The sequence below is a fragment of the Haplochromis burtoni genome, unplaced genomic scaffold (assembly GCF_018398535.1).
Source record: "Haplochromis burtoni strain Fernald_Lab_line unplaced genomic scaffold, NCSU_Asbu1 Contig_804, whole genome shotgun sequence".
Taxonomy (NCBI): Eukaryota; Metazoa; Chordata; class Actinopteri; order Cichliformes; family Cichlidae; genus Haplochromis; species Haplochromis burtoni.
This window is the reverse complement of record NW_024583165.1, coordinates 65,494-135,841: the sequence shown is the minus strand read 5'-3', so window position 1 is coordinate 135,841 and position 70,348 is coordinate 65,494. Positions and strand designations below refer to the sequence as shown.

Sequence of the window (70,348 nt, the reverse complement as noted above, 5' to 3'; positions counted from 1 at the left end):
TTGGGATATGAGGGAGCAACTGAAAACATATATGTAAAGTGTATATCGCCCTACAGTTACACCTTGTAGGTATTTCTTTGCCTCCTTTTTTTTTTTTTTTGTGCTACATCTGAAATCTTGAAATAGTATTGTCTGATATTATACTTGTAATTTTTTGCCCCCATGATATCTTCAATGGTATTTTCCTGGGTATCTGTATCGAGTTTGAAATTCTAGTATCCAACCTAACACATGCACATATTATACTACCTGAAAATGTACTACCTGAAGTATCCAAAGTAAAAAAAAATGCTTCTGTCTCTTGCTTTTGCATGACATGAGCAGTTTAAGAAGGGAGTCTATTTTCATAACCTGTTAATTTAAAAATTGAGCCAAACCTGAATTGCCTGTGAGTAAAACAAAATCCTAAAATTGGGAAATTAACTGAATTAAATGAATCATACATTTTCCAGTACAGTAGCCTTGCATGTATCTAATCCCCACAGTTTACAGTGTTTATAAATGATGCGACTGCATAGTTTTCATGTAAAGATTGTTATGACAGCTTAAAATTTTTACCTGCAGCTGCTGATTCAGTATTCACACGCTAGGCTGGAGAAATTGGATCTCTCCCTGATTTGTCCAGCCTCCCTTTGGGACTCTGTTCAACGACTCCCATGGAGTATTTCCACTATTGTCTAAGAAACCTCAGAGACAAGAATAAGTTTATGCTGGCTTCATAATTTTCATGCTGTGACCACAAAAGGACATTTGTTTGGGCCTCTTGTCTCCCGGTCATTTCCTTATTGAGGGTTAACGGGAGGAGTGGCTCTGTGGACTGTTGCGACTGACAATCCTACATTATGTGAACTAGTGCTGATTCACAAAGGATTCATTGTGAAGAGCGGTGGCCCTGGGAGAGTCGAATGGGTCTAGGTTAGGTGACAGAGAGGTGTGGGTTCAGGGGCCTGGGGCTAGGGGCTAGAGGCACTATGGCTGGACCAAAGTGGGGGCGTGTATGGTGCTCAGCTGACACAGTGCTGGAGCTGGGAGGGGGCACATGTGTGAGAGGAACCCCGTGCTGGTCGCCACACAGCTCCAGCAAACATTTACTGTACTCCTACTGCGCTGCCTCCTACTACAGTCAAAGCACTGAAATCCCTCTCAGAGGTGAGCTGCTCTATGAAAATAGGTTCCTAATCGAAGCTGCTGTCAGTCTGATTTATTTTCTGTGTTCATGAGAATCCAATGCAGTGCTTATTAAACCAGGGCCTTAAGCTGCTTGTACAACTGTTCCCAGAATCAGACATTTTTTGCCGTTTATCCTCTTCTGACTCCAGCTCAAGGACAAGCCCACATGTGTGGTGTACTCTAGATTTGTTTACACAGACAGATGGCCGAGCAGTCCAAAGTCCCACAAAAGCCCTTTTTATTTTATTTTTTTCCTGCTGCACTGCTGTTCTGCTTGACCACTAGCTCAAGACCTTAATCTCCCTCCTCTCACCCTCTACTGGTCCTCCTCTCTGTCTTTTAAATCTTCAACGTCTCTGTGAGGGTGAGACCAGGGCTTTCAGGTCAAGCTGACTCCAGCCTCTCTGGCTAGCCACTATGGACCAAGACTCAGTCCTTGCCCAGCTGTCCCAAGGGTTGTTTACATGGCTCTGTGTCAAGTCAGGCTGTTGCCCTGGCCTCTCTACTGTCAAAAGCCCTTCGGTTACAGGCCATTTTAAAGTTGTTGAACCAAAACAATGTCCAATCGCCATTTTTATTGCATGCATACACCGCATAGATGTTAGTCTTGTTAGACTAACCTACTGTCCTCCTGCTCCTATTTTTCAGTGCCAAAATTTTGACTCTTACAAAATAGAAAGTGGTAAAATAGATGAGTAAAAAAGTGACACTTAATAGCAACAAAGTAAACGGGGCCTCTCATCTTCCCTCAGGGTGGCGTTACCACAACTGTGGATTTCTCTGTCCACATTAGAGGCCATAAATGGGCCTCAATTGCTCTCTTACTGATAGGTTACAGTTAAGCTGCACTATTTGGGTCCTTGATTCAGATCTATTGGATCACTACGTGACCTTTTAATTTTCTTTCCCTTTCCAGCTCTCTCGTAATGAGTGCAGATTTGCTGAGGGCTGTAATTGATCATCTTTGGTCTGCAACGTTAAAGCTTGCGGATCCCTGCATGTGGGGTTGTTTTAGTGAAGCTAGAGCAGTTGATAGAATTTTAGTGTAAACTTTGTCAGTTTGCTGTATTTTGTTTTGCTAGACTGCTGTTTGTTTTATTGTATTATAAATCCCTTTACATTAGTATGCTTTGTCTGTCCTTCTTAATCCCTTATTTAAAAAAAAAAAAAGAAGAATTTTTGCAGTTGTTGTTCAGTTGACTTGAAACTGAAGTTCATGGGGCTCCACCAAGACCATTTAAGCTCAATAAATGTATGATATTTCTAAAGCCAGCGAGCAAAACTATTTAATAATCGTGATCTGTTTTTTCCAGAAAAGAAAATTGTAGATATTTTTGTCCTAAGCTAGTAGAACAGATTAGATACACAGTGCTCACTTACTTGATTGAACAAATTTAAATCCCTCAGTCAACATAGGATAGGATTATTCTAGTTTTTTTTTTTTTTCAGGGCTCGTGGAAGTCATTTGGAGGTCAGACTGAATTAAAGTCAGGTGTCAGAGCTTTGTAATATTTCTGGTTGCTTTTGTGCAGTTGTTTGCCTTCTTTACTGTCTTCATAAGAAAGCAACTGCACAAGTCTTTTTACTCCTTGGTGCTTATAGAAAGCCATGATTTTACAACACTGTAGATGAGTAATGCAGTGCCATTGACTGGTATAACTAGATTATATGATCTTAGTCTGTATTCATTGTAAATAAGCCGTGGTGCATTTAAAAAGCTGTTGTGTACTTACACAAACTTCCATTGAAACCCTAAGTCATTGTACACAAAGTGGTATTATTCAGAAAGTCCTGTGGTCATGGTATTTATTGCTGACAGATGGCATCCGTGTCAGTCTGCATAGCTGTGTTTGCAGATCGCGGCGAGGCATCAGACAGCGAACCACGTAATGAACCTATGAACTTGTACTGTAACAGGCACTTCTTTCACAGGGCCATTCATGCGGTTTTAGTGCAGTCAGTTGAGTTCATTTGAGAAATTTGTCATTCATTTTTATCTTATTTTTGGGTACATGTGCTTATTTAACTTATCCTACAAATAAAATTGCACCTTCACTAAAAATGTAATACAGGCTTGATTATTGACTTCATAACAGTTTCATGCTGATAACATCAAAGCTGCAAAGAACAGCAGCTTTTCTTCTTGTAAAATCATGTTTTTCCTAGAGCAGTGCTGCATATGTAAGGCAATTATGGAATTAACGCAGTTTAAATGCTTCGACGCATATCTCAAATCACAAAATACTGAAAGTGAGCCGTGACAAGAACATTTGCGTTTGCACAGACTGTTATATCAGTGTGCGGCATGCCAAGCTTGGCATGAAATTTCATGCTGGGGCGGATTGTGTGAGAAGGCAGACCATGTGGAGGGATTTGCAAGCACGTCTGTTAACTTTCCCACTTACCACTTTCTCCCTGTGCCTCTTCAGCCCAGCACGCTTCCCCAGGGTACAATCAATATGAACCAGTGTTCTGACGTCATCGACGGCGAGTCCAGGACAGGTCAGAAGAACTCTCTGTGCATCCTGACCCCTGAGAAGGAGTACTTTATACGGGCCGAGTGTAAAGAAATCATCAATGGGTAAGACGTAAAAACCTGCTATCATAGTACTCATAATCATCTATTATATTAGGATTCGCAAATGCACATCCTGCCATTATTTGGATACATATATAGAAAGAAATGACTTCAGGTGGGCAGTGTGGTTTGTGTTGCTCTGTCTTCTGGGTTGCATGGACAGTGGTGACAGAAATAAAGTGGTATGGCTGTGTGTAGCTGCTGTGGCAGCCAAACTGCTCTGCCCCCTGCTGTCTCCTTTGTGCTGTGCTCTTCAGATAGTTGTAATTTACGCTGCAGTGACAGTGCACATTCTTGAACTGTTGGCTCTGCCTGCTTTTCTAACCCTCTCCCTGTCTTAACAAAGTCTTCTACAGCAGGACCTATGTAACCACGGTAACTTACTACAGTACTAAAATGTAATCTTCATACTTCAGGCTTCATTTGAGCCTGCAGTTTAAAGCGTGTTTCTGCACTGCGCTCTCCCTGGCCGGCTGATGCACATTATAGCTATTCTTAGGGAACTGTGACTCACAGCACCCACTCCTCATCATGCTACCTGCTCTATCGCTATTCACCTCCCACTCTCCTATCATCATCTGGCATGCATGTGTTTGTTCTAGGCCATCACAGAACCATATTAGCTTTTCAAGTTTGTCATTTCCTGACAGTGGAATTTATTTTTCACTATGTTATTCTCCTCTAAGATGTCTTTTGACTTTTATTAGAGTTTGAACACAGTGCCATGTGTTGGTGTTCTGTCCTAAAAATGTTGATCACTAGATTTGCTAACCCTGTGTCAGCACTTCATTCAGATTATGTAAGGATCTAGATTCGCTGTTACCTGTATAAATATTTGTGGTGTTAAAGCACCGTGGTTTACCATATCCAACAAAATGCATTATCCCCATCTTTTTAACTAAAGCATAATTTCAAAAGAATGAATATGCAAACAGAAATTAAGATCTGTTATGTTCTATGATTTTTGTTCTCTACCATTTTCTTATTTTCTGTCGTAAATATGCTCTTAGTTTTTGGTGGATTCTCAGATTAAACATGGACACAGAATCACAAAATGAAGTAAGCATATGTATGTGCCATCCCAAAAGCTCAGACTTCAGATACTCCTAAATGCTTTGACACAGCCAGGGTTTCTTTCTAGTTTTACCTGTATTTACCGTCAGAGTAGATCTTGCTAATGTGGTCATCTCGGACACAGCTCAGGCTATGAGCTCAGACGCCCCACTCACCTGCTGTGTAAACCTTCTGTTTGTGAGAGGCAGCCAAACTGAACAAAGTAGTTCCAAAGAGAGGGAGGCCTTAAAGGGAAGCAGCTTGTTTCAGGCAGAGGATGAAATAGGAGGCTAAACAAACGCTCAGTATGATGCATATTAGAATTCAATGAGATGTACTTTGAACTGTGAATTTGTAAAAGCTACTTTACTAGAGTCCAAGACTACAAATATGGAGCTGGAATAGGCTACCTTTTAAGAAATGAAACTGTGCTGACTTTGCTGCCTTAGCCTTTAGTGTTGTAAATGTGTTATTAACATATCGCTTTGTAACTATATGTCGGGGCATGCTTCGTAGTTTATTCTTTGCTGCAGAAAACTTTGTATATGAATCCATTAAGCATGCAGAGTTTATGCAGTCAGAATTTAAGACTAGAAGAGCACTTACAGTGTTTCATTATTTGCAGGTGGCAGGAGGCTCTGACTGTGTACCCCAGGACAAACAAACAGAACCAGAAGAAAAAACGCAAAGTCGATCCACCCACTCACCAGGTAATGAACTTATTCTTTCTTTGCCCAGTGAACAACAGCCAAATTTAAATTGTTATATTATATGTCATGAAGTGTATAGTTTTCTTTTTTTTAGTTTAATATTGGTGGTTTAAAACAAACCAAAAGCTTGGGACTTGCATGTATAAATGTCAAAGAACATTTATGTTATATTCTTTCAACGTGTTTTGTATGAGGGAGAACTATGTTTAATAACTCACAATGAAGCATCTTTATGTTTCTGTGCTTATGACAGCTCTGACAGCAGGATTTATGTGCTTGAGTTCATGTGGCGTCAACCCCACATTCATGAATGGGTTTTCTCTTAGATGTCTGGGGGGAAATATGAACTCACAAATGAGCTGATTAATTAAAGCTCAGAGGTGGTTTTTGACTGTAGCGCAATGATTATGACACAGTTTTACCCAAATATGTGCAGTAATAGGATTAAATGATGACGGGATCACAGGCTGTATTCAGGAGGTTTGTCTGTGTCGACATAGAGCTGCAGCTTGACCCTTATGTTTTAGATATTATGAACATTATAAATTATCGACATGTGGCAATTGCTTCATTCCTTGTCAACAACAAAGAGAGCATATATTTAAGGATGACCTCTGCCATGGAAATATGCAGAACGGATGCCTCTCATTCCTCTCCAACTACAACAGCTTTTTCCCCCCTTTGAGAGGGAGACGGATGTAGTTTTTCTGCCAGTGACATGCTCAACAGTTTAAACCGCCTATATTTACATTCCTGTGTCACATGATATGTCAGTTTCGATAGACAACACGCCTCACACTTGTCTAATTTAACTCCAGCTATCAGTGAAGCACACATCGTGTTACATATTGTTTCTTGGGTGTTGTAAATCGCATGTGGTATTGTTTTCCACAATTAATACCTGCTTTATGCTTCCAGCAGTGCATAATTGCATAGATATGGAACAGTATCACAAGGTTGGCAGGCAGCAAACAGTCAGCTATCAAAATATTCCTGAACAAACAGTGAAGGGAAATGTTGACAACTGCATGTGTGCTGTAACAACATTCAGCAGCAACTTTGATCCTGTTGCACATGAATTTGCTGGTGCGCTCAGTTTCATTGTCATGTCCAGCAGCTGCCATCACACCTGTCAGGCTTTTTCAGTCCGTGTGGTGATTAAGCATTTGGTGCTTATCAAAGCATTCCCATTCAGGACTTATCGAGGATTTAAATCCTTAAATATTTGTGGCGACCCAATAAAGGTTTTGTCATTTCACACTGAGCTCCTGAACTCTTAACAAGATGCATGTTTAAGTCTGTGAGCCGGAAAAGGTGCACTTTGGGTTTTGAACTCCAGTAGTCCTGCCTATTAAACAATCTTTGCAGAGTACATTTAATGATCTAAAAAGGGTCAAGGTCACTAATGTGTCTTTCAAGCCTGTCTTGCAACGCCTTTCAGAACCACCATGGGAGCAAAAAGCAGTTTTTGCATCAGAGCAAGTTTTGTATTCCCTGGCAGGTAGGAATAAAAGAATAATGGTCCAGAGTGAAGATGAAATATAAGAATATGATATAATAAAATTACACAGACCACCCACCATGGCATACCAGTTTGTGCCCCCCGCCCCCCTCCTGTGTGAGGCCTGGCCAAGTTTGTGGTGCATACAAACAAACGTACAAACTGAACTTCATTGTCTGGTTCCTCTAATGACGGCGCCCCGAATCAGACTGTGACCTTGCTCGGCTTATGCAGACTGGCTCATTTACAGAGAGAGCGGCGACACAGACATGACCTTGACTGTGTCTCGCTGTGACCACCAGTTACGTCTGTTTTCATTGGTCTTGTTTCTTTTCTTTGCTGCGTACAGTAACTGTTCGTGTAGGTAACCAAACCTGAAGCTCCTCTTCTGTTCACATAATATTTCCTCTGAAAGGTTATTCTTGGATTGCTATTCATTTTTGTTCTTTACTTGTTCATTTTGTTGGTAAAATCCACAATGAATTGGTGATTTAATATTATGGTACCAATAGAGTTAAACACTATAGGGAGGCATGGGAGTCAGGCCTACAGCTCTAAATCTACATTGTAAACACTTCACTGGCAAATGTGATCAAATTTATATTGTGCCAATGTGACAAATAATTGGGCTACAGCAGTTCTAATGACTCAATGGTGAAATGCATGTCAGCCTATAAAACATTCAAGGAAGAATAAGAAATATGGAGAATGGCAGAATTCAAATTTTTAAAAATGAACCGTTACTGTCGCCTAAAGCAGACCCTCAGTTGTCATGCCATATCCTGACCAGCAGTTGTATTCTATTGTGAATCATGAAGAACTTCTTGTTCTATATTTGTATTAAATATATGCGGGAAAATGAATAAAACCAATAAATATAATTAAATAAGAAAGTAAACTGGGGGATTAATGCAAAGGTAAATAAAGAAGAAAAGGCAAGAAAAGTCAATTCATGTAATATTTTAAAGCCAGTCACTCCTACAGCAATTTATAATAGTTCTGGTGTGTTTAATGGTATGTAACCAACCAATGAGCTAATGTGGTGGGGAGGTATGCATCTGTCCATCCGTCCAGTTTCCAGAAATCACTCCTCCTCGACTATTGGTCACTTTTTAGCGAAACAAAATTAATTTGTCTTTACGTATGACTGTTGTGAACTGTAGTACAGCAAAACAAACTTACCGCTCTCTTTCTGTACTTCACACATTACAATAAACTGAATTCTGATGGAGCCGATGAGCTACTAAGGCTACGTTCACACTGCAGGTCTTAATGCTCAATTCCGATATATATTTTTATTTTTTATTTTTTTGTCTGCTTATTCATACTACAGATAAAATGCAACAGCAAACATGCTCTACTGTGAACGCTCAAAGCGGCCCGCATGCGCAAAAGAAGACGTCACACGCAACGCGCTCTGTTTAGACCCAGAACAAACAGTATTGTTTGACTGATGGCCGTTAATATAAAGACTTCAGACTTTACGTTTCCCAATTTTTGCTTTAAGTTATTTTGCTATTTACATAATAATGTAAATAACCTAATAATTACTTTTTATTGCTGTTTTAGAGGAGCGGTGCTTCAAAGGATAGTTGCAGATTTCTGTCAGAATCTGCAGATTATACAGTACAAATAAAATGTTCACGTTTCTCCAACGTTGTCTTCCCAACAGTTTCACTAACATCTACACTGGATGGCCAGGAAGCGTTCACGATGTCTTCTCAGGCACTGATAATTGGCGTCTGTCTTGTGTCAGTGACGTAAAAGACGGATTTAATGTGACTTGACCGTTCAAACAGCAGTCGCTTTCTAAAACATTGGATATGTATCGGATTCAGTACCACATACGAAAGTGACCAAGATCAGATTTGAAAATATCGGATTTGTGCCGTTCACACTGTCGTAGCATGATCGGATATGGGTCGCATAGGGTCAAAAGAATGCAGTGTGAACGTAGCCTATGTGACTGATCTGGTTAGTTCATCCAGCCAAAGGACTGATGAGCTCTCACCATCCATTCACAAGACTCTACTCCTCTTACAATGTTGGTGAGAAATTAATTGGTCTGAATCAAAGGTCTTATTGCTCAAGGTCATGTTTGTCGTTTTAATTAGATTTTAATTCAGTAACAATACAGGGGATGTTTTGTACAGTAATTTTGATGGGCTAATCAGCTTCTACATCATTGACCTTATGGTTATTGATTCAGTCCTTTATTTATTTATTTATTTATTTTTGGCAGTTTACCATTAACAAGGAGCAGTTTGCTTCATGGTCATTTTACAAGCACAATGCACATGTTTATGGTTTTTAAATAGCTGTGATAACCCTTTAAGATAGCACAAACATCTGCAGTCATATTTCATTGGGTCCAAACATATCTGATGTGTGCCTGTGGGCTTCACTTTTAAATACCGCTGTAGTGGTCAAGGCCACCGCATAATTAGGCTCGGTAATATGTGAGGATGGTCATGCTTTCGCTGCTTGCTTGCTGGCAGGTCTTATCAGTATCTCTTAGGTTATTCGAGTGGATAAATACCCAGCGTTATGTCGAGGCTTGAATTTTCCACACCGCACTGTGTCTGCTCCATACTTCCACCTGAAAGCTCCCCTCCCACTTGTGCATACTTTACTGGAGACATACCTGTGCACAGTCGTATTTGTCTTGTGGGTAGCGCCCTTTAAGACAAGTACATTGAGTACAAAAAAATGATGTCATGTGACGCGTGTGTGTCATTGTAACTGAAAGTTGTCTGCATTTTTAGTTCTTCTCCAGTAAAGCCCTTGACATCTCGTAGTCATGTTTTGTTTCGTATTTATTTTTTTGTTTTGTTTTTGTTTTTTGACTTTAAATAGAATTCGCACTAAAAAGAGCGGTCCATGAAAATGTTATGTATTGATCATAATGAGCACTAAATAGTAAGCATTAACATCAAGGGTATTCTGTGATTGGCAGGGTGGAGTAACTCCAAGACAGTGTTTTTCCACTGAGGACATGAATGGGCACCCAGTGAGTTCAGCTTGGCCAAACTTCTTATCCTGCTTCACCTTCAAAAAACCCCTAAACTTTAAAACTCTCGTCGCTCTGTCCCTCTAAATTAATTTCAGCATATTTTCAATCACTCCAGGTGAAGGGGGAATGAAACGGACATGCTTTGAGCCTACCTTTGCGATGCCTAAAGAGCAATTCTTTGCACAGCATCAGCATGTTTGTGGTGATTTGAATAGGCTGGATGAAAGTGGGCTGTTTGAGGGTCGCTTTAAAAATCTTCCTCTTTCTTGTTATCTCAGTGATTTTGTGCATCTTCTGATCACTGATTTGGTGAAATCAGATCTTTGAACAGCTTTAATTTTGTTTGCATTTGTTAATCAAATCAAGACGTTCTCGGCACTTTTAGCCAAGGAAATCTGTTCTGACATCATCCACCTCTGCACACTGTCCTCGTGGGGTGTTTTAGTTTGCTCTCGCTATTCCTCATAAGTACGTGTGTTTGTCTAGCTGTCAGTCCCTTTCTCCCTTTTACTGTTCCAGCTTCACTCTTCCAGTAATTTACTAGAAATAAAACTTTTTTTTTATTGCCTTAATGTTTGATTCATATAAAAAAACCAAAGCAAAACATCTTAAAGAGGACAATGATTTATCTCTACAAATGCTTACTAATGTGATCAGAACATGGAGTACAATAATCAGGATTTGAGTAACATACGTATTCCAATATTTGATTTCTCATTACATTTACATCATAAATGTTCTTTAATCTCTTTCCTCCTCATATTCCTTTGTCCTGTAGTCTTTCTGTGACCTTACCTGCCAATATATCCTTTCCTCTCCCCACCCACTCCTTCCAACCCCAACCATTAAACAGGAGCCCGGCCCGGCTAAGGTAACAGTGACCAGCAGCAGCAGCAGGGGCAGCATCCCATGCCTGCCCAGCAGTATTGCCAGCGCCGAGCGGGTGCCAATGAGCCGCGCCACTCTGTGGCAGGAAGAGCCCCGCTGGAGCAGGGCCACCATCCCCTGCAGCCGCAGTGCCTCCTGTCTCAGCCAGCTGGGCCACAGTCAGCCAGACTCCAGTATCACTACTCAAGATGGTGAGAGCTTTAACAAAACTCTATGAAACTCACAGCAACTGTATTTACAAGGATAGAAAAATAATCTAAATTGAATATGACACGATTGAGCATAAAAGTTTGTGCTTTTAATCACGTTCTTCAATAAACAAACTGAATTTCATGTGCAGCTGGGGAAAAAACCCCAACTTTCCCAGCAGTAAAATGACAGGAATGCTTTTCTTTTCTTTTTTGTCTCATAAAGTCTGCAGTGAGCTGGGCTTTTTTTTTTTTTCTCCCCCAGATGGTGGCACTGTGAGCAGTGGACGTAAGGTACGAGTTGAGAGTGGGTACTTCTCCCTGGAGAAGACCAAGTCGGAGCCTTCTCCACAGTCTGCACATCACTCACAGCCACCCCAGCATCTGCCCCTCTCCTCTTCAGCATCTTCCTCCTCTTTAGGAGCTCCCAGTTCCAGGTACAACTCTGAATCAGAACCCCAGACTTCCCCTCATCAACCCTCCCAAGACCCTCTCCCCTCTCCAGGTTCACTTGTCTACCCAAGCTACTCCACCATCAGCTCTTCTCAGAGCTCTCTGGACTCTGATCCCAGTGGAGCTACATCCACTTGGGAGGGGCACAATGGTGGCGGGGGCGGCCGAGTCGGCTGTTCCGGCAGGGAGTACGCAGCACTGGCAGATGTGCCCCGGGCCCGCAGACTGAGCTACCGAGAAGCTTTCCGCTCAGAGAAAAAGCGCCAAGACCTGAGGGCGCGGACACGGAGCCCCGGGAGAGAGGAGGTGGCTCGGCTGTTTGGGGAGGAGCGCAGGTGAGGATGACAGTTCAGAGCCGTTTTAAGTTTCCCGCTCTTCCTCGTGATAGACCCAATCAGTGCTGAACAAACACCATAACAAATAAGGCAGATGAACTTGTAGTAATGATGGCAACATGATTAATAGTCATTAATGAGCCACCGATTGTTAGCTAGAATAGAGCATGCTCAGTGTTTATGTGAAGTTCATCCATTGCTGAGGATACCCCACACAGTATTATAGCACCACCCTGTGGCTGCTCTCTCCAAGCATCTGTTGCTGTTGCTGCCTACCCTAGCTTATCAGTGGTTTGCCATTAATGATTACAGGGATTTAAATGCATGTGATGTTTTGGTTTTGTACTGCTCTCTACCTCTTTTGCTCTCGGCTACCTTGCTAGTTTTTGTTGTTTCAATCTTTTCCAGGGGCTTCTGAACAGAGCTTCTCAGAGCTAATGCTCAACCAACCCTTCCACCCTGCCCCAATGCTGTTCCCTGCTGGTCACCGCTGACTCCTGCTTTCTATCATTTCATCCCTGCACTGCCTCGGAGCACACACATGCATAATAAATACTTAATTTCCTGTACATACCATGCATACAACATACTGACAGGTTGGGTTATAGATACGGTTTTGTTTTCTCCAACTTCAATCACTACTTATTTTTCAAATACATATACATTAACAAGTGCAGTGCCTTAAGGTAATGCTGACTGTTGCTGCTTCTCTTTGCAATTTGTTTAATCCTCCATCCCATTCATTTTCCATCTCTCCTAAATTTGATCTAATTATATAACACCATTTTTTATTTATTTTTTCCTAGAAATGCCTCTGGGTGGTTCTATTTGGTAGTATTTGTTATTTTGCATATATTTATGTTGTATTTTCTGTGGAGAAGACTTTGTGTGTTTCTAAAATGATGATTTATTTGTGCTTACTGTAAACCAAAGCCTCTTCTTTCCTTTAACTCATTGATTTTGACTTTGATTTGCTCATGTTTGGTGTCTTTTTTATGCTCTCTGTGACACGACCATGATGTGCCATACCATTTTTTTTTTCTGTATTGTTAAAAAAACAAAAAAATTTTTTTGCTGTTTTTTCTTTTTTTCAAACTTGAATTTTTGAATGTGATTTTTGTGTCTCCTAGGCGATCTCAAATCATTGAGCGGTTCGAGGATGGTCAGCATGTTGAGCGCATGGAGACAAACGGCTCTGATCCTTCTGCTAACTCCGTGCTGATCCAGAGACAGGGACGCAGCGAGAGACGTTATTTGGCTAATAAACATGTACGCTCTCCTCTGAATAATCCTGAGTAAATCAAACCAGAAAGGTCATGCAATACTTACGGTGGCCCTGAGAGGTCAAACACACTCCAGCTTTAGAAAACACCAGCAAGTAGAAAAACACTGGAAAAGCCCCCCAAAAACCCAAAACAAAAGAAATGATAAAAAAGACCACAAAAGCTCTCTCTCACAGCATGTCATACTCAAGTGAAACTCCAACACACACACACACACACACACACACACACACAAACCCTAAAAAAAAAACAAACAACAGAAGTGTTTTGGGAGACAATAGCGTGACAGAATAGCTGCGGAAGTGACAAGCTAACCTTCCAGTTGACCCAATCCTTAATCTTGAGAAAAAGTGATGCATTTCATCAAAACTTTTATTAAAAAAAACATAACCCAAATTGCTAATGTTACCCAGTCATATGCAAAGGCTAATGTATGACCCACCTGGCACTGGGACACAAACCACAGTAAGAGCAGTAAATTTAGGTCTGATAAATGAGTAATATCACAAACTAACCACCTCTTATTACCAGCTTTGTCACTTGTGCATTATAATACAATATAAATATATATGTGTGTGTGTGTGTGTGTGTGTGTGTGTGTGTGTGTGGGTGTGTGTGTGTGTGTGTGTGTGTGTGTGTGTGTTACAATTTCAAACTGTGAGTAATTTCAAACTGAATTTCTGTAATTACAACGGCTCATCTGCAGTATCGTCATGGCTCATCTGGAGCCCCAGCCCACACTTTGGGAATCACGGATGGATTTGTTTGCTTTTGCTGTGTTTTTTCTGTTTGTTGGTGTTTTCTTAAGTTGCATTGCATTTATTCTCTCAGGGCAACCGTACATACTCTATAATTAAAATGAACTTCTTGTAATTTTTTATACATTTTTTATTTGTAGGAGATGTCACTAGATTCAGCAAAGGACCGTTCAGTTCCTGATGTATCCAGCTCCACTTTGGCCAACTTAAGAAGGGCCAAATCATTGGACCGCAGAGCAACTGAGTCCTCGATGACTGTGAGTGTTGAGAGTGCTGCCAAACTGTAAAGCATGATATGTGAAAAAAAAAAATATAGAAATGTATATTTTTAGGAGATTTGTCAGAGAAAATATTTTCCCACTCCTAAAGGTGTCTCTGTTCAGCAGAGCATCAAGCTTGACTTTTTTTGTTTTCTTTATATTTTTGCACACAAGTTGCACAAATTGCCACACGTGCAGTTGTTAGACTTGATCTCTTCAGTTTTCAGCTACAAAATTAAAGCGTTCAAGTTACTTAAGGTTGCAGTGGTATCATCTTGAGCTCTGACTCCTACCAGTCTGATCTGCGGTCACTTCAGGGAGGGTAGCAGGGGTGATCCACTCGGTGTGTGACTTGTCTTTCTAGCCAAGCTGCAGCTGCCCGAACCCACCCCCCTCCACTCACTCAAACACACACTCACGTACACAGCACTGCCGCCACTGCTACTGGCGATTATAAATAGCCTCCACAGAAGCAGCCGCAGTTGCGTGTGTGTCCCTGAGACAGAGGGAAAGAAAGAGATTGTCAACATATGAACTGAAGGCAGTTAGCCATCATAATGACTCTGTGCCAGACTGTGACACCACACCTGATGAAGCTCAACAAAAACAAGGTATTGTTGAGTTAGCGGTGGCCAGGTTTTGGAGGAACGACTTACTTTAGGGTCTATAAACAGCCTTGAGTTTGTGTTTCACGGGAAAGTCTTGCTCCCGCCAGTCAGTCTCTGTAGCTGGAGCCGCTTATTCTTTTTTGAGCTGAGGTGTGGATATGAATGTAAATAAACATAATTATATTGTTATTGCCATGTGATATCAAGTTAAAGGTGTCGTCATGTTTATTCATTTTTTAATTTCTTTTCATTGATTAAATGATATTCATTACTTAATGATCCATTTCTGATCTGTCTTAATTGCAGCCCGATCTGCTGAACTTTAAAAAAGGATGGATGACAAAGCTATATGAAGATGGAGTGGTAATTTGCTTTCAGTATTATCTGCTTCTCTGCAATATTGAATAAATAACTTGTACATAAAACTGGTGAATATCCAGTCAATGGGCTTTTTTGGCATTTCAGTGGAAGAAGCACTGGTTTGTCCTGACAGATCAGACTTTGAGGTACTATAAGGATTCAATAGCTGAGGAGGTAAGGCTTGTTATTCACTTAATAAAAAAAATAGTTTTAAACTTGATGAAAAATGACACATTTGTACTTATCGTTGGGTTTTTGTTTTCTTCCCCCTCAGGCTTCAGAAATGGACGGTGAGATTGACCTTTCTACGTGCTACGATGTCAAAGAGTTTCCCGTTCAAAGGAATTACGGTTTCCAAATCCTGGTGAGTGTCGAATCTTCGTGTCAGTGTTTATCCCACGTCATTAATCATCAGTAAAGAAGAAGCTTATTGTCCACGCGGTTTAGATCCGGTGTCTCCTGCCAGTCTATAAACAGCTTTAGACACCATGCGGTGCAACTTTTGGGTATCAGGTTTTGTCATTTCTCTTCCTGAAACAATTCTTTGTTTGTCATGAAGGATGTCACTTGACTTGTCATCTCTCTGTGAAAGGCTGACATCATAGCGGTCTAAATCTGCCACAGGCGTTGCCAGCCCTGCCGGTGTTCTTGAACCAATGTGGCTTCCATCTGCACAATTAAAAGCCCCGTCCTTGTGAATAATGTCTCATTAGCACTGACAGAGGAAAAACTACTCAAATACGAGTCTATGTGCAGTAGCGTGGACCCTCCTTTAAATGGTGCAGTGCTTTATTCATATAATCTTTTGGGCGTTAAACATTTGTAGTGCTTGTTGTTGTTGGCAAAATGCTTAGTGGAGGTGTATAGTTGGTTGGGGTAGAGTGGTGCCAGTGGGGCTTTGGTTCCTGCTACATGATTTAAGCTCGCCGCTCTAAAGCTGTATCTGAACAGCAGCTAGAAGGTCATTTCTTTTGTTTGCATTTGCTTGAAGTAGCTTCCACAGTAAGTTTCTGGAGGAAGTCGGAAATGGATTGCTCAAGAGGATTGTGCATTCTTTGGCTGAAAACATCATTGATCTGGTGTTCAATTCAATTTTATTTATATAGCGCCAAATCACAACATAAGTCGCCTCAAGGCGCTTCATAGATACAAAGAAAACCCCAACAATCATATGACCCCCTATGAGCAAGCACTTTGGCAACAGTGGGAAGGAAAAACTCCCTTTTAACAGGAAGAAACCTCCAGCAGAACCAGGCTCAGGGAGGGGCGGCCATCTGCTGCGACCTGTGCACCACAGGTTAAGGTAGATGGAGCTATGGTCAGTAGTGTTTTTGATTTCAAATCTCACTACTTCACATCATCAGGAGTTTTAGTCATAATGTTTTGTAGACGTTCCTTAGCTTCCACTAGAGGTCTCTGTAAATGGGGTTAGTGCTTATAGTGCTGCTGTTTCTGTTGTTAGGTGAAGGAGGCAAGTCTCATCACAGCGTGTAATTATAGAGGTTTAGATCTAGGTAGCACCTAAATTGATGTCTTGTTTGGTATAAGATTTAATATAACGAGTAATTAGTTACATTTTTCTGATCAATTAAAATATGTTTTCATTATGTGGATTGTATGTCCTATGTGTATTCTACCTTCAGTTCCTCTTCAGTTTTGTCTTTGTTACTTCAGAAAAAATGCGCATTGCATTTAGTGTAACAGGTTTGTCTTTGCCTCCACCCTCTCCCAACATCCCCAGCCACCAGTTTCCATAGTTCATAAAAGTAACTCACAATGAACTCACATTTATTACAAAACAACAGCCAGAGAACAGCTTTTGCATTTGTGGCAAAAAGGGGCAGCTGTCATTACTGTAGAGTTCTAACTATACGTTAAGTCGAATGTGTTGCACATTCAGCACAAAGCACCTCTGTTACTTGTTTTATCAGTGCAGATGGTGTTAAAAGCTATGGCTAAATGACTAAAGCCAGGACAATGTCGTAGTTTGACAGCATGAGGTGTTAGTTTTGTTTGAAGTAACTTTCCTGTCAAGAAAAACAGAAGTGAGGCTGAGAATCTACTCCTGTCAAAAGTGTTTCTCTGACACTTTTGAAGTGGACATAAGCATCTGTTGAATTGAAAAAATGAGTAATGAAATAAAAAGTGGTTAACAGCAGTTAACTTTTATTAAAAGTACTTTTAGAGCATAATTCTTTGAAATGTGTGGCTTCTGAGTGAGTCAGTTAAATGCTCTGCCTCTGTTTTCAGTGTAAAGAAGGAGCGTGCACCCTGTCAGCGATGACCTCTGGAATCCGTCGTAACTGGATTCAGGCGATCATGAAGAACGTGCGACCCACTATCGCCCCCGATGTCACCCGGTAATACCCACTGAGGATTAACCCTCACCACTGGCAGATATAACAGCTGCTTTTTTTTTTTGTTTTATTTATCTGAATTCCTATTTCCTCCTCACCTTCTGTTTCCTTCTTTTTCTTCCTCTTCAACCTGTATTTTCAACCTGCTTTCCAGGAAAAACATCCCTCTGAAACTATCGGTTCTGAAGCCCAGGTTGGAGTGCTTGTGTGTAAAATATCTCCCCCACCCCCCCCAATGTTGATGTTCTTGCTCAGCAATGTCAGCCCCACCGTTTTTGTCATCCAACCATGTGTCATGTGATTATTGAGTAATGTCTCCCAGTTAGTTGTGCTACTGTAGAGATCCACACTGCAATCACATCTACATACTTGAATAATCTGCCCAACACCACAGGCCAGTGTCAGTCATGCCTGTAATGTGATGGTCCACTAACTGTTGGAAATGGTGCCACAACAACACCAAAAGCTCAAAATAACTAAGCTTTGGGCTGAGTATAAATGTCCACCTCAAAACAAGAGCTCAGTAACTACGTAAGCATTTATTTTTGTACTTTTCATAGCAAAGCTGGAGATTATCTTTCACATATCAAATGCTGAAGTTGCACATATGACATGTTATATGTTCTTGAGCTCTTTCCCTCCTTGAGGACGCCACACAACACTGTTAAAAAGGATTGTTCCATCAGGTCACCCTGCCCTTTAAAGCAGTGCACATTAGTGAGCAGTTTACTGCACATATTCACATTAAGCCACTGTTAAAGAGCTAAAGGCAGGAACCCGTCATCAGGCTTACATCAGATCAAGTTGCTTTTAGCCCCACTGTGTGTCTTTATAAATGTTTTTGGTGTTTAATGCTTTGACATGCATTTTATTGTTTAAAATGGGGTATCTGCTGGTCTTTAAAGTTAAAGCAACTTCCTCTTTGTCACTAACAAGACCTAATAATTTTTCACAAAGAAAACCAGACTATTGTTAGTTGGCATTTCTGCTTTCATTTTTGCTAATCGGATGTCAGTAAATGTTGCAAACCAACAGACTCAGTATTTACTGCGTTCCCTCTTCTGTTACTCTTTATTTTATTCACTTGTCTAGCCGATGGACTGATTGGCTTATGCCATGACAAGGTGTCAGTTATCCCTCTGTCCAGAATTCACAAGAATAGCTGCTACTTTTAAAATATTGGTCAGATTTTAGTCTAAATCACGCACATGATCACCTGCTGAGATTTACCCAACCTTTGCTCAGTCAGGATTATATTTGTCATTTTACAAACTGTAGTCAATAAACTTTGGTGCTACCACATCGCTGACTTTCTGGTTTAGTTTTTTTTCCTGTTAAAATTATTTATGACACAATGAATTTACAATTGAGGTTAGTTTAACAGAAACTGGATTGTTGTGGCTTTTAGTCCACAACTCATTTCAGTTGTGATTATATAGCACCAAAACACAACAACAGTTGCCTCAAGGTGCTTTATATTTTAGGGTAAAGACACTACAATAATACAGAGAAAACCCCACAACTAGACAAACCCCTATGAGTAAGCACTTGGCAACAGCGGGAAGGAAAAACTCACTTTTAACAGGAAGAAACCTACAGCAGAAATGGGGTCAGTCAATGTAATTGGGTTTAGGATGTTTTAACACCTGCTGCGTCCATTTAAATTGAACTCTTGAGCGTTTTTGTTGGTGCAGGTGTGAATACAGTAGTCTCGGGTGCGGACCAAAACAACTACAAAAAGACCCAGTTGGAGGAGGTGGTCTCGGTACGATTCCAAACGAACTCCAGATCAGTTCATTTATGGTGTGAACGTGTTCCCACCCCGATCCAAGCCAACTACAAGGTGTACATTACAAGTTTGAGCGAACAAAACAACGTCCCGTACCAACGTATGCTAATGCAGGAAGGTACTGTAGATGTGCGAAGGTCTGTACGGGCTAACGTAAATTCTCAGTTTTCTGACACAGGACCTCTTTTGTGTATTTAGTTTTGTTCCTGCCCCAGATACATTTGGCCAGTGAGCAGACTGAACATTCTCACGACGTTTGTAGTGACACATTTTGGTTTGCTTAGAGTTCACTTAGATTTTTTTTCTGCGTGAAAACAAACCCAGTGTTTCATGTGGAAAAGCTACACGTTTACAAATTCAGATCACAGTAAAAGAACCATAGGTGGGAAGACGCCCTCAGACTTGGATTTAGATCAAATTTTTAAACATGTTTTTATATTTTTGGTGGTTTGTTTGTGAATCGGGTAGTTAAATGTCACGGTTTACCTCATTGGGCCCTGCAGAAACCCTGGAATGCACACTTAATCGAAGCTAGAAAACCTGAAATCTTATGTTGTTGTTTCGTCCAGCAAAGCTTTATGTAACAGCAGCTTGAGCAAATTCGAATGCAGAAGTTCATCCAGTTATCTTTGAATTGACTTATGTATGTTTTGTTTTTTTGTGCTTTGGTTTGTTCAGATCACTCCCTGATGAGAAGATAAAATCTCAGGTGATGTTGGACCCATGCCTACAGGTCACCCCTGATCCAAGCCATAATCCAGAAATCCCTAAGTCTGATGGGCAGAGGCAGCCATCTGGTAACAATGCCTCTGCCCCTGCCTCTGAGCCACGCAAAAGCAGAGTTCGTGAGCGCAGACGAGAGGGCCGCTCAAAAACTTTCGACTGGAATGAGTTCAAAATGGAACGGAAGGAAAAGCCCGTAAAAGAACGAGCAGACACAGTTGACCTCAGCTCATCGTTCTCCACAACCTCCTCCTACTGTTCTGCCTCCTCTTCTCCCTCCTCCTTGGCGTCATCTCCGGTCTCTTCTTCCTCCCTCCAAACCTCATCTGCATCAGCTGCTCACCCACCTTCAATTACAGAAGAAGCAGAAAAGGAGAACGTTAATGGGGGAACTAGCAGTACAGCTCGCACACCAAATACTGTTACTGTAACGGTGATTTCAACGCTAAATGCTACGTCACCAGTACAGCAACCAACACCTGGAATCCAAGAGCAAGGAAAGATGGAAGTGGATCACCCTGCTGCCATTAGTCCAGCCAGTGAAGACAAAGACAGCAGAAGCTCAGATGTTCAGGATGAGATTGAGCAGCGATGGCATCAAGTGGAGACAACACCATTAAGGGAAGAGAAGCAAGTACCGATCACCACTGCCTTAGGAAACTCTGAGAGACTGCCAGCGCATGAGCTTGCTGCTCTGCTAGACAAAGAGGTGAGCGTAACCAGCGTGGGTTATATCATTAAGATTTCTCCTCACCCTGAACCTGTTTTTTCCTTCACACTGTCAACAGCTGCTTGCTCATGTCGGGGTCGTCTCATTGTTGGGGTTTTCTCTGTATTATTGCAGGGTCAATTTAAAGTGCCTTGAGGTGACAGTTGTGATTTGATGCCATATAAATAAAATTAAATAGTTTGTTTTTGGACAATTAGGCATGTCTAGTTCTTGAGATTTTTTCATTTTCAGATTCAATAGGAAGTTTCATACTGGACACAACATTAAAGTCTCAGCTTTAATTTGACATCAGTACTATACAGTACTATCTTACCCTACACTTGAAATGTATCCACAGTTTTAGAAGGCTTCAGAAATGACATTTTTAATATTTTTCTATCTTTTCTGAGATCTTTGCACTCGTAGACCATCAAAGATGATTAATCAGAGGAAATGATATTTAAATATTTGGCTACTTGCCTGTTTGTTCATGGGGTAGGAATTACTTTTTAGGAGTGGATTTGGTTATTTGCTGAGTCTCTGCATGTCATGTCTTGAAATGGATCATGCTGCAGTTGCTGTTGTGCAACATTTTATGGTTTGCTGTCACAGAAATGAGCAGCTACATCAAAACAAGAAGTTTTTTCCTGCCTCCATCCATTTGTTAAGCTGTTCCTACTGTGTGTTTTTTATCATTCATTTTTAAGCAAATTTGTTTGGTGTGATCAGGCTAATTGAAGGAATTCATTTCAGCCTTGCATGTTGTTTTACATGTTGCACTTGGTAAGCCACCTGGTGATGAGAAATGCTATACTGTATATGATCTCCTTTATTCCATTAAAAAAAGTATTATAATACTTTTATTAAAAACCTAAAAAGGTAAAAAATGCTGAACTGTCCAAACGTTTTCAGTTATATATATTTTTTGGTTATATTTATTTTGTAACAACACCCTGTGCTATTTGTTCATTACCTCCTTGCCTCTCTTGACAGTTGGGACAGAAGCAGAAGGAGCTGGACCAACTGCAGAAGCAGAACAACCTCTTAAAGGAGCAACTGGAAAATGCGCTAGTGAGAGAGCAAAGTGCCAGGGAGGGCTATGTACTGCAGGTAGCTGCACTCTTTACATATTCCGCAACCTTATTTTTCTTTTAAATTGATGCCACAACATGAATTAACTTAAAGAAATGTTGTGGTAGAGCGGTGTTAAGAATTGCAAAGTGAAAGTATGTACTGTACTAACAGGTGTGTGGGTGCTTATTCTCTGATATTGCTATGCGTGGTTGTGGTTTTCTTAGCATGAGATTTTCACTAACTGTTTTTTGATGGAGTTTCACATCTCATGGGAAAGTAACTGATTTGATCTGATGTGCTCAAGGTAAGAAAGAGGATCAATAAGCCTCACGCTGTGCTTTTTCTCTCTGCATGTGTCCTTTCGCAGCTTGATTTCTGCATGCTTTGTGTTTCTGAATAAGTGTGTGATTAATGCCTTTTTACATTAAACACTTTTAGGTCATACCATGAAATCACATTATGTTTGGTCATGTTGTATTCTTTTAAATCACCATATTGATCACCCATTTTTTGGTTAATTGTTTTTTGTTTTTGTTTTTTTGGGGGGGAGGTTTTTGAAGGTGACTTCATCTAAACCTTTGTTTTCAAGTCACCTCTGAAAAAGCACAGTAGAAGCTTGAGGGAAAATTTACTTTCCTAAAAAAAAGAGAAGTTATTTTCTTCCTGGTTATCCCCGAGACGTGGCTCTCTGTATTTAGTAGAGGGGAAAGTAACGTGATGATATTAATGAAACTATCTCATCAATCTTTTCAAGAGCGCAACACCTCCTACGTCTTCACCGCACAGAGTGCCATGGCAACACTTGCACAGGCTTAATCAAGATTTACAGGGTGAACTGGAGTCCCAGAAGCGCAAGCAGGACCTTGCACAGCAACAGATCCGGACATTGAAGAGAAGCTACACCGAAGCCCAGGATGCCGTAGAGCGCCACGAGTCCGATATTCAGGCTTTGCAGTCTAAACTTGCATCTGCAATGGCGGAAATTTTAGCAAGTGAACAGGCTGTGGTCCGGATGCGGAATGAGCTCAGGCTAGAGCAGGAGCGCTCAAAAGAACACGAAGAAGAATACAGTCATAGTGAGGCTACCCTACGAGCCCAGCTGAAGGACAGTGAAGACAGACTCCGTGAAGTAGAAGCTAACCTCCTGGAGAGAAACCAGGCCCTCAGGCAGCTGGAGCGCCAGCAGGCACTGCAGCGAGACCACGTGAGGGAGATACAGAGGTTGCAGGAGAAGCTGCAAGAAGTGACTGCTCGACTAACTGCTACAGAAGAGGGTCAGGCGCTGAAAGACGAGCGCCTTAAGCAGGAACAGCATAGCATGCAAGAGAGTCATGAAAGAGAGAGACAGAATCTGTGCAAAAGATTAGCTGAAGCTGAAACTGCACACAAGAAAGTAGAGGATAGGCTGTTCGAGGCTGAGCAGCAGGTAGAGGCCTTGTTAAGGGGTAGGCGGGCCTCAGGAGGTACAGAATGCAAGCAGGAAATGCTGAAGTTGCAAGAAGAGCTGGCTCAAAAGGCTGACATGGTTGAGTCACTGAAGGAAAGTGTCCGTAGACTGGAAGAAGAAAAAGGACATCTTACGTGTCGTTGTCAGGAACTCATCAACCAGATTGCTGAAGCAGACCGTGAAGTGAACAAGCTTCGCTCTCGCCTGGAAACAGAAGAAGCAGATTACTACACCTTGGAGCATTCATATGAGAGGGCTACCCAAGAGTTTCAGAAAATGAGCCAGTTCCTTAGAGAAAAAGAGGAGGAGATCCGGCAGACTAAGGAGATGTACGAGAGACTGATGGAACGCAAGGAGGAGGACCTAAAAGAAGCACTTATTAAAATGACTGCACTTGGCAACAGCTTAGAAGAAACTGAGCTGAAGCTGCAAGCCAAGGAGGAGCTTCTCTGTCAAATGACTCAAAGCCTCTTGGACAAAGTTGAGCCTTGTAATGCTGAGAAGGATCTGCAAGCCAAGCTTGTGGTTGCAGAGGACCGCATTGCAGAGCTGGAGCAGCACCTCAATGCCCTACAGCTGGGGTATGCTAATCTACACATGGAAAGGCAGCAAATCCCAGAACAGAGTGAGGAGGAAAGAACATCACCCTCCTCGTTATCAAACGCAGAGCTTTCTTTAGACAATACATCCACAACAGAGAGCTCCCCAGACGATAAGGAGTCTCAAGCTAAGAGACCAAGGATACGTTTTTCTAGTATTCAGTGTCAAAAATATGTCAATTTCGAGGTCCTGGACACTAGTCAAAAAATGAATCAGGATGTAGCTGAAGACATTGAGTTAACTGAAGGAACAGCTACTCCTGACTTCACAGCCCCACATGCTAATGACCCAGAGAAGTTTATCTCTATCATACATGCTCTTGAAACAAAACTGCTCGCCACAGAAGATAAGCTAAGAAACCTAACACAAAATCTGGATAGGCAACGATCCACACAAGCAGAGGACTTGTCCGATATAGATTTAAAGATCGGCGAAAAGGATTCTTGCCCAGAGAAAGAGACTAGTGATGCAAGTGGTATACAGAGTAGTGCTGGCATTAAGCATTGTACCAATGCCCTTGTATGTGTGGAAAATGGTCGAGAGAAAGTTAGGGCTATTCTCAGTGGCTCACATGAAACGGATACACAGCTGCACTCATTGTGTGAGATAGAGAAGGATTTGTTCAATGCATCGCTGTACCTTCAGCGGGGACAAAAGATGTTGGAAGAGCAATCACCAGCTTTCCATCCAAATCAAACCCCAGAGACTGTAGATAAAGAGGCAATGTACCTTTTTGCCAAAACTTTGTCCTTTGAGGCGATGGTTTTGAACAAGATGGCTTTGTTAATACAAACGTCAAAGTCTGACCTCCTGCAGGCTCTTACTGAGATCTGGGAGGACATTGAGCACATTAAAAGGAGTGACAAAGATTGCTTGGCTGTAGTTTATGCCGATGTCTTGACCAGGAAGCTGATTTTAGAAAGTGGGTTCTGGAAAGAACTTGAGAAAGCAGAGACGGATGTTGCTAAATCCAAAGAGGGTGGTGTATTAGATGATGTAGATGTTGATGCCAAAGTTGCCTTCAACAACTTCATTAAAGCAGAATTAGCCTACTCAATTCAAAATCTTAAGCTTTGCTATGAGGAGAAATTCAAAATACTTAAAAGGGAGCTAGCTGTAGCTCATAAAAACCTCTATGAAAGGGAAATGGCTTTGAAAGCAATTATTGAAGCCTCTAAAAGGCCTGATTTGAAAACTGTCATAAAAGAAGTCAAAAACAACTTTGGATTCAACAAACAAAAGCTGGCGGACATTCACCCTCCCGAGCTTGCTCCGTACATGGAGCAGATCGAAATAGAAGAAGCTGGAGACTTGGCTGAGGAAATCGTAGACAGACACTTGGCTGGTGAAATGCCCTCTTGTGGCATTGACTCTGTTGAATCACTGCAAAATGCTCATGAAAGCCTGGCTAATGAACTTCAAAGACAAGCAGCGATCCTCCACAAGTATGCCCAAGAACTAGAAAGTGGCGAAAGCAATCCCGGACTGTCTAAAATGATCAGATCTCTTCTAGGACACCAAACCTCACATATTTTCACAAGTACCTCTCTTTGTATGCGTGAAGCCCTCACCCAGGCTCAAGTGGCATATGTGGCATGTAGGTTACGGGCCATGCATGAACAAGATCTGGGCTATTGTAAACAGACCAGTCAAACTATGGATGATCTCGTGCAGCAGCATGCACGCAGTGTCACAGCAATCCAAGAAAAATATGAAGAGTCTTTACAAGAGGAGTGCCGGAACTTCAAGCAAATGGTGGAATCTCTCCAGAAGGAAAATCAGACACTTAAGAGTGAGATTAGCAAACGTGTGAATCAGCTCTCGCAGCAGCAGCAGCAAGTGGTCTTCTTAGAGAAAGAGTTTCAGAAAGAGACGGAAGACCTGAAGCACAAGCATCAAAGGGAGCTGAGCCGAGCAGAACAAGGCTGTGCCTCAACAGAGCTGGCCCTCATGGAAGCAGCAGCTGACAGTCAACAAAAGTTAGAGGTTCTGCTAGCAGACATGGACACAATGGAGGAGAGGCACGAGAGTCATGTGAGGAAGCTTGAGGAGCAGTTTGAAATGAGGGTTTGCGAGCTCCAGCATATCCACAAGGACAACATCGAAAAGTTACGTTCAGAGTATGTGGAGAACATTCAGAGTCTCAAAGATCACCGATCTTACGATCAAAACCCTGAGGTCTCACAGCCACCTCCTTATGAGGAGGCCGCTACGCCAATGGAAGAGGAAGAGCAGGGAAAAGGGGACGATGTACAGCACATATCAGAGGTCGACTCCATGGTGGTTCTGAAAGACCGCATTCAAGAACTGGAGACTCAGATGAATAATATGAGGGACGAACTGGAGAACAAACACCTTGAAGGAGATGTGGCCAGCCTGAGAGAGAAATACCAGAGAGACTTTGAAAGCCTCAAGGTTTTTGCTCTTTCATTTTACCATTTTAGTGAATAAACTCTTTTTAAGGGAGAGAGATCAGTAGTTATTATAGCCAAAGAAGAATTAACTTTGATTCTTTGATTTCTAATCCTCAGTAACTGGTGATTCGAGTAACTGAGGATTAGGAATTGGGAAATGGTGTGATTTGAGACGAGTGAAACATGTTTAAATTGAACAGTTACATCATCTGTGGGCTGTAGCATGATTGTAACTGGAGCTTTAAAGGATGTCCTGAACTCCTAGGTGATAAATCATAACCACCGTGGTAACTGTAGACTGTATATAAAGCCTGGAAATAGGCTCTAGGCCAAACCCCTTAGATCTCTAACGAACTGGACCAATGAAACTTCCCTTTATGTCAGTGTAAAGAAGTTTAACTACACATTTAATATCCCTGAGATATCTTTATATAAGTAAAATAAGCATATTTTCCACAATATGTCTGTTCTTTTACATCATATAGAAAAGCTGCTGTGTTAAAAGAAAAATCTTCCAGCACAACTCTTTGGGCTGAAGTTGTAAGAAATAAATGTGTAAAATGACACAAAGTTCTGGTAGCTCATTACCCAGACTCCCCTGTAATTGTAAAGTAGAAAGTTTTTAATGGTACGGAAAATTGCGTCTTTATAAAATAGTTGCTTCAGTGTAAAAAAATAAATAAAAAAAAAATACAACAAAAAACAAATATAAATGTCTATAGTAGATGGAGGAGGGAGGATTTTTTTCTGTCATTTAATTCTTTGGCTATTACTTTAATTACTTTGGTATGGTATGAATGGCCAAAGGCAGGCTTTTATCACTGATGAGCTGTGACGCTTATGAATATGCAGCTAAAAGTCCAAAATGTATGTGCTCTTTCATATTTTCCAAAGCCATCCAGTGAGGCAGATTGCTGGGCCAATTCTGGCCTTCGGGCCTTATGTTTGACGCTGCTGCTTTAGGTTTTTAAAACTGATGAAATGTCTTAAATGTGCAATATTTCCAATGAACAGCAGGAGGCAACAACTTTGGTTTACATATAGAAGTCCTCAGGAAACACATTCGTAATGAGTTAATGGCCTCAGCATATTGAATACAACAGGACCTTATTGTATTTTTTATGCAAGTTAAAAATCTTGTTGGCCATCTGAGTCGGAGCTTCAAAAGCTTGCTCGATAAATGACATCAGTAGGTCGTCCATCTTTTATATACAGTCTCTGCTAATGAAAGTGTTGATAATTAATAGACTAATAGAACTAGTCTGTTAATTAGACTAATAGCCTATACAAGACTGTTAAATTGATAAAAGTTTTAGAATTATGTTTCTAAAATGTTTTTATATCTATCAATCTATACAGACATATAGATATAAACTATGGGTTTGTTGTCTCAGGAAGGTTCTGATCTTTTGGTATTCTTCAAATCCTGCTGATCAGCTGGGGACATCCTTTTTTGTTTCAAACAAAGAAGCAAAGCAACCAATAGCAGGTTGTCTTGAGTCCTTTCTGACACAAATTGTATTTCAGTTTACTTTAAATACTCATTTGGGCATCAGTAATTACACCATTTCCCACTTTCAGAATAAAGTAGCCTATCAGAGTAAGAGTCTATCAGTATAAACTGCAGCTTGGCTGGCCTAGAATCTCTATGCTTTACTCGCTCTGTTACTAACATAGACAATTTCTACTTCTAAAAGTCTTGCATGGCCTCTATCACTGATTTTTGCATGTAGTCGAGTAAGTTATAGATAATTTACTAAATCTGTAGTCAAAAATAAAAATGTAGCTGCAGTGAATGCATAATTCTTTTCACAACGACAGATTGTTGACTTTTTCTTCCACTAGGCCACATGTGAGCGTGGCTTTGCCGCAATGGAGGAGACACACCAGAAGGTGATCGAAGACCTCCAGAGGCAGCATCAGAGGGAGATTTCCAAGCTCATGGAAGAGCGAGAGAGGCTATTGGCTGAGGAGACGGCTGCCACGATTGCTGGTAAAGAAAGGGTCTCATCGCTCGTAGCTGCTGTGCTTTGATGACTGTCATACAGTGACTTGATATATGTGCTCTGTTTTTTAATGTAGCTATTGAAGCTATGAAGAATGCGCACAAGGAGGAACTGGAAAAAACCCAGCGCTCCCAAATAAGCGGATTGAACTCTGACATTGATGAACTACGCTTACAATACGAGTATGTTTTACAAGGGGAAACCTAAACTTTGCATCCAGTGTATTTACTATATCAGTTGGGTGTCAACATTTAATCTTGACTGGGGCCTAAAAACTGTACTGATGTCTTGCAGTTGCTTTTGGGGGAAAAAACAGTTTTATTATATGATGAAAGAAGCTTCTGCGCTGTGAAAAACACAAATGCATGTTGACACTGATTATCTGACTGTGTAGGGAGGAGCTGCAGTCCATCCAGAGAGAACTGGAGGTGCTGTCAGAGCAGTACTCTCAGAAATGTCTAGAGAACGCTCACCTGGCCCAGGCGCTGGAGGCCGAGAGGCAGGCCCTCAGGCAGTGTCAGAGAGAGAACCAGGAGCTAAATGCACACAACCAGGTCAGACTCCGCAATCCTGCACACGTACTGTGAATACAAACCTGTTTTTGTCCACAGGTTTGAATACGTCTCCATTTTTCTAACAGGAATTAAATAACCGGCTGACTGTAGAGATCTCTCGGATGCGCTCCTGTTTTAGTGGGGAAACTGCTCACTCATCACTTTCCCAGGGCAAAGATGTGTATGAGCTGGAGGTATGTTTAAACGAGCACACACACACAGACGCTCAACTCATGTTGCTCTACACCCTAAGTGCCTCTCCCTGTCTTGTAGGTATTGTTACGAATAAAGGAGTCGGAGATCCAGTATCTCAAACAAGAAATCCACTCTCTGAAAGACGAGCTACAGTCTGCTTTAAGGGTAAGCACATCTCCCTGAGAGTGATTTAAAAATCTGAGGCCGTATATTCATCTCCGATCATTTTACCAGGACAAGAAATATGCCACAGACAAATATAAGGACATCTACACAGAACTCAGCATTGTAAAAGCAAAAGCAGACTGCGACATCAGCAAACTGAAGGAGAAGTTGCTCATTGCCACAGAAGCTTTAGGTGAGAGGACTGTCGATGGAACAGTGACATCTGGATATGGTGAGTAGAAAATGCTCAATTTGACTTTAATCTTTGTTCTTTTTAGTTCCCATTTATATCCAGATATCCGTGAAGTCTACTAACATGGCAACAACCAAAGGCTGAGCAAAGCTGTGTTTATTATAAATATGTTACAACTATCCAACCAGCCACCTTTAGTGCCACCCGGGGATTGTCTCTTTTTGGATTGCTGTTGGTTTGAACTGGGAAAAAATGCCTTCAATCCTCGAAATGTTTTTAACATTGTTTTGCTATCTTTATCCTTCCTGAGAAAGATGCGTCTTCCTCTTGGTAAAGTTAGGAAAAATTGTTTTAAGATTACCGCTTAAATGCGAACAGATGCTGTCGGTTATATATTTTTTGAAGAAGCATCACCACCTGAAGGTAATGTTAATAAAAGGGTCTTTATTGTGTTTTTAGATATCATGAAGTCCAAAAGTAACCCAGATTTCATGAAAAAAGAACAGTCGGCGAGCTCCAGGCATTCACGAGGTTTAAGGTCAAAGGTGAGTGTTTGCCGTGTCGTTTGTTGCTTCTGTGGTAGAAACGTGTTCAGAGTCGGTCAGAGGTCATGTTTTACTGGAAGTGCTTCAAGTGTTTCATCTGTCTGTTTTATCCGTCAGTCTGTCACCGAGCAGGTCTCATGGGATAGCTGACACTCCCATTGTGGGGTGATCCCCTCCCAACCCCCGCCCCAACATATGCTGTAGGTATAATGTGATAGACAAACAGCATGCCCTCCATGCCTACCTACCTAACTATGCATGATTTCATCTCCCCTCTGACCCCAAACTCTTTCTTTTGGCTCCACCGTGAGCAATCGAAATATGATATTTCAGCTGAATATCAGAGGTGTGAGGGTGTTACTCATCACAAGATTTTTAGTTAGAGTCCTCTCCTCCTGCGATTGCAGAAACGGTTAAAAGATGAAAAGAAACTGTAGCGCTTTCACATCAATGAAGTACTGAACTGTGCGAGGACTCCCAACTGTCTTTTGTTTTTGTTCTGTGTCGTTTTTCTTTATTTAAAAATGTTTGTTACATTAACAGTTCTTTGTTTGTGGCTGTTTGAATCCTCTGTTTTGGTGTTGTGCATACTCTTACGGTACTGTGCAAAAGTCTTGAGTCACCTCCTCATGTCTTCATTTTGCTTCCGAGGAGCCAGATGTTCAGTTGTGTAATTATATTGTGGTCTTGACCAATAATTTTTCAGGCTTTCTGGGTCCTTGTCCCCAGTTCCTGACTATTTTCAGATGAGTGTTTTCCTGTTTTTAAGCCACTCAACACTGACTTGAATCATTGAAGTACAAAAGAAGGCACCTAACTCAAGGATTTAACCAGTTTGGTTTACACATAACTTGAAAAAAATGTGTTTTTGCTATTTCTTTAGTTAAAAGCCCAACAAATGCCAAGATAACATAGTTGGACAGGCATAACAAATATTCTTACGTCAATAAGAGAAACTGTCTCAGCTTGGTGTGCAGCGAGTCCTTAAATGTGATTGAAATGGATAGAGAACAAAAAAAGGACAAAATCCAGCAGAGACCTGACACAGATGAGATATATTTGAAGGTTCATAAGAACTTTGCTTTCATGAAGCCATTGTTAACTGAGAACTTTACCTGAAGACTAGTTAAAGAAAGCAGAGGAAAGCTTGGCTAAAAGTTTGAGCTGTGTTGCAGAGTAAAGGTGGTGATATCATTTTTCCAAGCAGAATATAAATAAATAAGGGCCGGCTCAAGACTTTTTCTCTGTACTGCATTTATGTGGCATGACCACATCCATTTATATTTTTCCTGTACGTCGTGTGTTTTAACCTTTTAAATTAAAGTGTGTCGAGCAGAACACATCTGGGATTAGAAGCTGTGACTGTTTTGTTGTTTCTGACTTTGTGGGTTTTTTCCTTTGCGTCTGTGTGTGTTTGTGTGTTCGCTCTTTTCTGCCCACATGCGCATTATTGCCTCATAACAGTAAATGACTTTGTTTGTCTTTAACAGAGCCTGAAAGAGGGACTCACCGTGCAGGAGCGCATGAAGCTTTTTGAGGCAAAAGATTCCAGAAAGATTTAACCTGAAAAGTTTTTTGCTTTTGTTTTTTTTTTTTCTCTGTTGTTCTTTGTTTTTGTTTTTTACGCCTGCCGTGCCATCATGGGCTGAAGATGTTGGGGTGGCATCTGAGATCAAGGACTTTAATCTATCTGTTCTAAGCCTCTTTCACGTTTTAGCTCGATCTTGTCTCTTATTTTAATAAAGTACATACACTTACGATCAGGCCAAGTTGGAGTCGTGTCAAACGCGCTGTGAGAGAGATTCGATTACAGCTTTTCTGTTGATCCTCCAAAATGCCAAAACTGACAGCAATACATAATATGAATAATATATAAATATATCCCAATATTGAATTAAGTATCTGCTGTATTTTATTATTGTAATAGTGTCTATATCTAATAATTTTTAACGTGCTTAATGTTGCACCAGTTCTCCTGTACATAACTACTGGACACATGTAGACTATGGTTTGCTATTATTGTTGGGGCATCTGCTGTACTATTTGATTGATATTGGAAAACAATGTGATGCTTACCTTGGTATGATGTATGAGTGTTTTATAAAACGGTGTGTCTGCGTGTGGAAGTGGGGGGGGAGGTGAGATTGCACTTACCTTTTGACTACTTGAGGAGGCTTGTTTTTATTCGTCTCAGAATCGGTGTAGTGACTTCCAGTCGATTTATTGCAGTGCAACCAAACATGCTGACTCGCGTCACATTAGGTGACCAGCCGTGATTTGTTAGCAATACTGGAATTTATTTCAAATTTCTTAAATTCTGACTTTGTGTTTGCTTCAGTGTGAGAATTATCATCTCCTTAAACCTGAACCTGTTTTTTGGATTTGCATGATCACGTTGCCTCCTTTTCCTACTCTTTGCTTTAGTGTGACGCTCTAGACAATTATAAGCTTTGCTTTGCAAGTCCTACTGTTGAGATGCTGAGATTGAGATGTTTTACTGTAAGCGGCAGTCTTGAAGCACTTGGCCCAGTCCCTGACCTCTTACTGAAATCTAGTCGTGCCTCAACTGAGTGAAGAATATAGACATCCATGAAACCTGTGCAGCTATGGATACACACTGTATAGTATTCAAACCACGCCTTGTGTATATAAATATATGCCACACGGAAGACTTCTGTGTTTTGTTTTAAACTTGTACCTTGCTCTCTAGCTCTATAAGAAATATATATGAATATTTTTTATTTTCATTTGAATGTATAACGTCAAATAAATGAAGTGTTTAAGAAATCTGTGGCTTGTATTTTTCTTTTTACAGACTTGGGATTCAGCAGTTTGTGCACCCATTCCTTACACAATTCTTCCTTAATTTATTATTTAGCTGTAAGGTGTGAGTCTGTGGTGGAAGAACCTACTCACTGGACACTTGAATAAGTCCACCTTTCCAGTGCCAGGTTGGACTCACTGATTGCCTTCAGAGCTGCCTTTAATTCTTTTGTAGATTCAACAATGTGCTGGAAATGTTCCTCTGAGATTTTGGTCCATATTAACATGAAGGCTTCACACAGTTTCCATGGTGACATCCCAAAGGTGCTCTATTAGATTGACATCTGCTGACTGGAGGCCTTTTGAGTACAGAACACTTTGAGCTTTGTGCCATAGTGCGTTACTCAGATAGGTACACTGTGGTCATAAAGGGATGGACATGGTCAGTAACGGTACTCAGGTAAGCTGTGTTGCTTAAATGATGCTCGGTTGGTTCTAAGGAGTCCCACATTTCCTGAGAAAATATTGCTTTCCAATCTTCAGTATTAGCATTCTCTGATATTTGGCATCAAGAAGGTATTTTTACTCAGAGCTCACTGATAGTTTCTCGTTTTCAGTCTCAGAAGAGATGTTTGTTGGGAACCTCAGCCTGTCTGCCACCAACAGCCATGCCACATTCAGAGTCACTTAAATTACTTCTTTTTCCCACTCTGATGCTCACGAGGTTTTCTCGATAATGTCTACGTGCCTAAATGCACAGAGTCAGTATCACAACAGTCAGGATGTTCTGTGCTACCAGTGCCTTGAACTTCAGAATCCATGGCTGCTTCAAGACTGCAGTGAGGTCAGGCCTGAGAAATCTGAAGGTGCAGCAAGCTTTATTGGCTCCAACAGCTAAACACGAACGGATGTTCATCACTATGAGAGAGCTTTTCTTTGCATTCTTGTTGTCACGTACAAACTAGTCAGTGATGTAGTCAGTGGCTGATCTGTGATGATGGTAACGCACTTTTATCTTGTGGCTGATGTCTGAGGAAATATAACCAATGTCGTGCAAAAGATCACCCCGGTGAGTTTCTGCCGTTTCTGTCATTCGTGTTGTTTTCCTTTGTATTGTCAGCACTAACCCCAGGGATGCTCATCTGGCTTTGTCCACTTGAGGGCGCTATCATCTTGGCTCTTACTGTTCCCGAAACAAGAAAGAAAAAACACCCAAACAGGCCACAGACGCATGTTTTTCTAAGAAGCATCCAGATTATTTAATTTCACAGGGGTGGATTTTTTTCTGGATGCTTTTGCAGAAATTTTCTGTAAATTAAAGGGATTTTTTTTTTCCAGCCAAGGAGAAAATCTACAAATCAAAGATTTATATTATTCTTTCATTTTCTCCTACTACTACTCTTAGTAATACAGACTACCTTGCACTGATAAACCCTTTCAGCACCTTCATTCGACCCTATATAATCATTGCCTCTGGTTTAATAATCTATTCATTATTATTATTATTATTATTATTATTATTATGTATTTATGGGGATTTCTTTAACTATTTGTTTTTTTTCTGATGTTCATAGGAGAGATCTAAATCTAGTCTAAATTTCTTTATATGTATAACAACAATAAAAAAACTATTCTATTCTAATTATAAGAATAAGACCTAAAATAGATAGAAGAAGAGGACTGTTGTTTTTCATCTTGTTAGTTAGTGCAATGACAAATCATACAGTTTCCATGCACCCATCGCCTTCTGCTTATCCACTTCAGCCACCTTTCCCAGCTGCCATAGGGTGAAGGCCGGACAGGTCAGCTGTCTGTTGCAGAAAACGAAAACATAAATTCAAAGCTTATTGTTCTTTCTTTAGCAGGAAAAAAAAAACGTGTGATATTGCAGGGACTAAATGTTGAATTTGCTGTTAAAATGAGTGGACAGTCATTTTTGGCCTGACCTCTTGAGGTCGAACATCCAGCGGTGGCTCTTCTGGTCGTGGCAGCTGACCTTTGCTGCTGCGTCTGGAGTGTGATGGTGGTGACGGGGCTAAAAGACATGGGGCAGCCCTGCTCTCTGCGTCAGTCCTCGGGGGAGACAGGTCTCAAGTTTAGTTTATGTGGAGGTCGGCCCCGCAGCCAACCTTAGTAGGTGCACAGGTAACCCAGCCGATGGGCTTTGGCTTTAGGAGCTGCTTCACCTTTAGGACAACGTAGGCAAATTCAGGTCACGGTGCCTCTTTGGATCTATTTGTCTTTTTTTTTCTCACCTGTTTTTCTTTCTATCGATAAAGACTACAATGATAGCATTTGGCTTTGTGATTGCTCACCGTGCAGCAAAATGTTCAAATTAGTACCTTTTTCTTTGCAAATATTGATTAAAATCTTCCCATTTTTCATTATTTTATGTGTCTTAACCCCTATTTTGCTCTGTTTTTGAAAAGAATGGATGTGTTTGTGTGTGTAATCCATTTTATTTTCAGCCCAACACGACATCATCCATATAAAAACATTAGCCTTTAAAACATTTTACATTAATTACATTTATTTTCAGTACAATATTTACAAATCAGCTCAGAGGATGATCTCTTGTCATGATCATTAATGTGCACAATTGTTTAAATCGCCTGTAAAAAAAAAAATAAATAAAAAATGCTGATGTAACCTTTTTAAAATGCCTAAACGTCCTTTAGTGTATCAAAAAAAAAATCCTCCAGATTTTTCAGTCATTCTCTGTTTACTTCATACAGTGCAAAATGTTTCTGTGAACAACTGAGAAACACAGCGACAGTCTTTTTTTTTTTTTTCCAGCTGATGAAAGTCTGAGACATGCCAGTAACCAAAAACAAAACTACACGTGAACCGCTGGATGGGTTCTGTTATATTACAGCCAGAGGAACAAGCAGAGTTTCAGTTGTCGGTAGCTGTTAAAGGGCTTGGAGGACAGTGGGCTTCGAGTCGCTGTATGGATGGGGGTCTCTTTGGGGGTTTGGCAGAGGAGGAGATGTCGGTGAACACTACTGATCGGCCGTCGGGGCAGAGCAGGACGCTGGAGTCGGCCTCACACTTGGTGGTTCTGCTTGCCCACAGAGCCTCAGCAGGACTGGGCCTCAGGCCAAGGCCACCAGGAGACAGGACCTCTGTGTTCACCACTGACGCCTGACTCATCTTGATCAGCATGTCCAGCGACTGTTTACGACTCTCAAGTGAAGCCCTTATCACCTTCCTCGCGCTCTCGTCCTCCTCGTCCTCTCTTCTCTCTATGAGCTCCTCGTCCTCCTCCTCTGTCTCAGTTGCGTTTTCCTTAAGACCCCCATCTTCCCTCCTGCTCTGATCGCCAATCGACTCCGTCGAGTCCCTCTTTACTGACAGGTCGAGAGGCCCATCGCTCTGGCGAGCTGTTCGCTCCAAAGCCTGGTGAATATGAGAAAGCTCGCTGCGGATTTTGTTAAGGTGCTCCCAGAGATGTCTCTGGGCAGGAAGGTCTTCCTTCTCTAGGTGGGAGATTTTGCGCTCGGCCTCGTGGTACTCCTGCAGCGCCTTGGAGAGGTCACCGAGCAGAGCAGCAACTGACTCAGATGCCCCGATTGTCCTGGCGGCAGCTGAGTCCTGGCTGTTGGGTCTTCCACAGGTTGAGAGAGAAGATGTTTCGCTGGTGGGGCTGGTGAGAGGATCATTGTACCACAGCTCAGTGGGCCGACATTGAACATGAGCATCCTGCAAACTAAGAAAGAGTGAAAGAAAAGAGTTAAATAAATACTCCTAAGAGTTACTACCAATTTTATTACAAAAACAGTTCTGAGCTGTTTACCTGTCCGAAGAGAAGAGAAGTTTGTCTGTCCCCACATTAAGAGTCGATGCAGTTTGAATATTTTTCAGAAGGTCTAAAGTCAAGCCCAAGTTTGGCTTCTTCTCCGCAGGGGCCTCTTGGTTTCTTAAAGGAGCTCCTGCCCTCTTCAGACCCCAGCTTGCTCTGCCTTCCTTGGCTGCAGCCTGCAGTTTATCCCCCAGCCTGTAGCCCTGATCAGGGGAGTCTCTCTGAGGTGACACCCAGCCAGCGGGAGTGATGGTAGATCCCGGCCTCACAGCAGGCACTTTCCACAGATTGACTTTGGGCTGGAAACTGGACAGAGGACTTGCTTCTAGAGTGTTTGTTGATGTCTTGAGAGGCTTGCTGGTGTCGCTCTGACTGGATGCCTGTCCGAATGTGTGCTCGCACAGGAAGGGGTAGTATAGTCGAGGGGGGATGAGAGCTCGATCTGCGTGTGCGCTGGAGGCTGGGTGTATCAGCTGAGCGGCCGAGGCCAGGAAGGGGAGCTGGGCGAGCTGTGCGTGGGTCTGGGCTGTGACACCAGAGGCTGCGGTGGGAATAGCTGAGTTCATGTAGGAGAAAAGGCCAGGGCTGATAGGATAACCTACCCCAAGCACTGAAAGGTTAAGCCCAGTGGGGTCCTGGTAATCCACCAGGTTTGGTGGTGGGGGGTAACAGGGGATTGAATTATTCACTCGAGGCTGAGGACCTTCAGCTTTGGCTTTAGTGTGGCTGGATGCCAGCAGCCGCCACTGCTCCGACAGTAACCCGGGAGCTGTTAGGCATGTCTTTGATAGCTTATAATGTCTCAGTTGGGCCTCTACCTCCACAGAGCGGGCTCGTAAAAACTGATCTTCGAGAGAGAGCATGTCGTCGAGCTCTGAATCTGGCTGTTTGGTTTTCTTCCTAGTGCTTTCTGCTGCTTCACCTCTGTCGCTATCACCGGAGCTTTCTTTGATCAGCCCAGTGATCTCTACCCCCTCTCCTCGTCCCTCTTCATCTTCTGGTCCCTGGCTGTCTCTGCCCTCGCCATCCTCCTCTGCAGACCTCCTCTGACCCTGCCTTTCCTCAGTGCGAATCACCTGCTCTAGCTCATCCTTTCCGGGAGCGTGCAGGCCATGGGCCTGCTGAAAGGGCCGGAGCTGCTCTGGGTGCAGGATGTTGCCCTTTTTATACGGCCAATCTGACTCTATAAGCAGGGACAGAGAGTTCTTGCACAGGCTGTACTTCATATGGTTGTACAGGTGAGACTTCTCCATGCAGGTGAAGGGGCACTGGAAGCACTTGTAGTTGTAGGGTTTGCCCCACGGTCGGGGGATGTAGTGAGGCTTCTTCGGCTTGCGCTCCTTGTGTTTGCTGGCTGACGTGACTTTGCAGGTGTCATCCTTGGACATGGTTGAGTCTTGATATTTCTAAAGAGCGTGTGATTTAAATTTAGACAGTTTAAGCTAGACTTTGAGATATTTCTTCAGAGTACATTTCATTTGTTGTGAGGTTTTCCTTAATTTTGCGAGTAGGTGGCGATGAAGAAGAGCATCTTCTTGGTCAAATTGCAGCTGTACCTGTGAAATAAACAAGAGAGTGGATCGTGAATGAAAGCACAGACTGTACATATGATGTTTTGTTCTCTGCGAGTCAGAAGGAGGGATGCGGTTTTCATTTCTGTAAGAAAACAAACTATGAGAGGTAAAGTTCTGCGTGCACTGAAGGGTGATTTATGCCATTATGCACATATGTGTATTATGAGAGAACATTTGTTTTCTGCCTAAGTCGAGGGTTGCCACTAACCTAACTGCAGGGAGGCCCACGCTGTTCTGTTGTCACTGTACCTGCCACTACTCATTAGTTCCAGTGCAGTACCAGGCACTAGCAGGGCCCAGGGCTGGGGGCAAAGAGGGCTGTCACGGGGGACTCTGCACCTGTGCAGTGGGGTCTCACAGCATTCACAGCCCTGCTTGAGTTCTGGGGCCAGGCCCTCGAAGGCCGGCTACAGGCACCGCACGGCCATGCCTGGGATTGCACAGCGCTGGTACGCGAAGGAGAGAAGTTGGGGGTTTGAGGCCCGATTCCTAATGAGAGCCTGGCATCATGCCTATAGGGCGTCATTAGTGCCAGGACTGGGATCTGGGTCAGGACACGGTGCATAGGTTCCACTGCCTCGACTTACCAGCTCTACATTTAGACTGGGGTCATACTTGTTAGGCAATATTAGCAGGGATTATAATAGGTAGCATTTAATTGAATTTAATTTCCTTCTGATTGGAAATAATCAAAATATACATATATTTATTTACAGTTAGACATGTCTTACAAAAGAAGCCAACAAAACCTTTAAAACCTGAGCACCTTTAAATATTATTACTGAGCTTTTACACTACTTTTAAACATTATGCTTCGTTTTATGAATAAACAGGCAAATTTATTGATTAATTTTATTTTTAATTTTCTTCTGCATGTGTTAAGCAGGCTTGTCTTTTGGATTTAAGAACAAATAGTCCCTGTAGAATTGTTTTTCCCTTAATTCCACTCTCTCTTTTTTTTTGCTCCTCTTCATCTTTTATTTCATTAGTTCAGAATTTAGTTTAATTAACACCACTTCATTCCAATCCTTTCAGATAAATTCAAAAACATTTTTTCCCCATCTGTGAAATTGCAGAAACTTTGTGATCTCTTTGTACTGCGAGCGAAGCCATTGGGTGAAGCCTGCAGTGAAAAAGAAGATGCAAGCAGGCTAGTGCTCAGTATAAAACACTCTGCTTTGGGGGCTTTTATTTTGCCGTTTTTTCCTCGGGACTCTCAAAGATGAAAGTCTACGTAAAGTTCAGGGTCCATGCTGAGGTAAAAAAGAAACTTCACCAACTCCTTTTTCTTTTAATGCACGGATCTCTTCCAAGACTAGAAACAAAGGAGAGCCAAGCAAACACAGGTGACGGCGTGGATCATCATCTGTGAGTCCATGAGACGAAGGCTAACAAAGGATGGCTGCTGCTCACCACTTTCCCAACTGGACCCCCAGAACTGGCCCGTTAGTGGATGACCATTTGACTGGCTCACTTGTCCGCCCCGGGGGTCTGACCTGAGCTTTGGGCTCATAATGGAGTCTAACAGCTGCTGCTGCGAGCCAATCAATAAAAATCATTTTTACAGTAGATTTTTTTTCCCCCTCTTCTGGTCACCGCTATCCGCTCTCCTCTCACTGACTGCGCTCTTTGGCCCCCCCGCTGCCCATATCTGAACCCTGTGGTCTTGTTTTAAGCTTTTAGGGACTATGATCAAACAAGCTTAACAGCTTGAACATCTATTGTTGCAATTAAGGAGGCTCACCACACTAAAAGCTTTGACAAGTTACACGCTACAGAAACCACACCGCTGACAGCAGAAAGGGACTTGGTTATTTTTTTAATGCACAGGAAGTCGATGCACGCAAAGACTGCAGGGGAAATTATTTTTAAGCTCTCGTGTTTAATAAATTCATTAAGTTTAATACTTTACCTAAGATGATAGCCCGGGTGAGCTGTCACTCCCTCTGAGAAAAAGTTCTAAAAAAAAAAAGAAGACAAGAAAATTTTTATGTTGACTTTCTTCTATGATTTAAAAAAACATGAATTTCTGTAAATTTACAAATCAAGTAATATTGATGTATTTGCATTTAATTTTTTTAAACCAAATTTAATAGAAATTAAAATGATGATGAATTAAAATAAGCTGACAATAATTCATTATAACACCACAGAAATGTATCTATCCAGTAATATTAAAATATACATATATATAAAAGATTCTCATTTTAAATCAAAAATAGTAATGTAGTTTAATTAAATATATATAATATATATATTATTTATATATATAAATAATGACATCAAAGCTCACTTTTTTCAAAATTAAAAAAAACAAAGGCATACAGCAGGACATAAAACAGCATCAAACATTTCTGCCCTGCAAACAAAAGCAGCATTTAAACAGGCCTCTGCTTAACTTCCCTCTAAAATATCGCTCAGCCTTCACAAACAAACCTTGCTTCTTAAAGGAAAGGAGGAGAAGTATTCATTCATACCTAAAGTGAGGTCCCGGTGTGGCTGTCTGTCACTCCTCTGCAGCGGCAGGGCAGCGCGTCCCGCTCAAATGGGAGCGCAGGAGCGAGTGTGGAGATATATATTGACTGGGAGCATTACCCCGAGGCGCTACAATACAGCAGCCCCCCCCCCCCTCTCCACCCTGTTTGCTCCCCCCCTCTCCACCTCTCTGGATTGTCAAGTGTGGTCTCCACCTTGCAGTCAGAATGCAATATAACAATTTACACAATGCTGGCAAAGGTTCGGTTAGTGATGGCTTCTTGTTACAACATAACAGAGGACAGAGGGGGTTAAATCCTCCATAACTGATACGTAATACTAAGAAGACTGACTTCTAAGGCTGACTCTGGATATTCAGTATTTTATTATATTGGATTATGAGAAAAAGCTCTTATGAATGAACTATTTTTAGGCTTTTTACTTAAACATTGTTTAAGCTTCCTTGATTCTAATATCTGTGGTTTTAATTATAAGTCTTTAATTTTTAATAATCAAAAGCCACCAGAAAATATTCCTTCTTTTCATCTTATCTTGTGTATACTAAGCATTAAAGTCCACAGTAGAGGTAAAGGTGTGTATTGTGGAGTGGTTAGTGGCTGTTTCCGCATCACCCGTCTTTACCTCCATCACCAGCTTCGTTTAAGGAACCTGTGCTGAGGATGATCAGTGCAGCGTGTCGGGGAACGGGTGGTGTGAGCTACAGCATCTCATCCACAAACAGTGACTTAGACATGACGCTTGCGTGCACATATTCCCAGTTTAATAAAAGCCGTGTACACAGTGTACTCCTTTTATGTATTCCAGAGTAGGATGTTTGCAGTATTTTCCAGGTGAGAGATATGCTGACATGATTTGGGTTTTCAGAGCAGCCTCTGGGCATGTATACAGTACATTTAGATTTGCCTGTTTTGGGTCAGGCTTGTCCACCAGTTTGCATTCTCATCTCAAAAGTCTCCACTTCTACAGGAGCTGGTTATCACCAGGTTTTTGGATATGCAAAAATACTGCCGGCTCAAACCTTTTCAAGAGCTTTTACAGCTTCGAATTCATGTCTGTGCATGTAAACGCGGACATTCTCACTCCTCTCCTAAATCTAATCCCAGTTTCTCAGTCTCCTCTCTTCACCCCTTTTTCATTCTCCCTCCTCCATCCATCCCTGACTCTCGTAGCCTGTGGCGGGCTTTGGGTCGACTTCAGGTTCTTCGTTTCTCTCTTCGGGCTGGGTGGGAAGCACGCACGCGAGCCCCTTTGAGAAATGTCAGTGTCCGTGTGCCGGGAAAGTCGGGGGCCCTTCACGAGCCATCGGGCCTGCTGTCACACAGAGGCGGCCAAATGGAGACTGACAGGCCACTCCATAGAGCCTAACCATCTGTACCAAATGTGACAGCAGGGGAAAGAGGATGTCTGGTAAATCAGGAGGAACGACAGGAGTGCACTGTGACACGAGGAGGAACTAGAGAAGGAAGAGAAGCAGGAGAAACAAAGATCCCTCACTTCTTAGTGTGGCCACGTGGGAGCAGATGTCAGGGTTTTTTCTTGTTTTTTCCCAGAGAGTAAGGAAGCATTTCACTCCAACTGCAGGAACACTTCGGACAAAGTGTCAGTTTCTCCTGTTAAGTTCAAATGTGCAGAACGAGAATTGTCTCCTTCCTCTTCATTTCACTCAGTGTCTTATTAGCATCTCACTGACTTTCTTTTTTTAAAAGAGGTTTAAATGCTTCACCTTTGCATGAGTGTATAATAAATGTTGCATGCAAAATTACTCAGAATAAAGGTAACAGGACAGAAAAGGGGATTTTTTTTATTTACCAAAGGGTCTAAACTTTCAGTGTTTTACTAGTGTGATATAAGAGTAGGAATAATTTAATTGAGGCGATTTTAATACTCTATTGTTAATAAATTCATCAATACTTGTGCAGTAGAGTGGTCAGAATTTCCCATAAACACTCCTAAACCTGTGAAAATCCTTCCTAGAAGAGTTGAAGCAGTTTTTGGACATCATATTAAACCTTATGGATTAAGAATCAGATGTCACTCAAGTTTATATGTGTGTAAAAGCAGACAGGTGAGCACTTTTGGGAGTGTAGTGTCTGTGTCGTCACTGCTGCTCTGTTCTCTTGTGATGTCCATGCATGCTTGTGGAAGAGAGTGAAGGCCCCATTACAGAACCACACAGCTAAATATAAATCATCACAGATGGAAACAACAACTTCTTTTGGACTACAGTGACAAAACTGCAGTTAACATGAGACCAAATATCAAAAACAAAGCCACTGTTATCCTGTTTGGCACCACAGTAAGTGCACCAGGGTTGAGTTTGCATGTTTTCCCAGAAGATCATGTTTCAAAGTGTTAGATTGGCTGCAGGTTGACAGTTCACAGAGAAGTATCACACATCTGAAGAGATGTTACAAGTATAAATGTTCTCACGTAAAGCTGTGGATAGCTCAGTTAGCAATCTAAACTTGCAGCAGCAGAATCACCAATCAATGGGAACATTTTGTCACCGCACTCTGTCGTCTGTTATTTCCAAGTATTAGACTTCCAATAATAAATTATTGTGCTGCATTTTGAACTTACTGAGCCACAGTTTGATATGAATTTAAAATGGCTCATGGCCTTGTCTTGTGCTGCTCAGAAATATAGTACTGAGTATGGCACTGCATTTGATTGTTAGTCTGAAGATCGCAAATGATTCAGAGGCTGTAACGTCTGAAATTAATTATTTTAGTCGTTTTGTTCTTGCTTTTTGTTTTCTTAAGTGTAAGTATTTATATTCTAGACTCTGTTTTTTTAATTAAACTTGCTGCACATGCTCCTAAATTACCAGAAAAGTTGACATATGTACAGCTCATTTACAAACTTCCTTCAAGTCTGACTGTAAACTGCAGTGTTTTATCTTCAGAGAAAATAGAAACGTGCAGAAGCCGATACTCGCAGTGTGAACACGAAAGTCTCCTGGCGAGTTGAGGGTCCTTATGGAGCAGCATCTGGGGAGGCTGACAGCAGCACTCTATTACCACTCAGAGAAAGGAACCAGAGGGCTGCAACAACACCGCTACCAGCCAGATCCAGCTGTGCAGATGCCTCCAAACATACGCACACTTAGACCCATGCAAATTAAGAGAAACACACAGAACGCACATACGCCCGCCGTCCCACATGATGGACTGTGTGCTCTAAAAAGAAATATATAAAGATGGAAAGATGAAAGATGAAAAAGCGACCGCTTACCCAGGATAAAGCTGAAGCTTTCTCCACCGCCTGGGTTTTTAGGCCTGAGGTGAAATCGCTAACAGCTCCTCTCTTAGCCTGCGCTGCTGGGCACATTAACTAAACTCATATCGCTCTCAGCCACTATCAATTATTCACCACCCCTCCCCTCTTTCCCCTCATTTTCAAAGGAGAAACACTCCAAGAGCCACTTCCAGCTGCACTGACACACAGCCACAGTGACAAAACAACCCCCTGCCTTTGGTGCCTTACTTTATCCTGGATGTTTTGATTTTAAAATCCTCATTATGATTTTAACAGTATTCTTTAACATGCTAATAATGATCTTACATCATTGTTGCAATAATATACTTCTTTAAAACTGAGCTTAAGCTATCAAAGGGAGAAGTTGGAGAAGTTGTAAATATCGGGATATTTGAATTGCAGCCTGACTGTGGGATGATGTGCACCATCACCAAACCAGAAACCTGGCAAACTGAGGAAGACCACACCCATTCAGCTGGTTATATCACCAATCATAGGAGGACTTTTTCATTAAAAACCTCAAATTAAAATGATCTCTACAGTCTGAAGAAAAATTAGACAAAATTATTATTCCATATACAACACTTAACAAATTTATTAGACCACCATCCATGCAAGGTTTGTGCCACAACTGCTGTAAATTAACAGTATTTGTAATTTTCTATGTTTTTGTAATTGTTAATAATTAATGTTAAGCTCGCTCTGTTTAATCCAAATCAAATTTCAAGTTTACTGTTTTACAAAAAAGCTGAAAATATTAGTGGTCGAATGTTACGCTTGATTCGTTCCTGACTTTTCAGAGAAGTTCAGTGTGCCGGCTTTAAAATTGAGTATGTGAACTCTATTTACTATTTGCCATATATATAGCAATATCAGTTTTTAGTCTAAACATGCTTTTGACAGATTTCGAGAAATGTAACAAATGAATTAAACCCTTAAAACATTTCAAGGTCAATCTAAAACTAAAACGCGCCTACCTGAGCATGTGGCTCAAATGTAGTGTGCCTAATAAGACGAGTGTTTCTTAGCAACCTATAAATAAAAAGTACATGAACAAAACAACAGGGCTGATAACTGCGAGGCAAAGCTCCATTTGTCTCTACACAATCCAAGCGGATTTAAAGTCAAACAGTGAAGATGTGATCAGAGCTATGACCTTTTTCAGCTTTAATCCAGTGATTTAACAAAAGCATTACAATAACTATTTAGCAATTTCAGCCATTAAGTTACAGAGTCCCCAATTTTCATAGGCTCAAAGGCAGTTTCCACAGTGGATGACTACAGATATGTTTGCATGGTTACAACATCTAACCAAGTCAAAAACATTTACTGGGTGGTAGCTGTATCATCAGATGCTTTCATGGATGGAGAGGCGGTTGCAAAACATTGGAAACTACTGAAGAACAAGAAGGGCAGAAAACATCTAAAAGAGCCTGCACAGCTCTGAAAACAGTGTTTTGGATGACGAACTTGAACCAGAATAATGGGAAGACAGCTCATGATCCAAAGGATATCACATCATCTGTGTGTGGGCATGTATGGCTAACACCAGAGCCTTGTGTTTAATGATGATGCGATTGCTGATAGAAGTATTGCAGTATCATTTTTTTAAATTTAATTCTCCTTTAGATGGCTGCTGTTTATTAACCACAGTCCAGATCCAAAGTGTTGACAACATGACAGACAAGTGTCCTTTTCAGAGGTGAATCGCCCCCACAGTAGGTCAGGGATCGGTGCTGGGAGCACACAATGAGACATTTTCAGCTTGATTATACACAGGGGCGCTAGACGAACGCTGGCCACTTTCCAAATTACAAACGGAGCCTTGAATGTGAGCTGGGTTAATATCTGAAAAGTGCAGATGTCAAGGTTCAGTCATGACTCTCTGGATTTTTTCCTCTGCAGATATCTGTGCCCTTCTCTGAGCCTTAACGTCAGACGGAGACATCTCAGAATCAGCGAGCGCGACGGGCGTGTTGGGGGGCATTCATTTGGAACGAGATGCAGCTGACGCCTGATATTCTCTGTTTATCATTCATATATCTCTGAGTGTGACGAGAGGTGGAGTTCACACCGCCGGGAAGCAGCTGGTGCCTCACTCCTCACTCGTCGTCTCTGTCGTCCCCCCCACCCCACCGAACACGCCCGCAGGAGGCCGGGTCTCTCTCGCCAAGGCACCTGTGGGTGTCACCTGACGGGGGAAAAGCAAGTGGAAATGAAAGGAAGCAGCCGATTCTGTCAGAGCACATCAGGACTGCTGTCCATCACTGCGCCGACCTCCGGGGGTGTGTGCGCGAGTGTGCGTGCATGTCTATCAAACAGCAGTGGGTTCGAGTGTGTGCAAGAATGTGCATATTAAGTCACTGACCCACAGGGAGTGTATGTGTGTGCATATGCTCGATCATCAATGCAGGGTGTGTGAGACCATGTGTGTATATTAGCGCCTTTATCCCGGCAAGTGAGTGTGTCCGTAAACACATAGACCTCGAGGGTGTGTGTATGAGTGTGTGTGACTGTCTATATCAGTGCAGTGATCTGTATAAGAAGCTGCAGTAGCTGGTAGGTCACTGACAACCGTTGACTCCCAAAACCGAAGCTCCTGAGCACGCTCAGTCGGCTCGCTCTCCTTCGACTTCAGACAAATTCCCAGGGCGTCCGTTACCTGATGCACAGTGAACATCATTATATATGCTGAGGACCCCAAAACCACCAGCGTGTCCTCATGCAAGGACCAGCACTTGTAGTCCCTCAGCAACAGGCCTCAGATCAGCACCACACTCGGGGACGAGGGACAAGAGGATGGTGTCAGGCAGTTTCTCAGCTGCAACCAGGGCCCCAAAGCCAGTGGCCCCTCACTTCCCCCACTTCACCATCTTTGACTGGGTTTGACTGAGGGTGGGTGTAGGGGTGTGAGCAGCAGCGGCAGCAGAGAGAGAGATTGTGCTGCTGACTCCTGGAGGACGGCTGTTCAGCTCTGGCTGTCCAAGCGGGAGAAATTGAGGGAGACAGGGACCAAAGCCCGTCAGCTCCATCCCTTAGGGTGCCTTGGCCTCCCGACTACAAGTCCATGTTTTAGCAAACCATATGTTCACCCTCTCCCCCAAACCCCCACCCACTCAGTTAGCAAATAAACAAGTCAGGAAGCCATAGCTAGAGGGAAGTCTTGTTTCCCTCTCACTGGCTTTGGTTCCTGCACAGTCTCACTGCAGCTTCCAGGCTCAGTCCTCTCACATCCAATGGTGTCAGAGTTGCGATGCACGGTGCATGAACGATAGACTCTTCTCATGTTTTTGTGAAGTGTTTTATACATGAAGTCTCTTATTTTCTTTTCATTTTTAAATGCTTGCCTAAGTAAAATGTGAGTTTGGTATAAAAATAAAAGCACTAATGTAGTCAGCACACGTCTGCATCTCAGGGTTTACATCTGTTGCCGATAAATGAATTAGCACCCCCTTTATTTAACAAGAAGGTGCTGAGGAAAGGGTGGAGGTTCTGAGTTTTGAGTTTATTTTGAGTTATAACAGTAACACTGACTTTTAACTAACTTATCTTTCTCACACCTTAAGTGCATGTTTATTACTGCAGATTCAAACTAAACATTGGCATGAACTTCATTTGAAATTGTGCAAAATCATCCAAAGGTTGGTTCTGCAAAATTCAGTCGAGCAACACTTACAGTAGTTTGAGTTCAATATAATAATCATGACAGTATTAGCTCTTTCCGACTAGTACCAATCTCAGCTCGCACAGCTCAGCTCTCAGTATGCGGCACAAACACAACACAAGAATGGCTGACGTAGAGGCAATGGTATACCTGCTATATGATGTATGGCTTTTTGTCAAACTCAGGTACCATGGTGTTAGTTTCTGTGCAGCCATTTTCTTCCGTGACTTTAGACCAGATCCACCCTGTTGTTTATCTCAGCTGTCGATGCTAGGTGAGAAGCATCCACATCTGTTTACTCTGGAAGAGGCTGTAAAACTCTGTGAAAAGATTAGGATACATGTCGATGAGTCAGTGAAGCTCATTTCTTTCTGATGACCGTGATACTGAGGTGACTTGTTGAGGATATTCTGAACGTTTCTGTCAGTAAGTTTTGCTGTTAGCTGCTGCTAGCTTCTGTTAGCCTCTGTTAGCTGTTGTTAGCCAGAGTGAGTGAAACTTTCTTTAAAGTGGATCTAACATTGTTGGATTTGGAAAATCAGTAAATAAACTCTCATTCAATGTTTATCGAAAAAGTTATCAGGAAAGTGATCTTTAGGACACTTGAGCCTAACATTAGCTAGCATAACATTAGCTCATAACCAGCTGTTGTCAGCTGTCTGGAGAGGCATCTGTTGACAAAAGGTAACAATGACAATATGAGGAAAAAGAAAGCATTTCGTGTTCTTTTTGTGTCCTAGACTTGAGTTCAGGATATGAGAGTTGAGGTAAGACGGAAAGGGGGAGGTTTTATACAGATACTGGTCACATTTTCTCTTTAAATCTTTGATACAGTTCTTCTTTATCTTGAGTCTGAAGGTGCAGCACGTGAATGCCTACGAGTTCTCGTCTCCACCGCCTTTAACGTATTAATTAAAGTAATTTGCACTTATCCTCTCTGCACTGGAATATATGTACTAATAAATATAACCAATGTAATGTAATGTAACCTCTGTACATGTGACGCTATACTACATTACTCCTTTTTTAAACTTCCAGTTAAAAAAAAATCTGCTGATTTAAGAAGTGTATCATTACTCTCTCCATTCAATAAATCTTCACAGGCTAAATCAGCATGTATAATTCAAAATCAACCAAAGTTGTCTGACTCTGAAAGCCCCAAACAGACGGGCAGCATGTGTATACAAGGTCCACTGAGCCAGTCGGCTGCCCCTTTGGGCAGAGAAATTGTCCAGAGATGGACAGCTGTGCCCAGGGCAGGGCATACAGGAAGTGAAATCACACACAGTATTTATGGCCCCCTCAGGGTCTGGGGACTCACTGACCTGGGTATCCAGCAGCAGACAGGCAGACAGTTGGCAGTCCAAAGTTTTTCACAAGGTCAGCCACCATCCATCACAGTTAGTTCAGTGAGGTTAAAGGATGAGTTTGTCCGAACTTTACTTCTCTTTCCTCATTTTCTATTGATTCATGTCGATACCTGCAATAGTTGAGGTTAATTATTTATTTTTATTTTTGGAGAGTTTGCTTTAAAAAGAGATTTGAGGCTCTCGGGTCAACATGTCTATTGAGATATACGTATAGCAATATTTCATTCAAATGTAGCTCAGAGTGCTTTACAGGGTCATAAAACATTCAGACAGACGAGTGTACAGCAGTGGGAAAGATGACAGATGGGAGAAAAAAGTGACCAGAAATAAAAGCAGCAAAAAATGAGTACAGTTTAATGTTGGTCACAGCGCTGTGATCTTTCTATGTGAAGTTACACATAATCTCTGATCCCACCTGATCTAATGCAGGATTTCAAGTGTGTGATTTTGTGTTAGAAGAACCCTGAGGGATTTTCAGCACTGTGATCATTTTTCTTTTTGGCCATTGATTTTGTCGAGGGCCTTGACAACCCTTGTAAACACACAAATACACATGTGTATACGCACACACACACACACACACACAAATATGGATACACTGTTAGTGACATGACAGCCTGCTTCACTGACTGGTCCATTGAGTCATCACTGACCTTACGTGGGATTGGAGTTGCCAGGCCAATTGACCAAAATCACTGATCTTTAAAAGCAGCTCTGTGGGTAGGAAGGAGGGGGTCGAGTAGCACTGAATACACACACACACACACAAGCTCACTCCATCCACCTCACTCTCTAATCAAGGAGCAGGCAGGCAGGACTCTGGGTCGGCACAGCGACACTAACGAGAGGCGACAGCTCCTCAGCGCTCGGGGCAACGACCAGCTCGGCTGTCGAGACTGCGGAGAGAGTCCGCCAGGCACGCACTGAGGCAAGGTTTGCTGTTTTGGGAGGAGGAGGAGGAGGAAGAGATGGAGGAGGGGAGGGAATGAACTGGTGGTGTAGATGCGTGGAGAGTTAATGAGGATGCGTGGTCCTGAGAAGTGATACACACCGACTCGTTCTATTGATCCACCCAGTCGCTCGGCTGTCCTTAGGTCCACTTTCACACATTTACCCACATTTTAAGAGGAGAGACGCACAAAGCAACACCAAATATACAAGCAGCAGCACACACAAGCACACAATCCGAGCCCACGCACACCCTCACCAAGCCATCCAGCCCTGGGGCTTCCTTGCAGAGTGCTGTTGCCCCCTCCTTGCTTCCCCATCACCACCCTCACCCCCATCTCCTCTGGAACACAGTTTAACTTCTGTCATTTAGATGAAGCAAGTGAGTCAGTCTAGCAGCGGCGAGAGGATGTGACAGGCCGGTAATGGACAGGACAAAGAGGGGATTTATGAAGTATTAGTAAACCTTAATAATTCACTAAACGAAAGACCCCAGGAGTCCCCCCTCAACCGACCCCATGACTCTGGCTCTCATCCCAGCCATGACATCCTCTGGATCTCTCTCTCTATCACAGGATGTTACCAGATAAAATCAAGGACAAGGAGAATTCAAAGAGATCTGACTGAAGTGACTGAAGAAATCATTTTATTTATTTTTTAAAAATGCTGACACCAATGACAAACCTTTAAAATATTAAACACTACACAAGTGATTCTGAAATCACATGATCAACCATATCATTCGGTTATATATGTAAAGGTTATATTATCAACATGCCATACTAAAAGAATTCATTCGCTCATAAGTAGATGAATACAGAGGTCCATACAGATGTGCGAAATAGACGCTACACCCTTTCTGTGTTGTAATGGTTTCCTGGCATTCATTCCAAATGAGCCACACTGCTAACTGAGGCCTGTAGCTCTTGTTTTGTTTTTTGTTTTTTGAGTTTTTTTGCAGTTTTTTTGCAGTCCCAGCAAATTCACCCTTCCACTCTTGGTAAGACTGGCAACTGTCTTGAACGCGTAAATGTGAAATAACTCTTCCCAGATTGATGAGCAGTAGCGATTACTTCTGTAAGATCATTACTGATGTCTTACCTCCTCGCCTGAATGCTCCAGACCTGCAAACTGCTAAAACTTCTGCCTTTATAGAGATGCTCACACCTTCTTAATACTTCCTCTTTTAATTCCTATGAAAGCAGTAAGGATGTACTTAGTTTTTTCACACACTGCTTCTGCATTTTGGCTTAATTTTGGTTAGATAAATAGTGACATGTTGTGATATGTCACACGTTGTTGTTGATTTGATTGAGGTACTTGTACTTACCTCATTTTGAGACCTACTAAGAACTAAATTATTTTGATTATGTCCTGGTAAGCCACTGTAACTTCTTTTTTACTATAATTGTAGGTGCTTAGATGTCACATTTACTATAACAACACTCACATACTAATGTTAAACGAGCACAACGATGAAAATGATCCATGTCTTAGAGTTAGCATGGAGATATTTACTAATGAGGGCTAAACAAAGCATCAGCTTCAGGGATGAAATATGAAGCCAACATGGAAAAGCAAAACACTGCAGTTATTTTAATGTTGAATGCCACTGGCTCCAAAAGAGTTTAAAATTGGCGTGGTCAGTTTGAATCGTAGGCTCACAGAACTGGATTTCTCTGTTGATATTACTTGGTAATTAATATGCTCGGCTGGTTGGCTGAACTAATAGACTGTCAAAAAGTTTCTATTCGTGTTCATGTTTCCACTTTAGCAATCGAGGTGATAATTAGCTGATTACTTAGCGCTCAAACTTCTCGTCCATATCATTTCTGGCTTTAAGAATCTGAGACGGCAAAATGGGACTTAACAAAACAATGTCGCGGAGGGCATTGTGGGTAACATGTCCATCTTTTGTATACAGTCTATGGACAAAACAAGTACTGAGCCATAAAACTAGGTGTGAACATTTGAAGCTGTCACTATCAAACCAAAAAGCATTAATTATTGAGTTCATCTAAAATTTTCACTGGAGAAAAGTCAGGGAATTACCAAGTGATAGTATCATCAAGAAATTCTTCCTCTTTTTTGTGGAAACATATCTGCTGTATACAAACGTATGGCTGTATACGCAGCTGTTCCATAAACAGAGCAGACTGATACAAAAACAGGCCAAAAATCTCTGTGGAATTCTCATAATTCCTCTTCGAGATTAGTTTGGCTAAAAAAAATCCATTTTGAGCCTGACGGGAGCAGAAAGCCTCGTGCATATCTGACGACTAAAGAGAATTAGGTCAGTATCAAGTCATACCTTCAGTGGCACCTGTATGGGAAGAGAACAAACAATAGCCACGGTCTCAAATTTAGGGTACTACCTCTCAGCACTACTGGCCACCAATTAACTGTGATCAGAGTTCAGCGGGTTACAATCAGTCAGACAGGTGGCCTAAAGGGAAACACACACAAACATCTCTGTCGCAGCTGCTCCTCAGTGGGTCCATCACTAAAACAAGCAGAGCAACCATCTCTGTGACGACTGCAGCCATGGCTGTGAGTGGCAGGTGCAATCATTAGATCCCTGGATACCCCCACTGGCTGCTCTTTTTACCCTCTTATGTGTGTGCACGGTGGTGGGGGCTACAGAGGAGCAGTGATGGGTGTCAGTACTCGTGCCTAGACCAGTCTGCTGTGGACTTGTGTGACAGCACTGCTGCTTGACCATCCCAGCCATGACCCCCTCGTCCCCTTCCTCCCTCCTGCCTGGATCGCCCCGAGAGACATAGAGGGTGATGGGGACTGGCACCGCAGGGGCCGCCCTGGCTGGTGCCTTTGCTGGTGGTCTCTGTGGCCTATTAGTGTCTTGCTATGGGCCTGTCAGACTGACAAAACAGGGGCCTGTCAAATTAAGTAGGGGCTGAGTATCGGAGATATGTATTCAAACGCACCAAGGGGAGATGGTGGCGGGGAGGGGTGAAGGATGAGGAAAGCACCGGTGCTAATGTCGACGCTAAGTGAGAGTGACAGGTTGCGAGCCGATCGGAGGGAAAGGATGGAGAGAGAGAAGAAGAGGGAGAGAAGCAGTAGCGGTAGTTGATAATGGCGGTTTGGTTGTCCTGAGGAGACTTGTTAAGGGCCAGTCCAGACTGAACCAGACAGCCACCGCTCCTGCGTGAACGCAGATAAACCGCTCCAAGTTTGACCTAAACAGCTGGGAGTTACAGTACTCCCACTTAATGAGATCAGACTGATGAGCCCCGTGTTCAGGTGTGCGCAGGTGTGTGCGCGCCTGTATGCAACAATCCCAAAGCACAAGAGTACTTACTGCAACAATAGATATTTCCTCTGTTTGCTAACTCGTGTACCCAAGGCTCTGCTGACTTTTCTTGCTGGTATGCACATGAAAAAAAAAAAACCAAGCATTTATCTGGGTACCAAAGGCACGTTGCACCATCGTTTCATTCCGCTTAAACTTTTTTGTCTCTCCACTGTGTGTGACTTCACCTCTAGAGACACGTCGATTCCTCCTGCTTCAGGCCAGGCCATTACGAAGCCGGGCACAGTGTACCTACACTAAATCCTCAAAATGTCAGAGTGTTACAAAACAACTCGGTCCAGCCACTAAACGTGGAGGTATCCTTCTCGGATATCCAACTTGACTGTGTTATATAGGATGGCTTCAGAAGAGGACAGCAAGAGTAGGGAGCAGGCGGAAGATCAGCAGCTCGATCAGGTGTTTGTGGCAGTTTGACAAAGCCCCGTGTGAGCATGCATGCACGTATGTTACCAGAGGAGCTGTGGTAGTGTGTTTGGAAGAGGGCTCCGACTCTTCCTCTCATGTCGCTGTGCGTTGCTGAGACTGAGAGGCTGATGCACAGTGGCAGCTCCCCCCTCGCAGCCACAGGCCTGCCCAGAGCCACTGCAGATGATAGTTTTAATTGCTTTCAATCTTTCAGGCTAGTCCCTGCCCAGTGGCGCAGGGTGCTCGCGCATGTGTGTGTGGGTTTGTGCGCGTGTGACATGGTGTTTCTGTGTGCGTGTGCACATGTGGAGTGTTTACATCCAACAGTCATTGTCTGTGGATGCTGTACACATATGTGGAGTCTGATGAATGTGTTTGCCCAATACGAGAGGAAAATTAAGAGAGAATTAAGGCCTTGGGGTGATACATCTGATGCACACTTCTGCAGAAGAAAACTGGGAAGAACATATGTTTATCTGACAGTGTTTGTGAGAGCACGCACAATAAAGGCGACAAGACCGGGCTGACGACTTTTTCCATAAAGCATACATGCGCGTTTATAAATAATAAAATTTACATGCAAAGACCTCAAAACATGTACTCACATCCTTAAAAGCACTTTGAACACGGTGAACTACAAAACCAAGTGATCAATAATTCACAGCGAATGTTGAGATGGCATAACAGATCACAGAGAACAGACCGCAATTAAGATGACAGTAATTTATTCCATACGTGTGAATAAATTGCTCTGACTGATATCTGCACTCAAACAGAGTGACTGTGGGGTGCGAACTCTTCTGTGGAGGGAGGACACAACTGCCAAAACCCTGAGCCCGTGTTGGCTATCCTGTTAGAAATGGACTATCGTATAACTGAAAGCGTGTTTTTTACACTACATGTCCTAATGTGAAGTCAGGCTGTAAAATGCGTCAGTGCATGGAATAAATAAGTAAAAACATGCAGGGTAGAAGACTCGTCATAAAAGGCCCTCTAAGGCCAGATTAGGGGTGTCATATCTTTAGTATCGGCTGCATTTGTTGTGAAAACCAGAAAGAATCAGACAAACATATGATGTTTTTTTTCTTTCTTACATCCATGTGTGTTTCTCACCAAGTTTCATACATTTCGGACATAAAGCTATTGGAATCTTATTCAAATTACATCAGCTAAACAAATTAGAGTAACAAACATAATATTTTTCTTAATGTAATGTTTTTTGCACAGGTTTATTATCTTGTTTTATAGTTGTGCAGCCTCAGCCTCATGAGACAAAATGTATCTATTTATTTTTTAATTAATTAAAAAAAAACAATAATTTCTGCCTTTGGCGGATGTGTGGTTGTGGCTCAGGAAGTTGTCGAGCACATTGTCTACTAATAGTTTGGTGGTTTGGTCCCTGGCTGCTCAAGTCTCAGGGAAGATACTGAACCCCAAGTTTCTTCAAGGGCTTGGCTGTAGAAAAAAGTGCTTGTGTGAATGAGACGTGCTGTATGTGGCACTTTAAGTGGATGAGTATAACACTATATGAGAACTGTCCCATTTAACCAGATCCTGTGTGGTGGTACGCTTCTCTCATGACTAGAAGGGAGGAAAAAATATATATTTTCATAGCTTAAAAAGCAGAACTGCAAATTACATAAAACCTTAAAGTTGATTAAACTTGTCTATCCTGTTAAGCTGCTCACTGTGAAACCACAAAACATCCTCCAGTGACCTACCGACACGTTACACTGGGGCACACGAACAACAGCCCGCATCCTCTCTGCCTTTTACATCTACAAAGGCACACACACACAACTGGCCCGGGGGCAAATTAAGCCCTAACATTCCCACAGAGGCTAATCTCCATCCATTTAGACGGCTGTAATATTTAATCAGGAGGCTCTGGACCATCTCCCAGCACCACACGCTGTGGCATGGCTCATATGTTCACAGCAGAGGCCAGCCCAGAGGCGACGAAGGGGAATTCACAGCTAAAAGCCGCAACGCATTCAACCGCAGAGCCTCTCGCGCTCCTCTCGACCTCCTCTCCTCCTCTGATGCTGCTTTCCTTTGGGGTGGAGCAGACAGGAACAGTTAAATATGTTGTGGTGGACGGATTCAGAGGAATGAGGCTGAATATTGCTTGTTTTGTTAAATATATTGATAAAGTGGGCTATTTAGTGGCATTGAGAATAGTAACATCCCTGTCACATGACTGATAACTGGGCTGCTCTCTTATGAATTTAATAAGGGTAGACAAATTCTCACATTTCAGAAACTGAAATCAGTGAATATTTGGCTATTTTTGCAATAAATCCAATAAATAGTTTAAGGGTTGTTGTTTTTGTTTTTTTAAAAAGGACAAAATTTAAGGGGGACTTCACTGAATTAGCTTCTAATAAAAGCATATTTAACAACCGGCTTATGTTCAAATACATAAGCTGTGGCTATGAGTGACCCTCCAAAGATTCCCAAATGCGTCACATAATACAGATAACACAAAGGTAAGCTGAGCCCAGAGGAGCAGCTGATCTGAGCCTCTTTCAGATCAAAACTGTGTATTTATTGAAACTATAATGAGCATGAATGTTCGTCTTTTTCTCCATTTGACAGTTAATTTTTGTTTATAGAAGAAAGACTTAAAAAAAACCTCCAGAATATATCACATACTCTAGTCCCCATTAGTGTGTAAAACAGACTTTACATTTAAATTTAGTGCAATTTCCCTTTAATTCTAAAAGGTTTAAATGTAACGCAGTGACACTGATACTTATGGCCTTTGCAGGGGACCGACTCCTCTGAAACAGTGCCGGAACATATTATATATTATATATATTAAAGGGCTATTGTCAGGTACGCCCCCACCCCTATTCACCCCCACCTCCACCTTAAACACAGCGACATAGGACAAGAGCTGCACTCAGAGGTAGACGGTACGGTGTTAGGTGTCCCGCCTGGAGGTATCACAGCGGACACAGCCAACTGCTCTCACACACTCACTCCTGGAAAAGGTCAGGTCTCGCACCATCAGTGTGAAAATCCTGCACCGGGACTCTAACGCATCACTCCACCGCTGATCACACAGAAGACGCTCAGCTCAACTGAAGAAACGACCTCTGCTGTGGTTTTGTGTTTTTATAAACGTAACATCTGCGTCGCTAAATGCCGAGTGATAAAAGTGTCATGCGAGTGGCCGCTGTAACGCCTGCTCCCTGATTCAGACTGACTCTAATGGGAAGGCCTGGTGAATTTTTCATACAGCCCAGAGGGTGAGGACTTAACGCCCATTCTGGCAGATCACAACCTCTAAGAGAGAGAGGGAGAGAGAAAGAAAGAGCGACCTGACAATCAGGTCACATCTTCAGCCCCCACATCAGGATTTTGGTCATAGATTTGAAAATCATACGATTGTATAAAAACCCGGTTGTGCACATGCTTATTTGGTTTATTGTGGCCAAGTGCACTTTTTTCCCCCAAGCTTTTTTTTCAGTTTTGTAAAGTTTGTAGTGACAGACGTCTTTGCAGAAGTGACAGTTTTCTCCGCCCTCTGCTAGACTTTCATATATGTCATATGCTTTTGTCAGTGAATGAATTCCCAAGCTTATGTTGAGAATCTGTAGATTTCATCTCATATTTTTGATTCATACGTCATGCACTAAATCTGTCAAACAAAGCAGGATAATTCTTTCTGCGCCTTATGAAAAGGAAGAGAAAAAAAAAGCAGGCTGAATAATGCCCAAGATCCTCAATTTAATGGGCTGAAATTTCTGCAAGAAAGCTCTAAAAAAATTACCCATCTGTTCAGTGCACACATGCCACAGCTCACTCGGATAGCTCGTAGCACTGTCTTGCGTATGCAGATATGTTTTGCCTGGAAATCTATTTGGAGTTGCTTGAAGGAAGCCAGAACGGCCCTCCTTCTGTCTCCCCCTCGCCGGCTCGCACGGGGCTCCCTCTTGCCGTCTATCTCCTCTCGCGTGGAAAACATCTTCACCAGCTCCGTGCACACAAACATGCGCTCAGTGGCATCGCCTCGCCTCCGACAGCTTCCCCAGCACCGTGGGCCAATATGCAGATCTCGTGGGCCCGAGCTGGCAGCGCTGTCCGCAAGCGGGACGAGGGGCCCCTCAACTGTTTGTACAGTTGGATTATACATGCAACGCACGGGGACACACGGAATAATTATCCTCTCTGTGGGGAGGCCACTGATTTTGTCCTCATGTCAAGTCCTCCTTTGCTGCAGAAATGCGAGGGTGCGGTCCCTACGTGTCATCTCATCTGCAAAGCAAACAAATGTGCTGAATTGGAGATAAATTAGGAGAAATAAGTACTTACTAGCTGAAGACGTGTTTGTCTGTCTTTGTTAGGGGTCATATCACTGCCACTATGTAACCTCTTATAAGTTTTGAAACTGGAATTTCTATCAATATAAACTATATTGGTAGAAATTTATAAGTATCTATAAAAGAAGAAGTATCCCTCTTGGGTAGAGATGCAAAAAGAAGGAAAAATCAGGCTCTTTTTATGTGTGTGTGTGTGTGTGTGTGTGTGTGTGTGTGTGTGTGTGTGTACGTACCAGAGGGCTAAGAAGCCAGGCATGGGCAGATGGTCTACAAAGGTGTTACCACACAGTGAGTGGGCACTGCGATTGATGCATTGCAACATCCAAGAAGGTGGAACATTTGGCTGCTGACCCGCAGTCAGAACTCATTGGCCCTGCCTTCTCCTTATTTAGCTGCTGCGAGAGAGCCGACGGCTGGTTTGGTCAATAAACACACACACACACACACACACACACACACACACACACACAAGAACGCAGCACTTTCCCACCCTCAAGGAAGCCTGCATGGGCTTGAGTGCTGGAAACTTCTCCGCCGTCTCTGCAAGGAGGTCAGGGCGGTGGTGTAGGCAGGCAGGGCCAGCACGCGCTGGAACTCAGGGTTACTGTGTTACACTTGGATGGAGGAGATCTGACCCCGAGCTCATTCTGAGGCGTCTTTGTGAGTGAAGCAACTCCATACGACTCGATTTTTGCAAGTAACACTTAGGTTTGTTCGCCGTGCTGTAAATTTCCATTGGTAAAAATGTCAACTTTAAACTCCACGTGAGAAGCTGTCACTTAAGCTTAAAAGTGAGATTTTACTCCTGGGGTGCAGGAGAATGGTAACACACCGATTTGAGAGGCACATATGTCATTTCTATAAAAAATGTGATTCTTTTTGCCCTGCTATCAGGAGCTGAACCATATCGTCATATATGAGCTGAGCAAAAACTCTTTGTGTGGAAAAAGAAGCAGACGATTATGAAGAGGAAGCTGCCAGAGTTCAAAGATGGAGCACTCTCTTTAATAACAAACATTATTAGTTATGCACACGGCACGCCTTTTATTTCAGACCCAAAAGCGCTCTTACATCAGCTGAAACATGGAAAATTCATGAGTGAGCGCGCTAACCAAAGGCAACGTAACGGATTTCAAACACAGTGATTGCTATTTGTCTCTCGGTGTGCTTTAAATCATTTGGTCTCCTGCAGAAATAATACCTGCCTCTGCTCGCTGTTCCAGTATCTCCTCCATGGTTTTAACCTCAACGTTACAGACTGACAAATGTGTTTTTCTTACAGCGTGTTTAATTCTGCAGATACATATCTTTATTTGTAAATAATTGTCTTAACTTGAAGTTGCATTGCAGCTTTGAGTTTAAATTCTATATTATTAACGGCTGCTGAAAGCATTATGGTGTAAGGCGTTGTCTTGGTCATTTGGCACTTCTCTTTGAAATATGCAAACAAAACTAAGATTGACACATTTAAATAAATCTGGATTTTATTAATTAAAAAAAATGATGATATATAGCTGATGCTTAATTTTAGACAGCTTGCTGTAATGGCGTGAACTGGCATAGAGTGCCCCCTTATGGACATATCTGGCAACATCAACTCTTGAGTATAAGATTTACCTTGTTTTTAATGTAATGTTAATGTGAAGAACTTCACGTCAGAATAGTTAAATGGTCACAAAATAAAACACTAAATCTAAGAAGGAAAAGAAGACACGCAAGTCCCACACCGACCTCCAAAGCCTCATCCGTCTCTGCTCTGGACTTCAAATTGAGTCAGTCATCATCCACCACCATCACGTTCCCGGTCACCTCGTACTCCATGGTGGACCAGTCGAAGATATTCCCTTTGGGGACTTTGTGTCCGTAGTGCCAGCCCTGGATCATGCTCCTGGAGAGCACATAGTCCCACATATTCAGATCCGTCATTTCCCCCACAAAGCTCTGCGTGGCCTCCAAGCCTCCCAGGTGTTTGTCTGGATCTTGCCCCAGGAGGACGGTGCCCTTCGGACGGATGGTGTGGCCAGGTTTGTAGACCTGGTAGGTGCTACGCTTCCCGTCCACCCAAAAGGCGGCGAGGCCGGTGCGCGACTCCCAGGTGAGGCAGAGGCTGGTGCGGAAGGTGGTGAGTGGGGGCAGGTGAAAGAAGACGCCGTCGCCGCTCAGGTAAAAGGAGATGCGGCCGTCCTTCTCGCGCCACACGTTGAGTTCATCGTAGTCGGCTGTGCGGTAGGCGAACAGGATGATCTGGCGCTCCTCCGGCAGCTCGGTGGCCACACGCATGCAGAGGGTGAAGGCCTTCAGCCCCATCTCCTTCTGCGGGATCAAGGCCACGTAGCTGAAGTCCGTCTCATAGGGGAAGACCAGGACTTTGTCGCTCAGACCCACTGCGGTTAACAAGACGATAAATCTGTGAGTTTATTATGACATACAGGTACGATTATGCAAAGCTTTTCTAATTGTTCCAATGAAGGTGAGATAATAAAAGTAATTTTTTTAAGCTGTTTTTAATCTATTGCTGTTTTTAAATTGCCTATCAGTACACAAGGCTACCAGATTCTCAAGCTTTAAAACAACCGCGAATTAGTTCAAATAAATGCAACATATACACTCATCGGCCACTTCATTAGGTTCACCTGTTCCCTGCTACTTAATGCAAATACATCAACCAACCACAAAGTTGCAACTCATTTCATTTAGGTATGTGCACATGGTCATGGTGAATTTCAAACTGAGCATCGGAAAGGATAAGAAAGGTGACTTAGGTGACTTTGAACGTGTTTGTTGGTCTAAGTGTTTATACAAACTGCTGAGAAGTATCTGAGAAGTAAGGATGAAAGTGAGTCCAACCTGGAACTAACAGGGTGTACCTAATAAAGTGGCAAGTGAGTTCATCAAAAAAAAAATTTTTGTAAACCTGGACTAAATGAGCAATAGTTTTTAAAAGATAGCAGGTGTACCCGATTCAAACAAATTTGATCATTAAGGGCTGAAAACGACTGAAACAAAATGTTCTACTGTTGGAGATTTGAAGGAAGAAAAAACTCACTTTAATTTTAGAGCACAGACATTAATTTAAAGATGCAACGTGAAACGAGATATGTCTGTGGACATCTGGCAGTCAGTTGTATGGAAAGACAAAACCAGTCTGTGACTGTCTGGACTCACAGCATTTCTTATGTTAAGGCCTGCACACCAAAGCTCGGTCATCACTACGCTTTCCAGCAAATCAGTAATCCTGTTCTTATTCCTTCAGTTTGAAGTATAAGAAACGAGCTGGGAATATTGGAAGCTTATGAGAAACTACCAAAAACCTTTATTTATTTTATTCAAAACTGACTTTGTATGATTAAAAGGAATAAATAGCTTGATCAATCTCTAGCGATGGGTTTTGTTCACAAACTTTGGTAAAATGACTTTTTTTTTTTGCCTATAAAACGTAGTTTTTAAATCCATACCTTGTGTGGATGAGGAGAAAGTCACAAGCAATAAAACACCCAGCAGAGCCTGACCAAACTTCACAGCGTTGTCGCTCTGCAACACACGAACAAGCATCTGACAGCAGCTCCGGACTGATATCAATTACTGAACTATATTAAAAAAAATGTAAGTATGTGCAAAATTACCGAGAAAAACTGATTTTCTTACCATTTTAATGTTGTGTTGTTGATGTTCTCTGCTGCCAACTCTTTCCCACTCAACAGTGACCCGTGCCTGGTCCTCTTCCCTCCTTGCACAGCCCCTGACGTCAGCTCTTTCAACGATGCTCTGACAATAGGCCTGGTGTGTGAGGGCTGAGTGACACCGTCTGTACATGTGACTGAGCCACGCTCACCATCAACCAGCATGAAGTGTTTGCATCAGAGCCTCTAGCATGAACGCATGAAAATTACAGCAGCTCTTGCATCAGACAAACCTTAAAGGTTTTCAGCTGGTGGACCATTCGTTGTTACACGGGCTTTAGACTGTGAAATACTTGGTTATTTGTTGATTTTTCATAACAATTTCTAACTCCTTCCTTTCCTCCCTCACCAGGTCGGGGTTGCAGTTGGGCACCCTTGGATAGGTTGCCGGTGTGTTGCAACACTGCAATTTAGTTTCGTCCAGGATGCACCCCACCTCTCCTCTTACGACGGCTGGAATAGTTTTCCCTTTGACTGGAAGAAAAAAAGATGGATAAACAGGTTTTTCAAGAACTGTGACAGAGCAGTGGATGTTAGTTACTGCCCCTCAGCCTCCTGGCAGTACACTCGCTGCGTGGCACAAACCTGCTGGAAGTACAAGTTAACAGCACATAATTAGCAGGTCTAGATAGATGTTAATGCGCATGACACTTTGTATGAGTAGACTTGAGTTAAAAATGGCACAAAAAAAAGTTTTCAGTAGCACACACAAGTTTCCAAAAGTAACTAACAAAGTACTTTAAATAAATACTTTCTTTACCCATGTGATCTGGACCAAGATAAGCAGTAGAAAATGGATAAATTATCAGCCTCAGCTTTAAAACTATGGTAAATGGCCTGTATTTATATAGCGCTTTACTAGTCCCTAAGGACCCCAAAGCGCTTTACATATCCAGTCATCCACCCATTCACACACTGGTGATGGCAGCTACATTGTAGCCACAGCCACCCTGGGGCGCACTGACAGAGGCGAGGCTGCCGGACACTGGCGCCACCGGGCCCTCTGACCACCACCAGTAGGCAACGGGTGAAGTGTCTTGCCCAAGAACACAACGACCGAGACTGTCCAAGCCGGGGCTCGAACTGGCAACCTTCCGATTACAAGGCGAACTCCCAACTCTTGAGCCACGATCGCCCCATCTATGTAGGTTTTAATGCAGATTTCACAATTGTAAAGAGACACTGAAAGCTGCTATCTGAAATTCAAAAACAGGGAAATTGCGCAATGCAGCAGGAAGAAAATCTAAACATCTTTCATTCTCATGTAAAAAAAACCCAAAAAAACCCCCCACCACTATCGAATCAAACCACAGCCTACTACAGACGCAAACGCACAGTGATGCCTTAAAGAATAAAAACCAAATATAAGATTCACCAAATCAGCATTTATTGCAGGATTAAAATCACGAGCTGTAAAGCTGAAGTTTGTGTGGTGTTGTTTAATGAATTTTTGTTTGTTTAAATAAACAGAAACACCAGAACAAACGACCTCGTAGTTCACGGTTTAATGGGGACAAACAAAAACTGAATCAGGTGTTTATGTTATCAACATATCTACATTTAATACAGTTTCTCAAGCTCTAAGAGTTCAAGAAAAAAAAAAGAAAAAGAAAAAGAACATGACAAAAAAATGAATATTTTGTCAAGAAACAAAACCTGAAATACACCAGCAAATTATGTACACCACCTGCAGCCCAATACAATCCACTAGCAGGCCTAATTCAACACAGACACATTCAGCTGAAAAAGCCTGTAAACTAACAGCACTCGACTAAAAATGCGGTTTACAGAGAGAGACTGAGGTACAGATGAGATACGGTTTTGTAACTCTTCCAGCATTTCTGTGAAACGGGTCGGGGGGCCACGATGCTGGGGAACTTTAACTTTCTCAAACTTTAAAGTTAGGTTCACACAGGCGATTGGTTTCCGCAAGCTTCTGCGGCCGATTTCTTCGAAACTGTGAGGAGAAGGTGCATAAAAATCAACAGCGAGAAGGTGGAAAAACAAAAAACCCCAGAAACACAGCTTATCTTTGTATTTTGATACAAAGGAGAACAAAATTCACTTCATGCTTGATGCGAGCGTCCACTGTCATACCAGGTAAACAGCACGAGACACAGACAGCACGGACCAGTCCTCAAAGCAGCTGATGTAATCGGTCCAATCCAAACATTTAAAGGTTTTAAATTATTATCCAGCAAAAAGAACACATTTATTGGGTTTTTTTGTAATACAGCATTTTGTTTTCTGCTTCCAGTTTAAAGGCCTTTCAGTTCAAGGCTCGTCATGAAAACCTTAACATTGTCCTGATACTTAAAAAAAGCATCTTGAATTACTGAAGGTTAAGTCCAAACCTAAGAAATATATAATGAATACATTCAGTTCATCTCAATTGTCTGTAATGGGGTGTGATTGATATGTGAATAAAACTAAACAAACTAATAAAAACGTACACTGTGGTGAGGTGGCCGTATGAGAAAGGGACTCGTTTCCCTTTCCGATTATCGATTATTTTAAAACTTGCATACAAACAACCCTCGTTCGCGACAGGTTTTTGGCATTTTAGTTACCACTTCGATAAATGTACATTAAGAAGTGGATGAATGCTAAATTACTTAATGGAAAAAGATGACTAGAAAATACTAGAGTAAACATCAAATAAGCCAATGTTTTCATCAATTCTGCCACCAAAAGTGTGGATTTTTTCTTCTTCTTCTTTTTTTAAAATAATTGATGGTTTGTGTGAAACACTGGAGTGCAATGGTGATGCTTTCCGACGACTGGCACTCAGAGAAAGAGAGAAGAAGAGGGAGGACCTGAGAGAGAGGCCCATATTTGAGTAAAGAAAGGAGTCGGGCTTGAAAAGACCAGAAACATCGTGACAGAGAGGAAGTCAGAGAGAAAGACTAGAAGGAGCAGAATGAAAGGAGGTTTTAAAGGGAGCGGCAGGTCATGGATGCCTCAGACGGTGAAGATAAGGGAGGAGAAAATGGGAGGGAGAGGAGGCAGACCAAGATACGTGGCTCCCGTTTGGTAGTCCTTAGTGTGGCTTTTCCTGCTTGTGTAAAGCACATATCCAGGCAAGGGGTGATCTGTTCTCTATAGTCTTGTGTTATCCAGGCTTTGAGTTGGGTTTGGGGGCATGAAGGAGAAATGGGAGCTCTCTCCTCAGTAGTCCTCCACCCAGCCGTTCTCCTGGATAAAGGCGTCTATCACTTCCTTCATAGCCAGGTTGGGGATCAGCTGATCCTGGGTCAGGGGACTCCTGGTGACTGGGTCAAAATGACCAACTCGCTGCACAGGGAACACGTTAAGACACAGTGTTAGCGTCAATGGATGATTTTATGAAAATAAGAAAAAAAAGAAGCACATGTGCGCTATGAAATGCTACTCTGGCAGAATGAAAACGTGCTGCTGGACATTACAGGTCCTCCTTTACCCTTATTTTAATTATAGATTAATTATAAATGTGCAGCATACGTTGAAATACAAGACAGAAGGCAAATGAGAGTTTGTACAATTCTAGGGAGCTCGAACTTCAATATTTGGCATGACCATCTTTATTTTTCAGCACAGTCTGAACACAGTCTCAGCTTTTGTCGTTTCTGTAAGTAGCCGTCAAGACGCACTGATGACAATCTGAACCAGAAAAATTTGGAAATTTGGATTAATTCACCATGTTTCATAGGTTCAACCACAGGAATTTGAACAAATGATGTGTTTATGAGACAGGCTGCTAGTGAAAAAGAGCTTAAAGATACAATTTAAATAGTGTTTTTTCCCAGGGTGGGGCGCACTGTGTGTGTGAATGGGTGGATGACTGGTTGTGTAAAGCGCTTTGGGGTCCTTAGGGACTAGTAAAGCGCTATACAAATACAGGCCATTTACCATTTAGACACAGCACTGGTTCCTCCTTTGAGTTAGGTGCTTTTTCTATGCTTTATGTTGCTTAAACAAAAAAAGAAAACAAAACAAAAAAGGCATTCATATGAATACTGAGTGAAGAAGCAGCAGGTCCCCATAGACAAAAGTTGAAAGAGCTTCAGGAAGCCTAAAGAACTATTGTTTAAGACGGCTTAAAAAATAAAAAAATTAAAAAGTCAAGAAGCGGGGCTCAAGACTTTTGCACAGCACTGTAAGCAACAATCATTTCACCTGTAGGTGCTCTTCAATGTCCTTACGATCATAGGTGATCCCACTGGGTGTGATGCAGGGCTCCCTCATCAGCTCAAAACTGATCTTCCCACAAAGATAATCAGGAATCTCTCGCTTCTGACGGGAACAAACAAAATACAAAGAAGCATCACTCTGACCTAATACTGAGAGATCCTGTTCCCCTAAAATCAGGGGTGTCAAACACAAGCCCCGAGGGCCAGAATTGTGGGTGGGTTTATGTGGCTCACGGTGTAAACTCTCATAGAGCCTAGAGTCACAGCTTAAACTGTTAATTTTTTCTTGCTATAAAATGGTAACGAATTATAGCCACAGTAATCTGTTTTCCTTTCTCACCCTTTTCAGCTTTTTTCTATACCAATTATATATTAAAGCCTGTCGACAGAAGTGCCACAAACCCGAAGCTACTGAAGTTGAAACTCTTTGAGTCAACTTTTCTCTAAGCAGAACACCTTCTGAGCCAGACGGGAGAGAAACACTCGGCAGACGCGACGGTGTCGTTTCAATTACATGACAATTGCCACAGCCGACAACTATCTATAGCGAGAGCCTTGGCACACAAGCAGTGACCGTTACCATAGGAACAGCAGCAGTCGAAAACAAAAAGTAGCTGTTTATCTGAAGTCTAAGTGGATTTTTAAAGAGATCACAAGCCTTATGTCAACATGTAGCCTGACTGCAGACAGAAACAAATGTGTGTATTTACAGTAGGTATGCGTGTACTGTTAGCATCTGTCTGTGTTAGCCAAGCTGCAGGCTAATCACGGATTTGTCAGCGTTGCACGAGTACGAAGCATTAGTTAAAAATCGTACTCACTTTTCTTTTCTCGTCCACTTGAGAGAAGAGCTCATCCATATCCATTAGATACTTGTCCTTTCCACGTCAGGGTTTCAGAACAATCAGACATATGAATGAATATTCAATTTCATTTTAAAAAACACACCAGTTTAATATTTGTTCATTAGGGTGACACCAATTACAAAAAGTAAACAAAATGCAAAAACATACATGTTTTGAGGAGATCTTGGCAGCGTCGCCTCCATTTTGATTGTCATCTTGTTTTTCTTTGTATTCTTCTAGTTCTCTGCAAAAATAAGGAGCTAATTTAAATTTATCCATCCAACACAAAATGACACCTACATGCCAAATTATCAAAATAAAAATGAGAATGTGGTGCTTCAAAGACTCACCTTTCCTTCTCAGCCAGTATAAGTTTGGTCAGATAGGCGTGTAACTCGTTCTCCTGGTTGATGCGCTTCTCCTCAATACTGTTCCAGCGTTTTTTCTTGGCAATGCGCAAAGCACTGGGGATGTCATCTCCGAAATTCAGCCTTTGTTCTTTTGCCAGGTTATAAGCTGTAAAAGAAAAACACCGCTACAGCAACGTGGCTTCACAGTTAAAATGCTGCCTCCAGTTTGCTAAAAGCTGATATTAAAAAAAAGTTCCTCCAAAGAACAAACTGAGTTTCTCTTTTGTTCATGATTAAACTGTAGCCACCTAAGATTCACTATCAGTGTTTGCATTAACAGTGACTAACCATGACCTGCACTTATCTAACATATTTTGTGTACTTTTCTTCTTAATCGATCAGCTGCAGCCCACAACAAAGCCATGGGCTGACTTGGAAGTCAGCAGCTGCACGAAGCACTGCGATAAAGCGCTCAGGGAGTCTGCAGAGAGTTCGACCTGTAGAAATATCTGCAAGCCAAACTTGCCAAAGATACAGGCTCTCCATGCAGGGAGGAACATCCCAAAACAAGTTTGCTAAACTGGTGAAAGGCTCTCCTATACTGTGAGTTATTCCACTTTTGAAAAGTGATTTATTTCTCATTAAGTTGTGGAATTACTTTGGTCCATTTTTCACGACTGAGTAAAAGGCGGGCTTCCAGTTTTTTATAAACTAAGCGAAACTAGTAGTCACAAATCATGGTTAGCGTTAGATTGGCGTTTATATTATCACTGAATTACTTTCTGTAAAGTCTCATAACCATACATTCATAAATCATTTCATAGTGTGAAGCTTCATCCAAGAGAAGCAACCATAACACTGAGTGGAGACAAAATTCCAGCTTTCTTTCCTTCTAACATATCATTACACTGACAACAGCTCATGCAAACATATGCTGTGCCTCAGAGAAGAGCTCCCAACCCTCTGAGGCCTCACTGATCTTAAAAAATTAACTTTCACATGAATGAGGAACTGCACGAGTAAATTTGTGCAATGCACCAGCAGCATTTTCACCATCATCCTGGAGTTTTTTCTGACCTTTCTGTAGGTTCCCGATGGCCTCATCGTAGTTCTCCAGCTCCAGGTGACACTGACCCAAGAAGAAGTGTGCCTTAACTGATTGACTGTCCAGCTCCAGCGCATGCTTACAATCTGCCAGGGCTTTGTCATGCTGCTGCAGCTTCACATAGCAGAGAGCTCGGTTGGTGTAGTATACTGCCACGGATGGATTACGGTTCTGTAGAGAATCAGAGGACAATAAACGTGCATTGTAACCTCATTTTTCATCCAGAGGGAATCTGCATCCACTTCGTTTCACTTAGCTTTAATAAAAGAAGAAGAAAACAAAGACATCACTGCAGCATTTGTGTCAGAAATTACTCACAATAGCTTTACTGTAACACGTAGCAGCCTCCTGGTACTTGCGGCAGAGGAACAGCCGGTTTCCCTGCTCCTTCAGCTCCTGCGCGGTGGAACTCTTCTCCGGGCTGCCGGCCATCTTCTCCACCGGCTCCGCGGGGCCCGCCTCGCCCTGCTTCCCTATCCTGTTCCCCGTCTCTTCGGCTGGCTAAACGACAGGTTTAAGAATGCCCCGTCCTTCCTGGGGTCACACACACACACAAAACAACAAGAACAGAGACACAGTTTCAGTGAACATGCACTGCAATGCACCTGCAATGCGCGTCTTGAGCGAATTAGGTGCAGTGGGTTGATGCCACCCAAAAGGCATCCGTTTAATTTGCTGACTGCGCTCACAGCTGAAAACTACAGCGAGGTGGCTGCACCGCCGGCGAGTTAACTATTCATGTGACGGACATCAGAGGCGAGTCAATGAGCAGCACAGCTGGCTATCACCAAACATCACACAGCCGCGGTCCTTAGAATTGCATTTAAGCGCAGTGTTACACTGAAAGCTGTAGACGAACAGTATTAACAAACTATATCGACATTGTTTTACTCACTAAAACTGAAATACAGCCGTTACACAAGCGCACACACACGGACAATGCTGCTAACTCTGGTCACCAGCAGACAAGAGATCGCTGCTATGCTAGCATGGCTAAGCTAGCTCAGTAAGCAATATTGTCGCTCAATGCCGGGTGGCTGGCTAGTTTGAAGACAGTAAAGCTCACTCACTCGATATAACCAGCAGCTAGTTAGTAGGTTAGTTCTGTAACAATTGTGGGACTGAAAGAGTCGCCTCGACATTTGTTAACCACAGAAAAGAAAAACCAGCTAACGCTACGTTAGCTTATTTTCCACACAGCTCACTGAGGTTTAGTTTAGCTTCTGTCCCGTACAGGGTTTGTTTCGCGGTTATACGGTTTTCAACTCTTACCTTTCAGCAGGAATCCCACATCCAAGAGAAACCAGTTTTATGTAACTCAAGATCAAATCTTTAATCGATTAATTTTCCCCCCATACGAGCTGTCATGACAGGTTGTTGTTATGCTGACGTCAAGCGCTTTGACGCGAACTCGACGGAAGCCGGGAGTATGACCATGTCTATACAGCGCATACCCTTAAGTTCACCCAGTTCACACCACATCAATATGAACTTCCGATTAAATAGACAATTAAATACGACCATCTAACTGTATAAACAGTTTCTATAAGCATAATTACGAGCTGCATACATACAATCGGTCTTCTAAGGTGTGCATTCTTCTTCTTCTTCCGCTTGCTCCCTTTAGGCTCCTAATGGAAATCTAACCATCTCTTGTGCTATTCTAGTTCCTATTGTTGGTTACTGTCTCTTTCACTTCTTAACTAGCCTACTTCAGAGGAGACACGCTTAATTTTAACAATCTACATTCATTTGAATACATTTCCTTTAAAAAAATATTATATGTGAAAATTAATCATCAAAATCTACAGTTAACAAAAAGGGACCAAACCTTTGTGCATCTCAAAATTGCATCTGTGATGATATGAAAGAGGTAATATATCCACCCATTCTGTCTCCAGCGTGCTCTTAAATGACTGCTACAGCCTTCTGAACTTCCACTGTGGGAAAAATAAAGAAAGCTAATAACTGAGAAGAGAAGAATGACTGCTTTTGCGCAGAGCAAATTAAAGATTAAAAAGTAGAAATTTCACACTGATTATCTTGGATGACTTATATTAATTCATAAAGTTCATACATAAAAATCAACGCTGTCACAGGGATGAGGTCACAAGTTCTTACAAGAAAACAAAACCATGAAACATTTTGCACTTAAATGCCAAAGAAATTGGTTTAGTTCAACTTCAAATACAAGAATAAAAGCGCTTCTCCGAGTCAACTGACACTGAGAGGAGGGCTGATGAAGACTAACCCATCCTTGATAAAATATGTATTATATTAAATCTGCAGTGTAGAGGCTTTGCAGACCTGAAAGCTGGAGGTTCAACC

At 42.2% G+C, this 70,348-nt stretch overlaps 4 protein-coding genes across 10 annotated transcripts in view; 1 reads left to right on the top strand and 3 right to left on the bottom strand.

Annotated features, from left to right (window-relative positions):
• si:ch73-103b11.2 (putative WEB family protein At1g65010, chloroplastic) overlaps nt 1-32,716 on the top strand; it is a 52,185-nt gene extending 19,469 nt beyond the window's left edge. Inside the window, exons 4-26 of one of the 7 annotated variants that reach the window (XR_317657.3) lie at nt 3,600-3,751; nt 5,427-5,511; nt 10,804-11,104; nt 11,367-11,889; nt 13,020-13,158; nt 14,071-14,187; nt 15,105-15,161; nt 15,264-15,332; nt 15,433-15,522; nt 17,409-17,518; nt 17,670-17,708; nt 19,983-20,736; nt 21,730-21,846; nt 22,565-26,272; nt 28,117-28,264; nt 28,354-28,459; nt 28,672-28,831; nt 28,918-29,025; nt 29,105-29,191; nt 29,261-29,423; nt 29,844-29,929; nt 30,047-30,129; nt 31,420-32,716. Coding sequence is in view for 6 of the 7 variants with exons in the window: in XM_005950521.3 (XP_005950583.1) it covers nt 3,600-3,751; nt 5,427-5,511; nt 10,804-11,104; nt 11,367-11,889; nt 13,020-13,158; nt 14,071-14,187; nt 15,105-15,161; nt 15,264-15,332; nt 15,433-15,522; nt 17,409-17,518; nt 17,670-17,708; nt 19,983-20,736; nt 21,730-21,846; nt 22,565-26,272; nt 28,117-28,264; nt 28,354-28,459; nt 28,672-28,831; nt 28,918-29,025; nt 29,105-29,191; nt 29,261-29,423; nt 29,844-29,929; nt 31,420-31,491 (7,191 nt within the window). In the remaining variant the exon portion in view is untranslated. Of the gene's footprint in view, nt 1-3,599; nt 3,752-5,426; nt 5,512-9,968; nt 10,023-10,803; nt 11,105-11,366; nt 11,890-13,019; nt 13,159-14,070; nt 14,188-15,104; nt 15,162-15,263; nt 15,333-15,432; nt 15,523-17,408; nt 17,519-17,669; nt 17,709-19,982; nt 20,737-21,729; nt 21,847-22,564; nt 26,273-28,116; nt 28,265-28,353; nt 28,460-28,671; nt 28,832-28,917; nt 29,026-29,104; nt 29,192-29,260; nt 29,424-29,843; nt 29,930-30,046; nt 30,130-31,419 lie in introns of all 7 variants that reach the window. The other 6 variants (XM_005950522.3, XM_005950524.3, XM_005950525.3 and 3 more) reach the window with 6 other exon arrangements.
• A 2,428-nt stretch (nt 32,717-35,144) lies between these two features.
• prr35 (proline rich 35) lies at nt 35,145-40,618 on the bottom strand. The gene is made up of 4 exons (XM_005950527.3): nt 40,546-40,618; nt 39,981-40,027; nt 36,489-38,050; nt 35,145-36,401 (listed from the first exon to the last, which is right to left on the bottom strand). Exons 3-4 carry the CDS (start codon nt 37,880-37,882, stop codon nt 35,588-35,590), a joined length of 2,208 nt encoding a protein of 735 aa, XP_005950589.1. The 5' UTR covers nt 37,883-38,050; nt 39,981-40,027; nt 40,546-40,618; the 3' UTR covers nt 35,145-35,587.
• Nucleotides 40,619-58,854: 18,236 nt separating this feature from the next.
• crp1 (C-reactive protein 1) lies at nt 58,855-61,699 on the bottom strand. The gene is made up of 3 exons (XM_005950531.2): nt 61,517-61,699; nt 61,327-61,402; nt 58,855-60,255 (listed from the first exon to the last, which is right to left on the bottom strand). The coding sequence occupies exons 1-3, from the start codon at nt 61,682-61,684 to the stop codon at nt 59,645-59,647; spliced, it is 855 nt and encodes a 284-aa protein (XP_005950593.1). The 5' UTR covers nt 61,685-61,699; the 3' UTR covers nt 58,855-59,644.
• A 1,342-nt stretch (nt 61,700-63,041) lies between these two features.
• stub1 (STIP1 homology and U-Box containing protein 1) lies at nt 63,042-69,446 on the bottom strand. Its single transcript, XM_005950528.3, has 8 exons — nt 69,293-69,446; nt 68,339-68,554; nt 67,993-68,191; nt 66,916-67,081; nt 66,734-66,809; nt 66,542-66,598; nt 65,707-65,823; nt 63,042-64,845 (listed from the first exon to the last, which is right to left on the bottom strand). The coding sequence occupies exons 2-8, from the start codon at nt 68,450-68,452 to the stop codon at nt 64,720-64,722; spliced, it is 855 nt and encodes a 284-aa protein (XP_005950590.1). The 5' UTR covers nt 68,453-68,554; nt 69,293-69,446; the 3' UTR covers nt 63,042-64,719.
• Between the last annotated feature and the right edge of the window lie 902 nt (nt 69,447-70,348).

Coding starts and splice junctions, on each gene's coding strand:
- prr35 (XM_005950527.3), bottom strand. CDS start 37,882: ATGTCCAAGGATGACACCTGCAAAGTCACGTCAGCCAGCAAACACAAG. Junction 36,402..36,488: donor CTTCTCTTCTCTTCGGACAG/GTAAACAGCTCA, acceptor ACTCTTTCTTAG/TTTGCAGGATGCTCATGTTC.
- crp1 (XM_005950531.2), bottom strand. CDS start 61,684: ATGTACAGACGGTGTCACTCAGCCCTCACACACCAGGCCTATTGTCAG. Junction 61,403..61,516: donor AACAACACAACATTAAAATG/GTAAGAAAATCA, acceptor CGTGTGTTGCAG/AGCGACAACGCTGTGAAGTT. Junction 60,256..61,326: donor TTTCTCCTCATCCACACAAG/GTATGGATTTAA, acceptor TGTTAACCGCAG/TGGGTCTGAGCGACAAAGTC.
- stub1 (XM_005950528.3), bottom strand. CDS start 68,452: ATGGCCGGCAGCCCGGAGAAGAGTTCCACCGCGCAGGAGCTGAAGGAG. Junction 68,192..68,338: donor CGTGTTACAGTAAAGCTATT/GTGAGTAATTTC, acceptor GATTCTCTACAG/AACCGTAATCCATCCGTGGC. Junction 64,846..65,706: donor ACATTGAAGAGCACCTACAG/GTGAAATGATTG, acceptor TTCCCTGTGCAG/CGAGTTGGTCATTTTGACCC.